Below are 72,089 nucleotides of genomic sequence, written 5' to 3'. Positions count from 1 at the left end.
CTGCAGTTACGTGTGCTCAGAAATTACGCTCAGAGATGAAATGGTTTGATACCTATGCAGGCTGTACGGATACACAGCCAGCAACGTGCCATAGAGTCTACTTTGATTCAGGCTTTTGAGTTAAATTCGATTCATAGTAATGTAGTAATAAAAGCTGAATCCTTTAACAGGCTGTGAAGTAACCCAGATACTAATCACATCGACTGTACAAGTACTCATGCGTAGAGTCCAAGGTTATAAAAGCTTTACAGTTAAACAGGCTACAGAGTTTGTGAACTCCACAATTACAAGCGCAGTAGATTACACAGGCTTCAAAGTAACAAATGGTGCAGGAGTACATTGGCTCCATGATAACTCTCGCTCTAGAATACAGTGGCTTTAGAGTCACGCAGGACGTACAGTTGCACAGACTGCACATGCACACGGACTGTACGGTCAAGCAGGCTTCCGGCTAAAAACCTAAACGACGATACGGTCATGCAGGTTTTTACTGTCGACGTAGGGGGGGATCTAAAATAAAAATATCCAAAAAACTTGACCTCAGAGCCTTGAAATAGCAAACTACTAGGCCGTCTTCCAAACTAGAATTGCAGAATTATCTCCCTTTATCGATGATAAACCAATCGGACAGGTATTTACAATAGGCTATTTACCAAATATTTGTTTTGGGGGGGGGGGGGGGGGGAGCATTCGATCAAGCTGAATTCGGACTATGCATTACGTACACTATATACTCCTATAAGTCGCTGACGCATTCACATAAGAAATCCTTCACGGAGAAATCAGCATTCGTTATTTATATTGCACATCACAAGGCAGGTGCACTTGAGAAAAAAAAAGAACAAAAACAAACAGCCTCTTATTCTGAGTGACAACGTCTGTCTAAAGCCATTTCACCAGAAGGGTTTGTTCGCAGCTTTTTTTTTTTTTTTTTCGTCAAAAGAGCACCAGACAGCCACAGGGTATTGAGCCGTTCATTTTTTAAAGGCGGATATCGGTAGCGAGCGTGGCTATTTATATTTCAGAGCGAGGGAATTGCAATTTAGACGTGGCAGAGGCAGCTGCTCCTAACCCTTTCCACGACCAATTGCGATGTCAAACGACACACAGAGAAGTTTCTTCAATCTGTAGACCAGTTTCGGATCGTAACACCGTGGGGACAGGTGCTTTTTGTTTTTTAAGGTAGACTTTACTTTAAACTTTGATTTAATCTAGCCATGTACATCTTTTTTCAGAAAAGGGTTATTTCGGATTGCCTTTTCTCGGGTGGTTTCACCAAATGTTTTGATAAAAACAAAAAAGACGGCGGTGGGTACGAACCACCAAATAAATCCTTCGGGCGTATGTTCATCGAATAAACTAAATCTAGAGGGATGCACGCATGAAGAGATCACGCCACTGTTTTGTATTGTGCATGTGCGTCCGCACCCATATACCTCTTGTAGTAGCTTACCCATGAGCAGGTCCAGCCGTATTTTCTTTGGAAAGCACTCGATACGCCAGGTTACACAATTATTAAACAAATTCATTACAATATCCAACATTAAAAAAGAACAAAATAATATATGACCTCTCCAATAAACACATAGAAAACCTTTATACATTTTAAAAGACGTGTATCGGTTCGTACATGATCCTATATATTCTCATATGTTTATTAGACGCATTCATACAATTGTTTTTACCAGGTATTTGCCTGGACTGTATTTCCTTTGCCGTTTATTTCGCACGTCCCCAGGAGCCCACGCGAAGATGTTGCGTTCATTTACGAATCAGCTACCCACTGCAAATGTCAGGAGCGTCATTCTCCGGACATTTTACAACATCGTTTATATATCCATTCACCAACGAAGAAAATACCTAGAACGTGCTCTTCAAATCCTATAGCTAAACACAATCTGTCGATTGATTTGGTGGAATAAAAAGATTAATACATAATTACGAAGAATTCAAATGTACACCAGCTCGTTAGCTAACTTACATTTTGTTAAAAAAAAGTGTTTACAAGCGCTAATTCTCATGCCTTCATCTTAAAACCCCGAAGCAGAGGAGAAACATAATATTGAGGATGTAAACTAACACGTATTCCGAAGCGGCTTGATGTGGTATTCTTCCTTTCTTTCTGTACTGCTGTTTTCAGACTAGAGGCTCTTCACCAGTTGCATCAGATTCGCTGCCTTGTAAATGCTCTTAAGAAGTTAAAAGGAAGCTATAACCGAATTGCAAGCTCATTTTTACCGATGAATAACCGTGAAAAGTTCGGAAACTCAATTGACCCAGATTTTAGCTAAAATAACAGTTTTATCAGACGTTGCATTACATCAACCCCGATTCTACCAATTTTTACTCTTGAAGGGCTTCCTATGAGACTTGCAAATGTCAAAACTGAGAACTTTTTTTTTTTCGCGCAGGTTTTTACGCGTTGTTCGCTTTTAACATTTGGTGACCACTACATCGTGTCTGGTTTGCTATAAGAAAGTCACGTTCACTATACCCATTTGTTTACCCTAAAAATCGAATTCCAATAAAACAAATCCCGTTTTCTTAAAAAAAATGGGCATTACACCATTCATCCGGCTCAAGCATTTTGAAATAACTTAATACGTCGCAAGTTCATGCTAGATTCGAATACTCATTTTAAGATTTGTTTTAAGACAGTCCGAACCTTACAAAACAACGGTGCGGGCAGCATGCGTAAACCAGTCACGAACTTAATAAAACCCTCGCCTTAATCCAAACGTAGCACAAAACCTATTAAAGAAATAAAAAAGTAAGAAATTGTTAATATTCGAAACACCTGCCTTGAAATCGGCACGGGAACGGCACGTTGTGATTGCTCTCCGATGTTTTATTTCTCTTAGCTCTCTCATTGAGATCTTTTTTTTTTCTATTTTGAGTTTAATAGCGTAAGCTGAACCTAAAGCAGAAGCGAACCCCAAGTCGAGCCAGGGGGCGTGTAGTGCCCAAGTAATATTCTGGTCTTCCGAACAATTTGTGCAAATCGCTCTCATTTAAATATTCTTCTCTTCTACATAGCAGCTGGCTATTTTTTTTCCCCACAAACGCCTCTCGCCAAAAAAAAAAAAAATAAAAAAAGTAATAAAAATGTAATAAAAAGCAAAACGCGTCTTGGTAGCTTCGAGGAAATAGCACCTGATTGACCGGCCGAAGCTAGCCGAGCTCAATTTGTCATCTTTGAAGTCTTCACGTCGCACGTTGTGATCTCGTCGGTCAAATCGACAACGTGATTTTCGAACATATTTGGGCTAAACTTAACAAAAAAAAAAAAATGTATATAATCCAAAAATGTTTTTGTTGAATTAAACAAAAACCTTGTACTGATGTCGAATTTTTTTTTCCTTTGATGTTTGAAAACGAGGAACGCACTACACCTCCCAGGCTGCAATAAAAATATATAAAAATGTTTGAGTAAAATAAACGTTTTGCATAAAATACAAAATGGCAGCGAAGAGTAGCCCTTCCCAAATAATCTAACCTTCCTGACATTTTCCGCCTCCCCGACGATAAATGATGTGACAACACGGCGAAAATATCAAAGAGCGCTGTTTAAAGGCGAGCGCGATACAACGAAATGAAGTATATAGCGCGGCAGTAGTCGGAGCAGCTGGCCGGACCTCGATCCACCTTCGGAGGAAACCGGCTTAGCTGACCGCTCCACGATTATCGTCAGTGTTTTCCAAAATCGTCTTATAATGTCCCTCCACCGCGGTCGCCTCGTAAACCTCAGATAGCCGCTGGTGTGATCTCCTCAAATCAATCAAGGCTCAGCTGTTCTTTTGTCTTTCAATCCTTTTAGCTTTTATTCATTTTATTCCGATCGCCCCTGCGCCGGTATGTTCGACTGTTTTCTGTTATTTTAATATTTTTTTCCAAAAATCACCTCACGAGATTACCTGTTCTTATCCTCCCTGTACCTTCTGTTAAAAGTTATTAAAATAAAAATCATACCCCATAAATTACGTTGTTCTGAAGGACTCTGAGCATCTTGTCATACGTACAAGCTTGGCGCTTTAATCTTAAAATTTATCTCCGACTCGCTCGAATGTCTCTACTTGAAACCTGAATAGTGACGTCATCTGATGGCGTTAAATGTCAAACACACGACGTGAAGAACGAACAGCTAGAACCAAACATTAGGCATCGTTATTCTTTTACTTTCAGCTGGCATGAAGCATGGGTGTGCGTTTCCACAAACGCTGAAGGTTGCAATGCTGTTGCCTGATGCACATTAAAAATTCTGGCAGTCGTACGGTACTACCCAAACTTCCCAAATAATAGGAAACGCCATTCTTTAGAACATTCACTTCTCGCTGTCTAGAGTTACACCGTATACAACAAATTAAATATGACTCCCGACAGCAGAGAGTATTACAAAACAAATCATGACACAATAAAAGACATCGCTGCTATCTATGGAAGAGGTGGGATCATTATTTTCTATAAAAAGTAAATTTTATCGCACGCACATTTGCACGGTGAGATGCTAGTTATTTTGAAATGTAAAGAATATAGTCCGCGCTCTAGATGTGGGAATTTTCTAGTGCAGTGCGACAGCTAAGCAAGGGTTTCCAACGTGACTCACACCCAGTAGTGATTCTGTAATTACCGAGTCGCACTAGAGTGACAAACAGAAATAACTGACAGCGACAAGCCTCAAGCCAGAGTATTTCGCGATTTGACAGGCTTTGTCGTATAAAGGAGGCTATGCTCCAACAAGAGCATCATGCACGCGAGGGTATCTTTGGTAGGCTTACAATCACTCACGCTTATTTCACGAACACCGAACGACAAAACGCCTGCCAAAGGTGCCATCGTGAGCATGCTGCATCTGTTGGAGGCTTGTCCGTGTCAGTTGTTTATGTTTGTCCCACTGTGGTGGGACTCTGGCATAATAGTGACTACGCGACCACACGTCGGTACCACGCCCTCTCGCCCTGAAGCCAAAAGAAGCGGGGGTTTGAATTAATGACATCAAGTTTTACACAGTGCAAACGGTCGCTTCGTGCGCTGCCGAGTTACGAACGAATGAATTTTAATTGTGTCTTAGCGTGACGTTGACCGGTAGGCTATAGCTTTGTCACATCTTGCTTCTCAGTTGAGAGGAAACACTCAAAAGCGCGAATCATCATTTTAAGCTTTTGATCTTGCCTCGCTCTCGCGGGGAATTGAAGCTCACGTCACCTTCTTAAAAGGCGATGAAACGATTTTTCAACTCATATGCGAATTGAGAAATCGCGTCGTCGTGACATGCTTGGGCATTGGCGTGGTGACTCTAAGCTTGCACTGTGCTTTTTAAGAACACCATAAAACTTGTCATTCGCAAGTGATGATTAGTTCCGTCAGGGCACTGGTTAGCAGTGAACGCGAATCCAAATATTCGTCGACGGATTAATTTTTCACGAGCGTATACGCCTGAGGACCACAGTTCTCGTGTCCAATTTGTGAGCCGCGGTTGGCTGACGTGTTTTGGGGACGGCTGACATCTTTTAGATACCGCAGATGTATGATAGTAAAAAGGCGGAGAGCTTTTGAAGGAAAGGAGCTACGAAATAGTCCGCTATGTTTTCAAATGTTCGTACCGAAAAGCTGTCTTTTGACTTTCCACTTTTTTTCCCACTAAACGACATGCGATTAGTAAAGTCTTAATCAAAATTAATTTATCTCAACCCAAACTTTCTTTCATGTCCCCTTTAAGAAACGCTCCCGAGGAATGTCTTGCCGCACAACCGAGTTCATCGGGATATGCCGCCGAACCCCACAAGTCAATACGACTACTCGCTACCCCGCAAACGCGATACCACCATTACGAACCGAGACCCATTTCCGAATCAAAACGCATCATAAACCCTCATCACCGCGTCCCACCAGCTGCCGTGCCACCCAAAGCCAAACTCTGCGAGCACGCCTGGTCCCTCTTCAAAACGCCGGACCCCTCGAACAACGCAAAAGCCACCGCCACGATCGTGCCCTATCGAAAAGTAACTAAAATCAACTTACACGAAACTCCCCCCCCCCCCTTCCCCCCGCTACCCAGTTCGTCAATCCCCCTGTTACCAAAAGAAGAAACTAAAACTTCGACACCAGATGCTTACCCGCTCAGGGAGAGACTCACGCGGAGCTACGCACAGACGTACGCCCCCCCTCCCTTCCCAAAACCGGCACCCCACACAGCACCCCACCCTACCTTTTCACCCCAAGGGGGAGTGACGCTGGGAGGTAAGGGGGGCACGATCGCACCCTGACTTACAAAAGGCAATCGGGCAAAGTGCATCGAGCAAGAGAGCGACGCCAAAGCACGCAATTAGTAAGAGGGCGCCCTCCTCAAATGACCCTCTAACGTGTCCTTTATGTCAGCTGCTCCCGAAAGGGGAAATACCTCCCCCTCTCCATCCTCCCTTTTCCTTCTCTCCCCCCGCATCCCTTCTTCCTCGGCGGCTAACAGTCTAACAATCCACTTGAACCCAGCTTGGTAGCGAGGGGCTAGGGATGCTACGCTCGGCCAAATGTTTTCCCTAAGGGGATCCTCATCCCCATCCCAGCCAGCGCGTCACCATCAAGTCAGAACGAATGGATGTTCCTCCCGAGAACGTGCATCCTCCCCGTGGGCTTCTTTTTCCCTACTTTTTGCTCCCTCCCTCTTCCTTGTTCCTCGGGTGTCTAAACGAACTTCTGGCGTCCTTCATTGTGCCCAGTCCCTCTGTTCTCCGCATTATGGTTGCTGCTGTAGAGAGAACCCGCATCGCGTTGGGTGTATCGCAGCGAGCGTGCGGCATTCTACGTCCGCTGCCGTGAAGCGAAAGTTTAGGGATAGTCAGGGGTATTATTCGGAAGAGATGAAACCTGTGTTACGAAATTCGCCACCGCGGCACAGCGAGAACCAAAGGGCTACACTCATCAGTAAAACAAGCATATAGTTGTTTCCGGAATACAGAAGACATTCGAAGGGCCACACTGTTGGAAGTCTGCTTCCGGATCTACTGAAACACGAAATATTCTCCTTTGTTTAACCGGACCACTCAATGAGACGCGAGCCCGGCATCATACATATGATTTTGTTTTATTTTATTTTATTGCGCCTTAAACTCGCAATATAGGAATTAAAAATGCTACCATATCCACGTGATCTTAATGATCCCAATGGTGGACGCACATTTTTATTTATTTTGTTTCTCCACAGAAGGCGTACTATCATTGCAGCTTGATACCGTTCGCTCTTCTCTTTGGTTGAAATGACTGCGGGAAGGCCAATTAGTGGCGTTCCAAGTCCATGACCAGAACCAATCCCGTTGTGTTATTGTAAATTGAAACCAATCTTGTCACCCATACTTAAAAAAAAAACGAACGAAGTTTCCCCCCCAGTAAGAGACTCACTCGCATAATGTCTTGTACAGTCCGGCTTTAGTGTCAGCGATTTGAAAGATGTCAATCTATTTGTTTTTCAATAGCGTACGGAAACGCTTTGCACACGAAAGCGAATAGCGTCGTCGCAATACGCCAGTCGAAAACGCGATTAAAGCTTGGCGCATACGCACGAGCAACGACGCTATAGTTTTGCGTACAGAAAGCTTTTGCGTGTGCTACTCTCGAACTCACCTATTTATTTATTTATTTATGACAATACTTTCAAGGCCCGAAGCTGTTACAAAAGGGAGTGGTAATGATAGATAACAAGGCCATATATGCAATAAAAGAACATAGAAGAAACAAAGGTATATTAATAAAACAACAATTATGTTTAAATGGCAGATTTAAAATTGAGTGGATCTGTTATGGTCGCTGTCGAGGTGAGCAGGTGTTTCCATTCGTTGCTTGTTTTAGCAATAAATTAAAAAAAATGTACATGTTACTGCGACAGTGAGGGGAAGCTATGACTATGGTCCGCACGGGATGAGAATTATGACGGCTCTAAAAGCAGCTAACTTTTGAGTAAATTATTTTGATGACAGATTTCACAAAAAAGGCTAGTCTAGACTTTTTCCTGCGTAGAGAAAGATGAGGAACTTTTAAAGTAGCTTTCATTAATGAAAGATTTCTTCCACAATGGTATAGTTTGAAGTAATGAAACGTGCACTGCGTTTTTGAACTGATTTTAGGTTATTAATAAAAAAAGTCTAGCCTTGGATACCATACCGCCGAAGCGTACTCAAGTTTGGAACGTACAAGAATAAAGTGCAAGTGTGGAGTAAAAGGTTTAAAGGTGAAAGCACCATAGACAAGTTCCAACGTAAATACCCAAGCATTTTATTAGCGTTGTTTAAAATATAGTTGATATGCTTTTGCTAGGAGATGTTAGCGGTTATATGGACGCCTACCTCTAAGAAGTCACTCGTTCCAGCACGAACACCACAATGTTATAGTTGGAGTAGTTTTCACTATTAGTTTGGTGAGAGATTTGTACTACTTTGCATTTATTAGTATTAAGACGCATTTTCCACGTGTCGCACCAAGTAGAAGTTGTGTTATGGTCTAGAGGACTGAAGTAGGAAGGTCTCGGCATTAGAGGATATTACACGAAAAACTACACAGTCTTCAGCAAATAATTGAATGGAAGAGTTGATAGAGTTAGTTAAATCATTTATGTAAATATGAAAAAGCAGGGGGCCGAAAACACAGCCATGCGGCACACCGGAGTGACCGTACAAGGGGAAGACTCAAAATTATTAGTGGTTACAACCTGGGTTCTGTTGTACGTAAAAGTGCACGATCCAACCAATAATGTTCCTATCAATTTTGATCTTGCTTAACTTTTAAAAAATGTAGTTGGTGAGAAACGAGATCAAAAGCTTTATAGAAATCTAGGAATACGGAGTCAGCATAAGATTCATTCTCTAAAACAGTAAACATTAATTTTTTTAAATGATATAAATTGGGTGTCACATGAGAATGACTTGCGAAATCCGTGCTAGCATGACGTAAAAAATGAATCCGTTTCAAGGTGTTCAACCATATTGGAATAAATTATATGTTCGACAATTTCGCAGGGAACGCTAGTTAATAAGTGGGGCCTGTAATTAAATGGTGAGTGCACTTCACCGGATAATAAAGCAGCCGCCTTGCCCACCTTCGAATCACTCTGTAACAAACAAGACTCTAGTGACTGGAAAAAAAATTAGACAAAATAATGAATGAGTATACTTCAGTATTTTTCAAAACTTTCCAGTTAATACCATTAGTTCCTGATGACGAAGAAAGCTTTGAATTTCTGAATAGATGCCTCACGCTAACCCAGTCGATAGACACGCGATCCATAGGCGGCAAATTCGCAACGTCAATCTCAGGAAGACAAACAGAGGGAACTTGCAAGAATGACTTGGAGAACACTTGATTTAATCCGGAACATTCAGCCAAAGTAAAGGCGATACCGTTGCAATCATTTACAGAAATGGAGTTGTGCTTTGAACAACCAATTATAATTCAGAATTGTTTTGGCATTTTGTATCAGTAGGAAGGAAGTGTGTTGTGAAAAAAGATAACTGCTTTGTCTTTTTGACTGCATCATTAAACAAGAAGTTATTATGGTGATGAGGAGTTCAACGTTCTTGCTCATCACTTATTTGACTCCCCGGAATAGCTTTTTTTTCTTCTCTCTTATTCAACAGGCGCTTTAGTGATACGGTGCTCCAAGCGGACCGATGCTTGCACGGAATGAGGCGTAATGGTATGCATTTATTAACTAAATAATTCGCCTTGTCTTTAAACAAAGACCAGCTATTTTCTACGGTTCGATTAAAAAAAAGTCTGGCATGCGCCCATCTACAAATATTTCGAGCTCTCTATCGATGCTATCAAAGTTGGCTTTGTTGTAGTCCCCAACATATTTAGGGTTTTTGATTGAATGTTAAGCTGCTCCTCTGAGTGCGAAATGTAGAAGACAGCGATCACTTAAGCCGGATAGTTTGGTTAACGAGTGGACTAGATCGGGAGAAAACTTACCAGGATAATATAAAGTACACTGGCGCATGATGATGAAGTTCGAGTGGGTTGAGTTATAACCTGGGAGAAATAAAGTCGGTGCAAACGTTTCCAAACAATGAGGCTTCACTCTGTAAATTGAAGATAACCGGGTCGTTAGCAGTCGGAAATATTTTGAGATAATTAAAAATCTACCAATAAAAAAATCGGCCAATGTCAATTTCTTTTAGTGGGAGAATATGAGACGCAGAAAAAAAAAAAAACAGCTTTCTCCAATAGACAATATCCGCTACGCGTATCAGGTGCTCATGTGTATCGCAGTAAGGTGGTAATTTAGGCAAGTTGGTTTATGGTTTTAAAAGGTATAAAAGCGCCAAAAACAACAACGACGAAGATTAAGTAAATACCACCGTGCTGGCGCCTCGTGTTTGTCTTACTTAGTCTTCGCCCTCGCTTTTTTCGGCGCTTTTATACCTCCTAAGATCACGTGTATCGCGCGGCGTATTACGTACTCGCGTCATGTGCACTGTGCCAAGCGTCTGACTTTAAGTTTTGGGGTGAAACGCTCTATCGGCCTCACCTTTCACCGAGCTCTCTCTATACACGTGCTTCCCTTCAAGGCGGGGAAGTCACTCGGCTGTGTGCGCATGTGCGGCGTGTCGTGTTCTGCGCAAAAAACAACAATAACAAAAAAAAAAACAAAAAAAACTAATGCACATTTTTAGCACGCATCCCGAAGCTCAGAAGATAAAGATGGCATCGCGCGAAAGTAGAATGCTCTATACAGGCCGTTCTATTTTAGAATTTACAAATCGCTTAAAAAAACAGGAAAAAACGGACGCTACCCTAATGCTGTCTGTATAGGTGAGGTACACGGCAGAGGCACGTAATATAGGGGGCCAACTTTCACGACAAGTCAAGTAATTAACTAGAAACTTGTTAATCGACTTCTTAATTATGTGTCAGGGAGTGTGTCACGAAGACAGAACCTCGTCAAACTGGCTTTTTGACATTTTTTTTTGTTTTTGTGCAAACCAAAAAAAAGAAGAAAAAAAAGAAAAAAAAAAAAACCTCGCATAAAACTTTCGTATAGATAGTAAACGTATGCATATGGTTTTAGTAGAAGCTTGATGAGCGTCATGAAAATCCCCGAAATCAGTCAAGTTTAGGATGGTTTCGAGCGTGTGCGAACCGCGGCGGTGCGTTAAAGTCATCGCTCGTGCATCATGCGCAAGGCTGGCGGTGCGAAAACACGCATGATAACCCTATCATCCGGGTTTCTTCGTTACAAGCAGAAACAAATGATGTGCTGTTACCTAAGCCTTCGAATGACTCAATCAACTGTAAATAGCTGGGCATGCCCTTACGTCGATCAACATGGACTTTTTAACATTGTATAACATTGTACCTTGAGAATAACGAGAACGTGTACACCGGAGGTGTTTCTATTTCGAGGATGATACGTCGTCTTCTAGTTCAATTTTCGCGCAGGTGAACCGGGAGACGCCCGTCTCTATGTACTGTACTCACCTCTGTGTGTGACTAGAGTTTTAAAAAAGCAAATACAGGGGTCACAATATGTCGAAGAGCGACCAAATTAGCGGAAGCTATGGAGCAATACCCGTTGTAAAATGTGGTCATCCTGGGCACAAACTTAGGTGGAATAAAATAGACGCTTATCGCTATTCAGTATCACTAAGACTTAAAAATAAATAAATAAACGCCGATATGCGTGTTTGTTGTGTAACGTCGGATATAAAGAAAAGTGTATTTCGATCTTGGAAAGGGCAAGCGTGCAACTAACGTGCGTATCCAAATGGCGATAAATAGAACTAACATTGCGCAACGGCTTTTAATCTAAAAAAAAGGTTGAAAAGAATCATCAAGAGCATATATTGAGTATTAACCAGTGTTGTACGCGTTACCGAAACAAGTAACAAAACACGTTGCTCGTTACTTGTAAAATAAAGGAACGCGGTACCAACCTGCGTAACCTCGAAAAATAAAAAAAATAAACGCGTTACCGTTAAAAGTAACGCACGATACTCTTTGGTTACATTTATATATGGATTGGCGATAACAGCGTTTCTTTTTTCTTTTTGGCGACAGCGTTTTTTGGTTAGGTGACAAGGGGCGTGAGCGTCGGGGCTTTTCCAAAGTGGGGCTTGTTGCGTGAGGAAAAGAACGGCAAAATTATGAAGGTGTGTGGGATTTATGCAATAACTATACTTCGTTTAACCTTAGGTCCGAGCGCGGCCGATGTTATGAGCGGAAGGGCCAATCGAACGGCGCAAAAAGCGCAACGTCATGGCGTGCTATTTTCGTTTTGTAGGACAAACCGGCGGACCAGCATGCACAGAGAGACGGCGAACAACGGCTGGTCTTCTTGGGTGCAAATAACACGCCATGACGTTTGCTTTTTTCGCTGTTTGATTGGCCCTTCGGGTCATAACATCGGCCGCACTCGGACCTAAGGTGACACGAAGTATAATCACTTAGCGCCTATACTTCCTTACAGTTAAAGTTCAGACGCAACTGACGCTGCGAGTTAGTGGCATCAATCAAGCAGCAACAAAAGCTCAAGTCACAGGGCCTTTTTTGTTTATGATTGGTTCAGCGCTGATAGAACACAGAAACATGTGGTGTTGGTTAGCGATGTACGTAGAAAAGAAAATGGAGGCGATCGTGTGTGTGGGCTCGTAGGCCCACCTGTCGCTATGAACACAATGATGATGCCCTTTTGACGATGTCTGCTTGTTCCCATCAGTTTCATAGCATCGGCTGTGTCTGGACTTAAGGTAAAAACGTAAGAACAAGTATAGAAGTAAAAAACAAATTCAAGTGTTTTTTTTTTATCTTGAGGTCTTTGGTAGAAGATGTAACGAGTAATGCAACTAACGACCTAACTCGTTACTTGAAATAAGTAACGTAAGTACGTTACACGTTGCTGTTTTCGAAATGAAACGAGTACGCGTTACAATGCTACCAAAAAAAGTTACTCGTTACCGGTAACTCCATTATTAGTAACGCGCGTTATCGCCAGCACTGGTATTGACAATAATGTTTAGAACGGGCAAGCGGTAAAAAAGGGAAGATGTCTGAGATATGATCGTATTAAAAATGTAATGCCGGGATCACACTGCTCATACATTATACGAAAGAGTCTGCAAACGAAGAGTCACTGCGATACCCGTGCATCGAATGCCGCGTGCTAAGCTTTCTCCTTGAACTCCTTGCCATGCGGCATTCGAAGCACGAATCTCGCAGTGACTCGCATTGGAATCTGTATGCAGACCGTCTTTTGTATAATGTATAAACAGTGTGACCCCGGCTTAAGAAAGCACCTTGTGTGCACTGCGCGACAATTTGCGCAAACCCCACAATTGTGCTAGTTCGCATTTCATTCAGACAGGGTATTGACGAACATCCTATCTTACGGGTTAGTATCAGAATGAGTACTTCCCGTTCATTAGGTAGTTGAGATGAAATAATTTCAATCCTAAGAGATAAATGTAATTACACTATGTTCGCTATAACTGTCTCGCACTGTTTATATTCACCTACTGGTCGTTATGACATTAGGTTAGATATACGCTACAATTACGATAGTTCTATAATCAAAATGCATCGTGAATTACTTTTCGTTTGGGGCGTCTAAAAATCTTCGCGAACTCTTCGACTGACTCGAAGGTAATTTTACGACATATACATTATTCCAGAAAAGAAAGGAAAGAGCTTAAAAATAGTTTTACAGGTTCAAAACGTCCGAACAGCGTTTCTAAATGTCTACCTTGGCGTCTCGTTCCTGTGGATAACACTGCATTCGGGTGTATGCTTTATTTTTTAGGCCCAACATCTGGTACTTTCTCTACTAAAAGTAGACGTTTTTCCTTCTTTGTTTCGATAAAGACACGATTTGTTTTATTGTCACTCGAACAAAAAGACACAAAAAACGCTTTTTAAGATTAACCCTTTTTTACCCAGACAGAAAAGCACAAACGTCAAAGATTTCGAAGGAGTTCCGTTACCTCCCAAAATAAAAACGACAAGGTTACTTTTTGAAGCATCGTTTCGTCTACATTCCAGCCGAGAGAGCTCGTCGAGCAAACGAGGCGAGTAACACCGCGGACCCTACGCTCGCTCCTATTTCCACTCGCTGCGCGCAGGAGAGCCGAGACCAAACCGAGCGTGACAACCACCTCCTGTTCCACTTAGCAAACAATACGGGAAACAAGGGCCCTCGGCTCCCCACGCCAACCCCGGGCGGCACGTGGTCTCCCGGCACGTGGCCATCCGTCCAAACAAAGAGGGCAGCACCCCCCTCTCCTCTTACGTCCTCCTCTCCCAGTGGTCCCCTTACCGCTCTGTAGCCCCCGCAAGTAGACCGGATCGCTGGGTAGTGTCTAATCGGGCTCTTCGTTCCGGCTCATCATGGACCCTATGTTCCCGGTCTGCGGTATGCTAAGCTTACAGTTGGGCTTCGCTGGCCACTATTGTCGCCGACAACTTGAGGAGGGCACTGGGGCGCGGCGAGTAGCGACCACCTTATCACTCAATCAGGTTGCGGCATTAGTTCATCGCCGAAGGAAGCAGCCTAGTCATAATGAGGCACGCCCTGCATTTTTTAAGTTGTTTGCGACTATGCGGGCAGAAATGGAGGAGCGGAGGAGGTAATGCATTTAAGGAAAAGGTGCAAGCGAGCTGGACAAGAATAACGATAACATTAATTATCGATATTATCGTTCAGCTCGCTGGCACCTTCGCATTAATTGCATTATCATCGTAACCTTAAAACGCAGGCCGTTCACGCTTGTAGGGTCTTAGACTGGTGGCAGCTGTTAAAACCCGTTTGCTCTACCGACGTCTAACTCCTGGTTAGCTCGGTTGGTAGAGCGCTCCACTAGAAATGGAGAGGTCCCCGGTTCGATACCAGGACCAGGGTTTTTTTGTCAGTCGCGCACCAGTCATTTAAAGCTATGTTTGAAAATGTGTGTTTGTCCTTTGCACCCCTTGTTCCCCTTCTCCGGGGTTTATTTTTGTCGTTCAAGTAGCTGACACGTTCTTCGGCGAATTCTCGCAACCTCATTGGCTGCGGCGGGATAATGATATGCCCGGGACTTAGCACGCCCCGCGTTTAGGTTGCATCTGAGTATGCGAAAAGCAAGTCGTCTGTTTGTTGCACATTGGTGGCGGTGACGTCAGAATGACACCGAGCTCCGATTGGCTTTGATTGAAAGGATAGTGGGTAGACCTCAATGCTAGATGCCTTGAGGTCTACCCACTATTTGTTTTCGCAATCAGCCAATCAGAGCGTGGCTTTCTGACATCATCGCACCCCCTGTGCAAGAAGCAGACGAACTTGCGGTCCGCATACGGCGAAGAGTGTTTTTAAAATATATGTCTTAGGCGCATCGGAACGCAAGGGCACGCCGATCGAGGAACAGTATCGAGAACGCGCAGTGACTGTCCAATGGCGTGGCAGCCGAGCGCGCGTCGTCGTTGGTAGTCGAGGTCGCGGGTAGGAAACAAAAAGCGCGCGTAGACGCATTTGCCGGGTCAACGAACGCGCGAGACGCTCAAGGAACGGACGAACTTGCAGCCGTAGAACTAAAATCTACACGTCGCCTATTGAGGGCCGGCACAGAACACGTATTATACGCGCAGTGCTACGTGACAATGCGGATGGAAATCGCGTTCATTTAGCAAACACAGGAGTCCGCACCGGGATGTTGAGGCAGCATTCGTGTCCAATAAGTGACCCGCGCTGGCCCTCAACAGTTACGCGGTCACTTTGTACTTCTTCTGAGTGTAGCTCTTCACAGTGTAGTCATTTGCGCGAGTGTTCTGAGAAGGAACACGAGAGCGCTATGTGATTTTTCCGATCCCCGGCGTATCCTTGCGCACTGGCTCATTTTGTTTCAAAGTAATCTACAAGTTAGCCCAACTAAAACTTCAACAGCGCTTAAGAAAATTGTCAAGTAAGAATAGACTTTTTTTTTTGCGTCAAGAGGTGATTTTGTATTTTTTCCGCATGCTTGCTGCTGACCAGTGTAAGGGGCCCGAGGACCAGTCAAGCTGCCTACTGCAGCTTTTTTCCCTTGGGCCTCCCATCATTTGATGAAAATGAAGTTATTATTATTATTATTATTTAAGCAACGGAAGCCGACCAAAGCCCCTGCATTCGCAATTCCAAAGGACACAACGCGACCCAGCGGTATAGAGGTGAAGAACAGAAGCGAGGAGCAACCGCCCGTACAAATGTGTTGCACAAACCTGCGGGCCCTGGCGGCCGAAATGTGAAACAGAGGAAAGTGGTGAAATTGCACGCGGTTGCAGTTGCATATACATGAGCATTATTAAGAGCACGCCGGTGCTTGCTATTTTCTTTTGTACGCGACTCTAAATAACGGTATTGAACCATTTTATAACCTTGTCATTTTCAGTATCGAGCTCCATTTGTTACGAAAACGATCAACCTCATTGTTCATATTACTCTAAGCAAGTGTCTTCTTTTCTTTTTTACACTAAACGAACATTTATATGAGGTTGTCTGAACTCCGCAAAACGAAGTAAGATGACCCTTAAGGCAGTCCAGGCCTCCTTCTGTTCATAGTGATCATCAGTAGCTTCCGAATAATGCGCAAGCGTACGAGCAAGTCTTAATGATTCGCGTAACCAGCCCAAGTGCGCTGGAGCTCCCAAGACGAACGAGCACCAACATTCCTATGGACACGGAGGGCTACTCGCTTCATCCCAAAGACCGCAGTTCTTTCTCCTCCCTTTCCCCCTTTCCGTTTTCTCCCACCCTCACCGAGCACGTCTCCCTAAACCGAAACAAAAAGCCACCGCCTGCTGCAACGCACCCCCCCCCCCCCAGCTCACATACACTGACACACGCGCACGCGGCACACGACCACAGCGCACGCGCGCAGCGCGAACCACCTCCTTCCTTCATCCCCACCCTTCCCCACCGAACGTGACGTCACGTCTCCCCAAAATGGCGCATGCGCACGCCCGAACGCCCTTCCACCACGAACCAGGCGTCTCTCCCCCTTTCCCTCTTCCGAACCCCGAGAGGGGAGGAGAGACCCCCGGACCACCGGGAGACCGTGACGGCTCAGCGAGAGAGAAACGACGCCAGCGCTGCGGCAGCACTCGCCGAAAACCCCGGGGCGAGCTAAACGCGAGGGTGAGACCCTCGCAAAACTCGAGCTCCTCCCGGCTCCTGGAAAAAAGAAAACAACAACTAAAAAACAACAAGGCGGACTCCGGGTGGCTAAACTTGCAAACGGAACATAGACCGCGTCGCTGCCAGGTGTGCCGACACCGTAAGCTCCAGTGCGACGTGGTCTCTTACCTCCGGACAAGGCCAAGCGGATGCATCTCGGACCATAGCTACCGCAGTAAGAGTCTTCAACCACGAACCGGGACTATCCACAATCCGAAGGACCGTCGGAAACGGTGTTTGGTCTCGTGCTGTGGATACACCGCCTCGCCGTCTGGTCGTCCGTCTGCAGACCACCCGGAGGACAGTCCTGGACCGCGATGAGGGACGGCGTACCTTCCAGGAAGAGGCGGGAGTTATGAGATCTGCAGGGGACCGGGCGTGTCCTCGTCCTCCGGCCTGCTTCGTCATTGCCGTCGTCTGCTGCTGAGTTGGCTTGTGGGTGGTGGGAGTCGCACCGGCCTTCACCACGAAGCACGAAGGCGGTTCCTCGCTTAACTGGGACTGCATGGCAGCCATCATGAACGGCGGCAAGCAGCCGTCGTCGATGCCGCTGCCACCGCACCTTGGCGGCGCGGCGGCGGCTGCCGCCGGAACGTGTTTTTCGGGACGCTACTCGCCGACCTACAGAGCCGCGCCCCCGGACCCCATGAGGGGAAGGCACTGCGCCATGGGGAACCCCGCGGTGAGTAGCTCGACATCCTCACCAGAGATTTTGGTTTTCTCTGTATCTCTAGATGACCACCAGTGACATTGTGATGTATTGAAAACTATAGTCGCTTGGGATAACCCTTCAGAAAGTGTCGAGTTTTGTGCGAGCGTCTCTGAGACGGAGGTCAACCATGTATACACAGACCTCGCTTCCCCTACTCCGTGACTAAAAAAAAATTAATTTGGAGCGTAATCAGAATTCGATTTCGAATGAGCTTGGTATCGATTTATATCCGTTGCTATATTTACATTTTCTTGCAATAAGAGTGTTGCTAAAATAAAACACGATATTGCAGAAAGACGCGCATCTTTAAATTTTGTAAATATTTGAGATTGTTTTTCATAAAGAATCTATTAAGCTAACAAAAAAAGGTGTTACTCCACTGACCACTTAGACCAGAGTGTTACAAGAAAGAATTAAGAATGTTAAGAAAAACATCGCGACTTTGATGGGTTTGTGCGCAAACCACTATAGCTCTCAAGTTTGACATAGATTAGTGAGAACACATAGGTGAGGACAGATGGATGAAAATGCAAGGAGAAGTATTGCGGAAAAAGTAAAGGATTTTTTCTAGAGACATTGTTTAGCAGGAATTAGCGGTTGCTGAGCTATCTACCATTTTCATAAAACGACTCAAGTGACCGCCGTCAAAGCTATTCACGTAATAGAACGCGCACAAGAGCGTCTGCACCGTCTCGAGTTAAGCGTCCGACTCCAAACTATTTAAGTAAATCAGAACAAAGCACCAGTATCCTCTTTAAGTTTTCTATTTAGCAGAGTTTACCTGAGAAATGGAGGTAGATACCAATGATATACTATTAAAACACCTTTCGTAACAATGACATCGTTCAGAGAAACCTCTAAAAGCGTTACAAACTTAGTGATGTCAGAAATACCTAATGTTGCCTCCGATGTATACAAATTAAATTACTGCATGTGGCCCGCTCGGTATTGTAAAGTATCCCTCTAACGAGTTGGTAAAATAGTTAATTGAGAGAACACATCAAAGTGACCCAGAGGCATGCGTTTAATCTATGCCGCAGTATGTGACACAAGAAAGTGAGGGAGATGAGGATATAGGAGCGCGCAGGGACTTCAGAACGCCAAGCTTTGATTGGAAGGAATAGTGGCTATACACCTAAAACTATAGCTACCTTTGTCTCCGCTGCATTTGCCGAACTCGTTTTAACGCGAAAGCCATACTCCGGACGCCACAGTTCCGCGTACTCACGCGTTCGACGTGTGCAGTGTAGACAAAGGCAGCTATAGTTTTAGGTTTAAACACTAATCCTTCCAACCAGATCTCGGCGTTCTGACGTTCCCTGTCATTTTCTCATCTCCCTCAGGTTTCCAGTGCATACATTTTGAACGCAGTCGAAATTGATCCTTTTAACCATGTACAAACTATAAGGTCAGAACCTCTCTTAATTTCTAAAAATAGTGCGCAGTAATGGTGCGGGAAAATGGCGCCGCGGGTCTCGAACACTATACAAGCTTCGTGGCGATTCCCCACGCTGCGAAACCAATGTTATGCCTTGAGGAAGCTTAGCGCACCTTATATCGCATTTTGAGGAGCGCGTGGCGATATTTTCTAACATATAATGTGTTAAAGCGTTAGGAGTCCACAGGCAAGTGTGACGGAACGCCACGAAAACCGTTACGAAATCTGTAACACGTACTACAGAGGACAAATTGTGAAACGAGTAATAAGTTGAGAAGAAAAAAATTTTGAATTCGCCCCAACAGGAATTGAACCCAGGACCCCGTGAATGTGAGCTCGATCACTCATCAGTGGGTGGACGCAAACTGTATAGTTGGCTTACTCTCTATTACGCCAGACGCCGGCCTTCGGCATTACGGTGTTCGACGTTCGGCGTTCGCGTTAAAACAGTTTAGGGGAGCAAACCAAAAAAAAAAAATTCAAGACATGCTTACCACCATATAATGAAAGGAGAGTAAAAAATAAAACAACACGCTATAAAAACCAAAAACAAAAATTCTGCAATCACCATTACAACCCTCTAAAAATTTCAGGCAAGCGTATACTGTGTACACCGACATTATCCTTAGGATTAAGGTAAATCGCGTGTTTTATTATTTACTAATACTGCGTGTTCAGAATGTCTCATAGACTGACTGAAGACTAAAAAGAAGGAAAAAGAAACGGGCGAATGGTTTTGCGAACTTCTGGGTGAACGTTTTGCTACACCACAACGGCGCAGGACATGGGAGGGTTGTGTAGATTGCGACTAGACCACCCGATATACTAATACAATTTATAAACCAAAGAAAGCGCGAAGTTGACAGATTAAGAAACACAGGGTGTGGTTTGTTATCATAAAGCGCTGCGCAATTCTTTCTTCGACGCTCTTGTCGGCTTATGCCCGATCTTATAAACAGGGAAGCGATAATATGGTGTTCGAGTCTCAACACGCCCCGCGTCTTTGTACGTTGTCAATAGCAAAACATTCTCGCACAAGAACAACAAACAAATAGAGCACTTTTTGCGAGTCTACAACCATCTAAGCGGAGTCATCAATGTCCAGTTCACTAGTCTATTCAAGACAACGCTGTCTTTAACGAAAACGTCTGAGGTCGCAGGGTTCTAGTCTCACTAGGGCCAACCTGTATCCTGAAATATTTACCCTAAATACTGAACCTGGATTGAAGATTTCAAAACGCATCGAATGTGGTAATACCTAGTAAATTTGAGTAGCGAACGCAGTTACTGAGCACGCTATCACATATTACTACTTAATGGCTATATAAGAGTTAAGGAAGCATGTACAAAAAGGAAGCGCGATAGCGAGCTGGTGTCAACTGAAAATAATCACGAAGAATTCTCAGACAGGTAAAGTAAAGAAGAGCACAAACACAGTTTCAAAAACCGCTGTAATTGAGACTTATGCTGCCCTTTATTTTAGCCCAATTTTGGTTTCTTTTTAATTATGTTAGGTAACATATTTAACCATTAATGAAGCAATACGGTGGATCGTTTATTTAATTTAATTAATTTTTTTTCTTATGGCCCGAGAGCAATAAGAAAGCAGTGCGAAACCGTACAGTATGAAAAAAAGTAAAAGAAAAAAAGTGAGAAGGCACAGACACGAAATTATTACGACGAACCATTCACTAGATTAGTTATTGCAATCCTGATATCAGCGGTGTCAGTAATGGCGAGTATCAGAATTAACTGCTGGGCTAGTAGGTAATGCATTATAGAGGAAAAGAGCGCAAAAGACACGGACAAGTTGAAGAACAGGGCAGGACACAGCGCTTTGTCCTGTCCTGTCCTGTTCTTCTACTTGTCCGTGGCTTTTGCGCTCTTGCCCTCTGTAATGGCGAGTATGGCTACAGGAAGGCTGTTCTAATCAATAAAGGTATGGGGTAAAAGGGAGGCATTAAAAATAGACGTGCTGCAACAGGCGATTTTAACTTCTAGTTGATGATTGGTTTGCATGATAAGAAAAGTTGTTCCGAACATAAAGTTTGGTGAAGTGTTGAGTTAGGTATTATAAGACATGCACAAATGATAAACATATCTTTTACGAAGGGAAATATTTAGGAAAGATAGGAATGCTTCCAATTGTGCGGTAATATTTAGACTATATAAAATGAGCGAGTAAATAATTCTTCCTAGTACTGCCGCTCTTCGTGAACGCCTCTGATTTGCGTAATTTCCCATGATGTCTTTAATTCTCGTTCAACCGTAGCGCAGCACATAAGGCGCATGATAAATCTTCCCGTGTTGCATAGTATTAAACGTTCGATCTGCGTTCCTAAAGTGGTCAATCTCACTGGATGTAGAGCAATAATAAAGTGCTCGGGACTGATCCATCCGTCAGTTGCTACAGTTTTCACAGGCAGACATAGGACCAAAAACAACCCGCAGAGAAAGCGTAAAAAATTCACAGTTCACGGGAAGTTGTCAATTGGTAAAAGCATCTTCGTCCCGGGAAAAACATCTTGTACGCGTTTTAATGACTACTCGCTACAAACCACCCGAGAAACCTCGTTCCAAAACATCCTCGGCTACCCGCGATCGTCGGCAAGGCGAACCCGAACGTGCGTTTGTTTCGCTCGACGGGCATTTAGTGTGCGCTGAAGTACCTACAAATCAAGCTTATGATGACCTTTTTGAACCACTTTCGGCATATTCTTCTACCAACAACTGAATCTTACTGAATATTATTACGCCACTCTCAGAGTTGCCTTCAGAGGGTTCCCATGGTGACAGCTCAAAAACCGCCGCGGACATGGCGAGTCCAGTGCAGCTACGTCCACAGTGGTCGCAATTCGCAATATTTCAAACGCTCACTGTGACGTCTTTATCTAGATTAATATTTTCTTTCATCGACGGAAATAAGCGCAATACCAGAGTGTCAACGGTGACGAATGTCGGTTTACGAATTCGACGACTCCAAGCTTCGAAAGACGCTTTTCGAAAGTCCATCAAGCGACCTTGGTGGTAACCATTTCCAACACCGCCTGGTGATGGTTACTCAATTGCAGGAGGTAAGCAAACTGGCGAAGGAAAGAAATCGTACTTTTGGTTCTTAATTTGTCGGCTATGTGGCGCAAGCTACCGCCCGTTATAAACGGTACAGCCGTTAGCATCCCTCCATCCGTCCATCCATTGGGCACGAGGCGAGTGATTGGATCTGATCGGGTTCACGCCGAACACTGACGCAATCCTCGTGTCCAATTCACGCTCAGAGTACGTGCCCATACAATGGCCGACTGGCAATGGCGCGCACCTTTTTAAAAGTGTCTAGCGTTATTTTTACACATACTATTGAACTTGTGGTTTGCAAGTTATGTCAAGTCGGCGTTCTTATTTTAATTATGACGTCTCCCGGCTTTTGGAGTATTTTTGCGAGTGATGATAAGTAGTCAAAGATTACAACAGCTATAACGTCACAACAAGGAAAAGTATGATCGTTACGTCAGGAACGTAAACCATGAGGGGCACCACTGAAACAATTTGGTGCCATGCGTCTGATCGCCGAAAGCTTAAATAAAAAAACAACAATATTTTACAAAAATAAAACTGATTTGGGATTTTATGGTGTTTTATTATATTTGAATCATCGCATTTTATGTATAAAAATAATAAGTGCCGGTTATGATCGCTAAATTAGTCAAATACGCATTTGAAGATCTACCGTCAACCCAGGACGGCATTAATTTGAGCCAATCTTTTTCTGCGCATGGTTCTTCAAATTTCGACGCTTCCCGCCATCACATCTACGTTCACAAGTAGGCCTGGCCTTCTCTTTCTTCATCGCAGTCTTCTGATGCTTCAATTTCTCACGAACATTATTAACGAAGTATTATTTTTCTCGCCTCGAAAAGATCATCGCTAGACATTTAAGGTAACATTTGGACGGGTTTTTTTCTTTATGCAGTTTCGGGGTATCTTCATTCTTTGCGCACAAGAATGTGCTTCAGAATATCTAGAATGCAAACATCTAGGTTTGGTGCGAAAGAATATACTTTTTATATTTATGAAAACTTTAAGAAATGTTCGTTAGCCCCTCAAAACAGGCGCTTCAATTATTTTTAAATGAAACAAGACCGGCACAGGCTACTTTTGTTGTTCATTGCACTTAATTGTTTGAAAGTATCGAATTAGTTTATTTCATGAGTCTATTTTAAGTGTGTCGCCATGCACCACGTGTGCCCAAGAATGTGATATTTTTTCTTCTGTAAGTGAATTGCATCCAGGACATATAAAAAAATTATATCAAACATAGCACCTGGTTTATAAAGAGGAGATCAAGCACTGAAAATGTATTTAGGTGATCAGATATAAAAATAAAAGAAAATGCTCACCCCTGGAGCATATCCCCTTAAGAAACGCACGTCATGAGAATATTTGAGCATCTAATCCTCGACCCGCAGGCAAATTATGAAGACATCCCGAAATTCTTGTCAACCATGGCGCCGAAACTTGGCGGCACTGGCTGACAGGAAAGCCAACGAACGTTACTAAAGTGCAGAGAACGCTAACGTAAGAAGTCGGGCCCCGCATTTCGGGAGTTGTCCGTGACCACAGCAGCCTTACGGGCGTTCCGAGTACACTGTTTGGGACGTGACAATTCGACATTGTGAGGAAAGTGGGTAAACTCACGAGTCTTCAGAACGCCGAAACTCACGCCCACGAGGACGTTTTTAGAATATCCTTCGGATGTCACTGCGTTGCTGGAGATCCAGGATGCTTTTTTTGGAAGCCCTATAGATGTGTTCTGCCACAACGCAGTTTCTTTTCAATCGTGTCCTTCTATTGCCGATTGGTCGCTCTCAGTTTGAAAATTGGCTACCGACGACCAGTGCACATTTCTCATTGAAAAAAGAGTGAGTGCGCAGGCAAGCTGGTGGGTGTTGATCATGATGTATAATACCCGAGACTGTTCTTTTTCCCCGTCTGTTTTCTTCGACCAAGTTTCCCAGCTTTTACTAAAGTCTCCGGTATTCTACATACTAATCAACATGTCTCAAGTTCGAGAGCCTGCTGTGTATCTAGACACCAACAGCCCGAGAAATTCAGGGCGGGCCTTATTTTGTTTACGCTTCTTTTTTCGCGATTCGCTTTTCAGAGTTCCCATTCGCTAAAGCCGCACTGTCATGATCTGGAAAGCAATCATATAATGCTCGGGACTTGACGTGAGTGTCTTAACTCTGTCAGTGACTGCAAGCGAACTGGACTCTCAGAAATACGGGGTGTAGTACTCTTACACCCCTTGTCCCAAATATAACACCCCGAAAACCACTAGTCGACGTTCAGTTTACTGACGTTCAACCGACGATACCAACTTTCACGAGAGGTTTGACAGTCGAGTGATACAACTTATTAGTTGGCTAATGTACGCAATAAAGACAACCGGACAACGCTGAAGGATTTGTCGGCCCTGCTGCAAAACCTCACTTTTTTACTTCTCATATTGATAGCTTTGTGGCTACACAGGGCTATCATTGCAAATGTGGTGTGTCCACTTTACCCCAAAAAATTCGAGAGAGTCATGCAAGCGCTTCAACCTACAAAAAGAGTCTCGGCGAATAAACGTCCCGTAAAATTGGCCGTGTTTGGACGAAGAGATTCTTCCCGACAGCGTATATTTCGTCCCCGATTTAGGGACGCCAGGCTCCAAAGGCGCTATCTCCTACGTATTCCCGTCATGTTTTCTGCGATGACTGCATCGGTGGGCCGAATCAACGGCCTGTGACGCTCCCAGAGCGATGTAAATAAACCCTCTTAGCGGTGACGCATTTAACGAGCCAGTCCCACCTTTAATCAGCCCGCAATCTCGTTAAAGCGCTCGTGTCGATGCAGCTCACGTTCGGGAACCAGGCGCTATCCGGGCTGGAAGATGCCACTTATCGTCCTCGCTATGAATAACGTTATGCCGCGCTCGGGAACGCTTGTCCGGAGAGTTCATCAACGAGTTGGCAAGAAAGCGACAGGAGTGCTCGCATCGTGCAGACTGTCCAGTCAAAAGGTTGCGGGCCCTTCCGCATTCGATAAAAGGCCGTCGCTGATGTAATTATGTCCGGCATGTCGCTTTTATTTGCTAATCAATGCTCGCAGAACGTGAGATTCTACGGAAATGCTGGTCGGACTATCGACAACCTGCCCTGCGCGACCCTGTGGATCCGTGGCCGAGTTTATACTGTAGTGAACCGCCGCTCCGAGCTGGTAGAGCAAAAACTCGCTTTGCGAAACCACCCATGCAGGGATTCTGGGCTCAATCATCAGCCTTGACCCTTTCGGCCTGAATGAGCATCGTACCGGCGTGCGGTCATGTATCACTACTCGACGTGATACACGTTAAAAATCTCAAGCTAGCGGTCGTAGTTGCACTAGAAATAGCTTTTCATACATGAAACGCGTGACAAATTTAAAAACAAAAGGTTGGCAGATTGGCGCCAGCGACGGGGGCATGCATGCCATAATTCACGGGATAATAAACGGCTCCAGTGGCCACGTTTTATGCACCACTCGATATGTACTGCACCGCAATATTTTAGCTTCGGTGTGTAGCGGCAAAGACTCTTCTCCATCTTTTCACTGCCCGATTTGGCGCTACAGACCAACAAAAGACCCTCAACAATTGCATAAAAACGTTCGTAAAGAATGTGAGCATCGGCCTTATCAACCGCAGCAAAAAAACCTCGAGACATTACGGATTGTGGAGAAAAACGTTATTGAGGTGCAACTGCATGTTTCTTGTCCGCATTGTGCTGCGGCATAATACACCGCGAATCTAGCGCCGTGGGCCTTGGTGCATAAAATATACGTACCGCAAAACGCAGAAGGATGAACTCTTGTTCTTTGCTTTAACGCCTCCAAATAAAAACATTTCCAGGCAAAGACCGCATCGAGGGCATGCTAAGTCAGTCTGGTCAACGAGCGAATTATTTATAGGACAACCTAACAACCATAGACTCCTCGAAGATTTAGCGACCTTCAAATTTTCTACGAAGTCAAAGACATATTTTACGTTATATATTTTTACAGCGGGACGTTGACCTTGAAGCCCCCAAAAGAGGTTCAACTAAAAATTTACATACGTGTTTTTGTTTTCGTTTGGGGGGGGGGGGGGGGGGGGGGGGCACATGAAGTTAAGCTATTGTTGTACCCATTGGGCGACAGGCGGAGATTTGCTTTTTTTTTGGTGTTAATATAGAACAAAAAGACGCTCAAGTGTGCTCCTTCCCCCTGTGACGTCAGTAAAATTATGTAATCACTGAGTTGCGCAGTTGTGCAAATTCTCTCTGGGAATTCGGAGGTCGAGACAAAGTTTCCACGCTAAAACAGACCCTTTAAAGATTTGCTTCAAAAGCCGCAGTCGGGCTGCACGTACTCTAAAAAAAAAAAAGACACCTCATTTGCTGAAAACATGATAACCAAATTATCGGCGTACACGCCTCAAGAACAGACCTCATACAGTGTATGCAGACTATCTTATCTGTCGTCTATTAGTAGTGTGCTCTCGGCTTTACCGAAACGTCGGTTACCCATTTGAAGGCTCTTCGGAACGTTGTCTTTTCGAGCGCGGAAGGCTATCCAACCCAATGACGGATCGACGCCGTGTCAGGAAGCTACGCATTGGGGGGAAGCCGAAACCCCGCCTTCAGGTCACGCTAGAGCGGTGATCGTTCGACGCGAGTGTTGCGGACTGGAACCTAACGTCGCTTTCCGCGACCACCTATTTTGAAAGCCGCCCGGGTAGCGTCGTGTACGAAGTCGGCATGGTGAGACGACGAAATGTCTGAACCTCGCAACCACGCGTGCTTCCAATTTTCCTTTTATCTGTCTAATTAGAATGAAAGATAATGACGATTTTCTTTTCATCCCCTTCCTGCCAATTCAAGGCAACTCTAAAGGAACTGCCCTGCCTCCCCATCCTGCAACTGTACGATCGGTTAAAAACATTCAAAACGTAAGGAGTAAACTACGTGGGTTATGAAAGGTGTCTCTTTTCTTATTATTTTTTATGCCGTGCAGTTTTTATCAGGCACCTATTTTCAAAGGTTACGAGCGTGCTGTTGATGTAGAACGTAGAACTGACGTCTTTGCACAGAGCACAAACAATGAAGCAGTACCTATTGAAAATCGGACTATGTTACGTGGCCTTCAATTTATTCTGATCGTACATACACAGAGAGTTACTGATCCAGTGTTACTTCGTAGTTTATGCCTTATATCTTGGTTTTCCAGACGTCCTTCGTTCGTTTGGCAAGTATATCTCCCATGCTGAAAAGCGCCGACGTCGTGTTTGCGCTAGCAGTGTCCAATAGTGTGCATAAATACATGTACGAAGCCATTTTAGCACCTTTTTTAACGCTGTGATATTGAAAAAAAAAAAAAAACGCCGTAGCTGATTAATTATTTCGTCTTCCTGACTCAGAAACGTTTTAAGCTATCAGGTACGTATGAATTATTCTGGATATACTCTTTCATAATAATGCGCACAAAAAAAATGCGCTCACTTTTCCATTGAAATGCATTACCGGAAGTCAATTTTCCACCGGTTACTGTCTGCTTCAATTTGTCACAGTACACTAGCGCCATTGGAACTCTAGCTTACACTATAATAACTCTATGGTTTGACCATCGTTAGTGACCACTGACGATGGTGGAACAGCAGGGCGTGGCGAGGATCGAGCATCTCATTATCGCTCAGCAGCCAATCAGATTGCGACATCAGCCGATCAGAACGTCCCAGAACCAATCAGAAAGCAAGAAACTAACCGCGCACCCTCTGACTGGCGTAACAGCTGGCAGAAGGCGACAACGGTGGTTGTGTGGCATAAATGTTAGAAAAAGAAAAAAAAACACTGGCTAGGTGGCGCAAGCCGTCGCCAGATTCAAAGGGTTCAGCCTCATCCATCTATCCATTCATCGATTCATCATAGAGAGGGATGAATGGACTTACGGCAGCTCGGCAGCCGCCCGATCGCGCCAAAAGCATACAACCTTTTCTAATCGTAAACGACCCGCAAATGTTCGGTGTTATAATGGTCAGTGCGTGATTTCGTTTTCGTTCCGAATAAAACGCATCACATTGCCACAAACTGAATTAAACCGACGGTTCGTCGAGGAATTTCAGCTATAAGTCGTCTGCATTTGGCGTGACCCGGCGGCCGCTGAGGTACCGTAAGCCGCAGAGCCTCTGCCGCCACCTGTCGGTTGTTGTGCCAGTGAAGTAGTGTACGGATATAGCAGACGGGTGGCGTAAGTAAAAAAAAAAAGATCGGCAATCAAAGTTTTCATTTTTTTTTATTTTGAAATTTTATGCGGTGCTTTCACTACCTCGAGGATGTTCTGTGGTAAATCTTAGTGCGATACGTTACCAAGCCATTCGGTTACTTTAAAAGCTTCACCAAAATTCGTGACCCCGCGGTATATTCGCACGCGCGAAAATTAAAAACCAGCTGGCGCTACGTGGCGGAGGAGGGGTCGGAGTATTTATTGGGCACATTGTTTCACATTCACCACAATCTCAATGAATAAAAACTTGAGTTTAAGTTTATATTCTTTAAAATAAAGTACACTAGAAAAAACACCCTATACATCACATTTCGCCATAAAGTTGGAAATTTCTGCGTCGGGCAGCACTGTTCGTAAGTAGTACTTCGTCGAATTTCGCTAGAAAGTGGACAATTCGCTACACAAGTCAAACCTCGAGGTCAGACAGAAGTTTGCGATATCGCTTAATTGCGATCGATATATGGGAACCAAGAAGATTAAAGTACCGAAATCTGAACCTAGAAGAAACGCATTGTGGAGAGTTCTCGACGCCGTGCAGTCCACAACCGACGTCCGAGCGGGTCCGACGACGCGACGGCTCTTCGCCGGCACCGGGGAATCCGCGAGCTCGGGCGCCGACGCCGCCGGTGTCGGCGGGAGCGGAACGCGCCTGTTTAAATCTTAATGAGGCCGGCCCGGTAATAATTCAGTAGGTTTGGAAAGGCAGATTTCGGCCCGCCGATCCCCGGCGAACAACAGGTTTGGGCTCGGTCGAGCGCAAACTGGTCGGATAAGCGGTTAACGGGGCCTGAGTGGCCGCTTTGGCCCCGCCGCCCGCTACGCGCTATTTTCTCTGGCTCGGCGGATTCGCCGGGCTTTGGAAAGGAGGTCGGCTGGCCGTTTAAAGGCTGGATACTGCTAGGGGTCTTGACGCTTATGGCGCGCGTTTTAGTGACACTGATGTATCGGTTTCCCTTAAGCCACAATCTCACAGCTAATACATCATGAAAAAGATACACCCTGCAGACATAGTCACTCAGTCTCACAAATAAGGGGTGTAGTCCTTACACTCCTTGTCCTATATTTAACGCCCCAAATTCTACATTTCGACGTTCGGTCCGCTGACGTCAAAATGACGATACTAACTTTTACGATCGACTTGATAGTTGTGGGATATAACTTAATAAATAGCTCAGGTACATATCAAAGCTAACTAAGGAACAAGAAAAACAAAACAAAAAAACACTGAGGTTTTGCAGCAGGGACGATAAAACCTCGAGTGTTTTCCTGCAGTCTTGAAGGAGTACATTATATATTTCAATAAGTTGTATCACTCGATTATCAAGCCGCTCGTGAAAGTTGGCATCGCCGATTCAACGACAGCGGACGAAACGTCAAATTTTAGTGTTTTTTTTTTTTATATGGTTTAAGGCGTGTAAGTACCTCACTCCCTATTTCTGAGAGTTCCGACAGCTTAAAAAATGCGGGGCGTATCCCGAGCATTTCATTACCGCTCCGCAACCAATGATATTGCGGCATTAGACAATAAGAAAGTAAAAAAAAAAAAAAAGTCGCAAAGCGAGAAACGTCAACAGATTACGTTTCTTAAAAGCGGTCGGTGACCTTGGTGCCCCAGAAATCATCAAGCTGCTTTTGACGAATTATGCCACCGTTGTTCTATCATCCCACTATCATAAAAAAAAAATGTTTATCACGTAGTTGCCACGTGCGACAAATAGTTCCGTCGCTAATTCCTACACCGGAGGACATGATCTCAGATTATACAAATTTCTCAACCAGTATGTCGACCGGCCCTATGTCATGAATGATTGTCTTGTGGAGTGAGCTGGAGAAAACTTGACTTCTTTTATTTTTGCTCTAAAACGGTTGAGGCGCACTTAACGACATCCTCTTAGGCTTGCGTGGATTTTAAAAAAGAAGTCTCAAAAACAAGCTTTTCTAGAAAAGTTATTATGAAAAAAAAAAAGAAAAAGAAAAAACGGCTCGATATATGGTGTTTAAAAGCAGCCTGTATTGTGATCTGGTCAAGGAACTATATAAACGACGTACGAATTGCCCCCCCCCCCCCCCCCCCCCCTCCAAAACAAAAAATGGAGTGTACAGCATTTTGTTTTACTACAAAAATAAGCTGGGCATCCCCAAACGCTCATTTTCCGCCCAAATGTAACGCTGGAGTTTAGAAAGAGAGTCCAATGTTTCGCAGTATCCGTTATCTTATTCCAAAATTATAAGGGATGTTCTGAAATTTTCAATGGGACAATGGGGTTTATTTTTGGACGTTTTTGGTAACTGGATGTTCATCTTCACGACGATACCGGTTTCCATCGTTTGCTATCCGAAATCGTGAATCTTTTGCTCATATATATACTCTCACTAAACTCTGTCTGAGATGACTATTTTCAATGCCACTGATGCGGAGTAATTTTGTTTTTCTAAATTTGTTGTTAACGTTCGAGGTACTTTAGAAGTCATAAAGTACATTGAGTAACTATCGTCAACCGGTATTGACGGCAGAACAAAATCTTATTATCTGAAGTTGATGTTATTGACGCGTCCCCCTTTTGCGCGTACCTGCAACCTGTCCCTTGCAAAATACAATCCCCGAGCCTTTAGAATTTAGTTGCCCCTGTTTTTAGAGCTGGTGATTCTACTTTGGTTTATGATGATCAGCCTGTGCAATTGGGATGTGATATTAAAAAGTGTTCTAAAGCCTAATAAATAAATAAGTACGTTTACTTATACCTAAGCCCAATTATATCTACATTTCAAAACGTTATTTTTTAAAGGTCAGTAAAATCAACTTTATGCTTCTTTTTTATTACTTGGTGTAAAGATTTTGCAGTACAAGCTGATGTGACTTATCATGAGGCGATTTTTTATTTCAAATCGTTAAGGAAAAAGGGGTATAAAAATATAAAGCAAAAACGGTTTTGAGTTTTGTCCTACTGAAGAATTTTCCCAGGATATATATATATACATATATTTTAAAACATTTTTGAGACATGACCGCTTTTTCCTGCAGAATTTCAAATGAAATCACCCTTTGACATATTAAAAGCGTTCAATCGTGTTAATCATGATTCATGACTTAGTGCTAACTTAACTTATCTTGGATTTAAATTTTCATTTTATTTCATTTTATTGATTAACCTCAAGGGTGTTTCCTCTCATGCTGTCCCCTCTCATGCCTAACATGAGTGGGGACAGCAAAAAGGGAGGGATAGTCATGATATTAACATATATAAACAAACAAAAACAAGACGCCAACAGTTTATATCATATTTCACCAAAGACAGACTACTAAAACCCAAACTCAAAATGGATATACAAAGATTTAATATGTGAATTAATACAACGATAGACATATTTCTAGTGTAGAAATTGAATGGCCAAGCTGTGTTTGGCGTTAGGATAAAATAAGAAAAGAAGTTTACTAAACAAATCTACCCACCTCTTCCTAGACAACACATACTCGGGTTGAGTCACTACGTGCGCGGGAAGACTGTTTCAATATTTTATACATAATGATAGTGGATAGAACATGGAAAAGTTAGTATGTGATTTAATCGGTTGAACTTTGCACGAGTGATCAAGCCTAGGACATACGAACCCGGCAAATATACAGAAAGATGTTCGGTAAAGTGATTCGCTGTTGTAAATGTGATGAAAAAGCATAAATAAGAAGTCTTCCGTCGATTTTCTAAAGATGTTAATTCCAGGTTCGTCTTCAGCTCCGAGACACTTTCGTTAGGGAAGCGTACTCGCGGCAGATGAAACGTGCGGCCTTGTTTTGTGAAGCTTCTAATTTTAAGGTTAAATAATTTTGGTTTGGTGAGAATTGCATATCACGCCGGCATATTCTAGTTTCGATTAGCTTTAGACTGCTTCTGTAGTAACAAAGAACATAAAAAACGAGGGGCGTGGCCAGTCTCCAGCGTCTTTTTGCCGCTCCGTAGCCAATGAGATTGCGGCATTTAGAAAATAAGAGCAATAAAAAACAAACCACGAAGCAAAAAAAAAAAAAAAGTGAACATAATATGTCACACCTTTCGCTTGCTGAGTTGTTTTTTACTATAGCTACCTAAAAGGATACGTCCTACGCTGTGGCGCTGGGCATGATGTTTCATCGTGCGGAAGTTCCACTGAGCAGGCCGTTTGTTTTCGGGGGTTTAAACATATGGTAAGCCCCGCCAATCAGCTACTGGCTCCACTAGGTGCCTTGTGGAAGGGTAGACGCTTCGAATTGATTAAGATTATACTTTAACGAGTGCGCAACATACCACAACCAATCGCAAAAGTTCCCAACTTTCCGAAATTCTCAAAATGTCAAGCCTGCGAATATTTGTTTATTCGAGTAGCTATAGCGTCGTGGGGCATTTCAGTAGGGGAGACACATTTGGGACTGAGTCCCATACACCGCAAGCATATTCCGAAATTGAGCGGACATGCGAGAAATCAAGCTTTTGTAGCAGGAAAGGCGGCACAGACTTAAAGTTACGAGAGAGGCAGCCGAGTATTCTTGAAGTTTTAGAAAGAACAAAATCGCCAGGATTGTTTCAACCCAGCTTTGAAGTTAGGAATACACCGAGGTATTTGTAATCGTCCATGATATTAAGTGGCTCACCATTAATGTTGTAATGCGCCATTGGATGGAACGTCGTTCCGTTAACGGGACATGAGCAGTCTTTTTAGCATTAATATTCATAATCCACAAATCGCACCTGTCAGTGACGACATTATTTGCCTAAAGAATGCTGACGTCAGCATTATCATACACGTTCGCTTTTTTATGAACAACACTATTATTTGCAAAGATTGCAAAGAACAACGCTATTGTTTGTAGTACATGGCACGACACCGACAATTTCGTTCAAGTACAACAAAAACAACAACGGGCGAAGGTGAGGACTTTGTGGAACTCCCGATGTCACGTCAGAACCTTCAGATGCACCACCATTGAGCACGACTTACTGCTTACGGTTTTGACAAATACTCGCCTATTCAATGTACTACCTTATTATCAATTTTATAATCATGCATTTGTTGCTATTAAAAACCGAAAGGGACAATATAAAATGCCCTACTAAAATATAAAAAACACAGTAAACAATATCACACTCATCGTGAGCGTCAGTCAATATGGGTACAAATTTAGTTAGCTGCGTCACAAATGAATACTTTTGACGAAAGCCATGTTGGGATAAATGCCGTTTACCAAGAGCATTTATGTCGTTCAAAATTCTCATGTATAAAATGTGCTTTATTGTCTTGCATGCTGTACTAGTTAATAAAACTGAACGGATATTTATTACCATGTTTCTGGGACTACCCTCGTGTATCGGGAAAACCCCACCAATCTTCCAATTTATTGATAACGCGGTTCTACTTAAGGATTTTTTCAAACAGAACGTAAAAATATAGACAGTCTGTACCAAAGCACGATTTAAAAATACAGGCGAAAATGTCATCGGGACCAGTTGCCTTGCTTGCATCCATTTCAAAGTTTCCTGATTCCTTATGCTTCTAAGGCAATCGACGACATTGTATAGGACACAGTTGGAGCTTCAAATATAAAGTACCGTTGTGCAGATTAGTTAAACATGACATAAAAATGTATTCAATAGTTCGGCTTTATTCATATCAGTTAGAACAATACTGTCACCTTGAATAAATGGTTTTACAGAGATATTACTTTTCACGTTTTTGCGCACATTTTTCGAGTCGTTTTGGGATGTTTTTCACTATATCTTAATAAATTTGAAAATGTAGGTTTTGTACCGATTAAATTGACAGATGCAGCAAGTTTGCTTAACGTGGCCATATCAGCTTTAAGTCGGGTGATCTGTACCTTAAGTACGCCCTACATCTATTTTAAATTAAGCTGTGCAGATGCCGAGATATCCAAGGCTTGTCGCGAGCACGCTTGGGGTTAAGCATAGAGGAAGGAACGAAACATTTGGTTAATTGAGTTTTTTCTTAAAAATACACCGGATTTTCTCGATACTCAAAAATCTTGGCAACGACTCGAAGGTTAGAAAACAAGGGTCTATGAGACTTCTACCACTTTAATCTGCTTTGTAATATAGAAGCCCCTTACGTGTTTTTGACTCGCCGACACTGGCACTAGCAACTTTCGACGTAGGTGTTAGAAATCGTATCTGGCATCTTCGATAAAAGCGAAGCTTTTATCGAATTCGTTTTATCGGTTTGATTTGTTTTATGAGCGTATTGTTTAAAAGCGTACAAGTTCATAAAGCTAAACACCTCAGCGTAAAGTTCTCCTACGCCAGTTTTGTGATTACTCGCATTCCATTCTACTGCCGGCAAGAACGTCGCATTCAATTGTGATTTTAGCACAACTAACAGTAGAAACAATTTCAGACGAAGACCTTAATACACTCGTCTGAGTACCTGGCGGTTTGTAAAAAGCACCATCGGCCGGCCACTCAGAATTTTTTTTAAACAAAGTTCACACCAAACACTTTTAACGCTTTCCATTTCAATCTTCATTTCGTTTGAAACGATGCTTTTAAGAGAAAGAATAAAAACGCATTCTCAGTGGGAACTTCTATAATTTCTATCACATGAGTATTTTTCAGGGAAGACATGATCAAGAATATCGCCGTCCAGCAATGACCTTGTTCGAATTACACTTGTGGAACTTGTCGGCTTTTTTTAACTTCTACAGTTCACAAATGTTATGCTTAATGAGCCCTCTCAGCGTGTTTTAGGCAGGCAATTCTAGCTCACCAGATCTGCTTTATCATTGCACAATAATTTAACAAATTCTGTAAGTAAACAATCGTTTTTCAACACAATTTCGCATTCCGTTCGACGATAAGCTTTCTCGCATTCCTAGTTTTTTTTTTATTTTTTTATTTTTTTTTTTGATGGCACAAACTGATTCCGAGAAAAAAAATATTCTGAGATGTCCAGACTTGTGTATTTTAGTTTACGAGAATTAAAAAGAACTGCCTTTCTTTTTGTCTTTCAAACACAAAAATTGCCGATGACTGATCGGTTCCGATCAGCAGAAAATTAGCCCAGCCGATATGCTTTTTCGACAAAAACATCACCCACTCATAGCTAAGAAGGTTTTTGCAAGGACCGCAAGTCTCTTTCAAATTTAATTCAAGGAATACATAAAAAATAAGGTAATGATTACGACGACCACGATGTTTAAAATTTGTCAATCGGGAAGCCAAAACTTGAACGTGCATCAGCCATGTATCACAGTTTCTTTTTTTTTAAATATTACTGGGGAACAGTGTGTATACAGTTAAACGCATCCATTTTTGATTCCACTGGTCCCATACGCTTGCACAAGTACTTTAGTAATGATTCGGTGGACGACTGCTCTGCTTCGATTACGTTTATGTTGGTAATCAAGCGCTGCTGACCGGCGAGTAGTTCTTTCGTCCCGATCTGAGGACCAGAGTTAAACTCAATGTCGCCGCGAAAAAAAAGTCAGTGCAAAGATTAAAACGAGAATGTTTTCAGGAACGGAGAGCGCTACATGACGCGGATCCTCATCGCTCCAGAATTACTCATTGATGCACGCAGAACTTGGGGTGGAACCGGTAATCCATAGACGCAAACGTGGGTAGAACAAGAAGTAACTTGCGTCAGCAGAGGAAGTCGTGTGAACCGCGGCTCCGATATGATGCCGGCTGCACGTCTTCAAAGGCCACCTGAAGTGAAATAAAGAGGGCAGAACATCAGCGGTAGTGCTGACATCTGCCGGAGAGGACAAAAAAACAAGCTGCGAGAGACGAGTTTCTCGTGATTATAGTAAGCATAGAGTTAATACTCTAAAAACTAAATCTATCGTGTTACCTATTAAAAAAAAATAATCGTTTTTTTTTACAATCTAGGAGTTGCTTTGATTACCCCGACTTCATCGGTACTTTTCAGCATTGATCTTGATGTCTGTGTTGGCAGTTCACCTCAATTCAGTAATCATGTGGTCATTGCTTTCAGTGAAGTGTTAAGAGTGTTGCCACGATTTCACAATTTTGTCACCCATTTTCAACGTCTTTTTCTTTAACAGATTTTGTTTAAGTCATCCGTTAGATCACGGTTTTAATCAAACTCGGTAACTTCGAATTTTTTTTTAAATTTATCATTAGGTTTTGAAATAAAAAGAAGTACAAAAACATTCTATAGGAATTGCGTATGATCGTTATGCGGGATTGCTGTATTTGTTGTAAGCGTATTTGCTGTAAGCGTTTCTTCACCTATTTTCATTACGCGGCAAGCCTTTTGTAAGAGGTGAATGCAATTTTTTTTATTACTCCAGAAAGTTTATCATGGTCACGTGAATTCAATTGATGAATTACGATTTGTTCTTGGGTTTAATACGTGCTTGCCTCGTTAATTACGTTATAAGCACACACACAGGAAAAAACAGATAATGATGATGATGAATTTGTATGTTTGGTGAAAGGTTCGACGAGGTATGTAAATTTTTTTATACGTCATGTATGTCCTGTGTGTAGAGGATTCACATTTCAATTAATAACACACAAGAACGTAAAATTTATAGTTTTACATGGCTTCCGGATTTTACGCCAGGTGTGCTCGAATGGAAATATTTCACTTAAATACTGCAAGGCGGGAGTTGTAGAACACTCATATTTTTTGTATTAGTATTTGTTGCTTTACTTTTATTTCAGTTTGTATTTTCATGCATTGTGTAAGTTACGTTACGTGCACTAAAGTGTAGACTTACAATGTTGCTTTTGACCGCCGAAAACGAAGGATTATTTTTATATTGCCGCACAAATAAAGTTTAATGATGATGATTAGGGTGATGAGAGTGATTTCAAAAAGAGCCTCCCGGAAGCATCAAAAATGCAGTTATGAAACGTCGTTCCTATCCGATATTGTGTTAGCGAGGGTAAAATCAAGGCCAACAATGACGGTAATGTTCAGAATGTTTCTTCAGACCACGAAATGTGATTTTCTTGTTAATTAAATGAAGCGCTTTTCTTCAAGAAACTTATTACTCGAGGCTGATTCTGTAAAAGAAATTGCGATAGTTAGGGATCCTATTAATGTGGAGGAAGCCGGTTGCCAGCAGCAAACACACAACTATTGGTAGCTCTACATCAGCAACATAGGTTCAAACGGATCGCGCAGGAAATGAAACGTACTCTTATTCTTCCAATGTACCCACAAAATGAGAGTATTCCTAGATACACCCCAATGGTACTACAGTGAAGTCACGTTGATATGTACACCTCCGCTACCCGAAGAAGCGTCCATAATGTGCACTGCCCATAATAATGAGACAGATATACAAGTATCTACTCAGTTCATACGCGGAAATGTAGTCAATATAGCAGTGTATATATTAACGAGGCATGACTGTTTTAGATTGTGCTCTCCTGAGTAACCTAGCTTTAAAACGCAACGTATCAATATACGTTGGAATCAGCGTGCTAAATGTCAGTTCCGGGTGAGCTGACCCATGAATGAGTGTAGTTCAAATGTAAAAACGCGAAGTAACTTTTTGTTTTTTTATCCAAAATTAAGGGGTGACTAAGCCTCTAAATGTAATTTTAACATTAAATATCATTTTGCGTGGAAACATCTCAGCAATGTGTTTTCTGAGTATAAGCGAGCGGCGTATGTTTCGAAGATAACATAATATATTTACTGGAGTTAATTGAACGTTCTAAGTCCATAAGAACATCCAAACGTGCAAAAACCTTTATCGGCGCTATTCCAGCCGCTCCCAAGGTTTGCAAAGCAGGTAGTCCTTTTAAGCAATGCGCAGCACACTTCGCATCTTGAGAGAAAAATATATCCCGATCTATGCCACTGACCAAGTTTCCTTAAAAAAAAAAAAAAAAAAGAGGGCTAGAAACTTTTTTTTTCTTTTATACTAGTGAAAGTGATAATGATGTGGATTCATTCGCGATCTCGGATTCTGACGAACTCAAGTCTTAACGTAAACCAGTATTTTGAGAATAAGAAAAAAATATAGAGAGCGCAAAGCCACAAACTGACACCGGGTTATTGTATCTCTTTTCTTGCCTCCATAGTGCCGCGAGGAAGCGGTCACGTGGTCGCGGCCGGAAGCTCGCAAAGGCGAACTCTCCGATTGGCTGCAGATGACCTCGCAACCGGATATGACGTGGCAGGCCTCTCTTAAGAAAAGCCCCGGTGAAGTAGTTAGGGCCTACCGGCTCTCGCTCACCCAGAGTCAAGTAAGTGAAGACTCACCAACGAACGCGCTCATTCCCCCGCACTCAGTCACTCCCTCTTAGCGCACTGAATCGAGTTCACCGAGCGTTACAGGTTTGATCGTTAGCCCAGGAGTACAGTTGCGGGCAAATAAGAATGGAATGCACGCTGCAGTTTTATGTAGCTCATTTTAATCAACTGTAATCGGTAAGGTCCATGCGCCATGGAACGAGTACACTTTAAATAGTGTTAGTCAACATTCCAAATGCAACTTCCTGTCGTGCATAATCTCACTTGTTCTGAAACATTACGTAGGACAGAAAGGAAGATGCGTAAACGACAAGGGTCGTGAGCGCTCTCTTTGTTTACAAAGTGCTTATTACCAACTAGCCCAAATGTCAAATTTACTTTACTACAAAGTGCTTCATCGGGACGCTCCGCTATGTACTGCAATGGATGGGGCTGTTCTTCCCAATTTAATATCATTCAAATATTGGCCTTGCGTCAAAATAATATTGCTAGAGAATTTGATGAAACACTTTTTATTCGACTTTAGTGACCTGAAATGTCTGTTAATGTGGAATCAATTACATTTTCTGAAGGTGAATATGTATTTTATGAATGAGAGTGGCGCGTTCATTTGATAATATTTTACAGAATACGTGCAAAACGAGCGTGTTGGTAACAGTATCCACCGTGACGAAAGTAACACAGAGAAGGGTACGGACAACATTGACTTCCGCTGTCCGTCCCCTTCTTTGTGTTACCTTCCTCATTGTGGATATGGCACGGGATGTCTTGATAAACTTTTTTTTTCACTTTTTATCTAATATATGTTAATGTATTTGGCTATGAAAGAATACCACAGTCGACAGTCAGCGATGCGTTTGTGTGTGTCTTCCAGTTGTATTCGTGTTCTTTGCTGCACTGTTTTGTTTATTCTGTTGACAACATCCTTTGAGAGCAGTACGTGACGTTTGAGGCGTAAGAAAATTTTACAACCAACTGATGCTCGAGCTAAGAACGAACATTGAATCTTGGGCAGTGTGCTAAATGCTGTCCGAGCCAAATTGAACAGTATAATGATCTAGGCAAAGATAACCATGTGGAGTTCCATAGTATTATTTTTTTAATATACAATGCAATAGGATAAAGAACCAACGCAGAAAAGATTCGGATTGTCATCGCCGGAAGTCAGCGGATCCCTGACCTTTCGTGCTTCGCGTTCTTCTTTTATTTATTTTTTCCTAACCCTTTTTTCGACCTTTGACCCTTTTCCGGAAGTTCATGGGGAAAAAAGAAGTAAAAAAGAAACCAGATGATTTCAACTGCTGCGAAGGGGAGAGGGCGATAGGAGTGCAAACATCTGGAATCCTTTTGAGAGTCTCAGAGAAGTTTGTATTAAAACAAACCGGACGAAAACGAAATGTTTTCTCACACAAACATGGTAAACGAAAAAACAGGAGTTCAAAATTCAGGCTTCTTTATAAGCCGATTGAAAGCAAGCAGAAAACAAAGCGAAAAACCAAGGATTCAGCAGATCTGTGTAACTTCTCTCCCGATTTTTGAAGAAAAAAAAAAAAACAGTGGCGATCTCCTACAAATCGGATCAGAAACAAAAACCGGTGGCATACCAAAAACAAAACAAAAACAACCTAACACAAGCGGGCGAATCTAAACAATCTCCCTCCACCGCACCCCACGGGAGCAAACAAATACAACGTAGACAGAATCGCGCGGAAGGGGTCTCATCCTACAAGCATCGTGCAGACTTGTGTAATTTTGACACAAAACATCTAATCTACTGCCGTTGCGTTAATCCTAAATCAGAATTAATCAAGTAACTACGTAGCCGGGTTAGTGGCGCATTTTTAATTAGGAATTCATATTGCTTGACGCCGAAAAAAAAAAAAGACTTCTAAATTAACTTCAAATACACGACTCAAAAAGATGCATCAGCAGGGGTCAGTTTTCTTGCCGCGTGATGTTATTTTGTACTTGTCTAGGTTGATTATTTTATTGTGTTACGTGCACATAGACATCAAATGGTTTCTAATATACGTAATACGTGGGGCTTCACTACTTTACTCGGCTTTTTGTTTCTATTTGAGGCATTTTATTTTCTTATCACCTATGACCGGTGAAACCAATGGCTGAAAAGGAACTATTCGAGCCAAAATCACAGAAGAAAAAAAAATTCAAAATCTAAACCCTAAGAGCAAAAATGTGTTGTATTTACACAACATCAAATAACAACTGAATTACTCGTCTCACTAATTGGCGGCAGAAACTGATAGCAGTTAGGAAACTGCCTATTAAAGTAACCAATCGTTCGTAGTCTGCCACCATACTAGGGCTATTGCAGACCTTTTATACTTAGTCTTAGTATAATTTTACGCCGTTATCGGAGGAAACTAATATTTTTATTTCGTTCCTGTGGTTAGTTCTCACGCAACGAGCACGAATACAAATTGAACTAGCAGGAGATATCTGACCTTTATAAGAAAAAGGTGGTGTCTGAATGGACGGATATATGGCAGTGGCTATTCCTTTTGTAGTGAGCGGTATCTTGCGCCACCCATTCGACGCTCTGTCCCCCGTCTGCCTTAAAAGGGCTGATCATTTCGTGGCGCATCAGCAGAAATAGTCATCAACGAACCGTCTATTTATTAAAAACAAATCCCGAGTAATTGAGTATCTCAGTCTGATGTTTATAGAAGGAGAGGTAAACAGCCCGCTTGCATAATAAGTATCAGCGGTGTCATATTTGATGATTATCAAAGCTCCTTCCTCATGCCACTACTGATTGCACAATATTGAAGCCCGTTTTGCGGAAGACGCTATAAAGTACTTTGTACGTACATAAGCCGCAATGTCCAGATGAGCGGCAGCGGTGTGTACGCTGATATGACCCGTCAGTTACGACATTGTTGAGACGTATCACCAACGCGCGTGTCACGCACCTGCCACCTTTGGCGGTGGTGTTCTAGTGTAATGCTTCTGCATGGAAGCGTGAGTGTGATCATAAATGTTAGATGGTAGCTCCGCTGAAAGAATTTTTTACCCAATGTTCCAGATTAATTTGTACAAAAGTGAAAGTATCTTGTAATATACCCAAAGCTCCAAATCAGCAAGAATGGGAGAGTAGCAATCCCGAAAAAGAGCAACAAAAATGTTCTACTGAAATGTATCATTTTTAATTTCTTACCGTACTCTCGTGAGAAAATCAACACGATCTAGGTAAGAAGACCTGAAGATAACGAAGTCGAACAGAGGTGCCCACCTAACAAAGGCATTCACGTACGATGATGCCTAAGATGGTGTGAGCAGACGAGACATAACGTGAACATCTGAGCAGACCTAATCTCTCCTTCGACAGATTTTGGGCTAAAAATCGCAATTCATCTGAAGCGAGAACATCGTGATGGATTCCTCCGCACACTTCACGGCCAAGTAAACGTGGGAACATCTTTATTGAATGCACAGTGTGGCTATTGGGGCCGCTGATAGTCTCGGAACGGCAGGGTCTGGTTAATTATAGTTGCGCTTCACGTTTCGCCACTGGGTCATGATTTCTCTTAACGTGCTGCATTGCTCTCGCATTGGGCACGCAGCAACACTGACTCCTCTGGGCAGTCAATGAAATCCTGGTGTCTGGTCTCGTTTTGCCGTTTTGAGGGTTTGACAATTTTTTTTCGGCTTAAGGCACGCTCCGTATAAATATTGTTATATCCGAGAGTTTGCCTGTTCAGACATGCACTGACAAAAAATACGCATATCACTCTAACAAGTCCGGTGCGACAGCTTTCCCCGCAAAGCACTCTGAAGAGCCAATCGCTGCAATCTAGGGGGGGAGAGAGCTTGGCCAATTGCGAGGCTGGAAATATCTTTGGACTTTAAAGAACTGTCTGCGTTGTCTCACTGAGCATGCTCCCTCTGTAGATTGCTGCGATTGACTCGCCCAAATGATTTGTGGGAGGGTAAACGTTCCAGTTGTTGGTTTTTAGAGTATACTGATCCAAAGTATTTCAACAAACAATGCGAATAAAAATATACGCAACAAATATTTTTTTCTCAGTAAAAATCAACTTTTACCAGGACATAAAAAAAAAATCCGGCAGCCGTGAGTTTTTAAAACTCAGATAATACCAGGCAAGGACCAGAGGGCGAGAAATGTCCGGGGGTTCCTAGACGCGGTCTCGACGAGGCAAAACGCGGCACGCGGCGGACACCCAAGCTCGAGCGGCGGCGCTGGCGTCGGCACTACCCCGCATCAAATATTCACGGACCTCACCGATCGATGCTCGGGAGAAATTGCCCCCGCCGCTGGCTGCCTCCTCGCCCTCTTACGGCCCCGTCCATTCACTCCATTCACTTTCCCTCTTTCTCAGAAAACCCCTCCTCTCCCCACAGGCTTTCTCGCTGGTTCCCCGACGCCGGATCGCTTCTAGCAGGGGTGCCCGTTCCTGAACTCGAATCTCCGAGAGGAAAAAAAAAAATGGATGTAGACTCGTTTTCTCCGATTATAGTCTGGAAGAAAATGAAAGCTTCTCTGTTGTTCCGGACACCGAACTGTCTAGGATTTCTTGCGAAAGGCCGAAGCTGAAAACCGAAACTGGTACAGCAAGATGGCGGCAGTTATTGACACAGTAGATTGGGTTGCGAAGCATGCGTCCCACTCTCAACTACTACGTCCATCTGGTTTTTTTTTTAGCCCGACTGCTAAGACGATCCTGTAATGGTCTAGTAAAACTAAATGCCTGTTTTGACGAATACGCACACTTTACTTTACAGCAAGCACGCGTTTTTTGTCATTTTCTTTTAGCGGTAGTGACGTATTTGAGTTGTAATTGGCCGCTATTAAAATGCTGCTCAGCGTGCACGATTTAGAAATATTTGCGGGTTTGATTTGGAACTGCTTTTAACGAAGTTCTCCGAGTTTGAGTCTTACAACGGGACTTTTAGAAATGTCTCGAAGCGTCCGAAAGAGGCTGGATTACGTCGATTCCTTCCGGCAAAAAAAGCGTGCACGTAGAAAAGCGAAGGCGTGGTTGTTAGTGGAGAACTGCCTTAAGTAAGTAAACAACAAAACGCGTTTGGACGACATTGATACAATCCGCTTAACCCTATTGCAATTCATTACTGACATCCTGGAGTGGAAGGCACTTATTGAACATTCGTACGGCGAGACGAGGTGATAAGCAGAAATAACGATACCGTACTCACTTGCCTCACTCCATTAACTACCGCGTCACTTATGAATAAGTTATAATACGCGGAAACTTGCACATGTAAGCTTCGCACGTAAAGAGAACAAATACACAAAGTATTTGACTAGGTGCAGTAGATATATTCCAACTCTTTCTTGATCATGGGATCATGGGATCATGGTCTGGCCCATCTAAGCATTTTATTGTCTTTCTTGATCATATTTTTAAAATTTTTGTTATACGTCTGCTTGTTGTAGTATTTTTCCTACATTTAGCTTTTTTTTTTTCATACACAAAGTACAGTCAAAAAATACCCGCCCTTTTCTATTCCTCCTAAAAAAACAAGCAAAAGTGAAAAAAAAAATGTGTCTACTGCTGATAACGTAAGTTCCCCTTTCAAAACTCATTCTGCATTTCCGTCCGTCGTCTGCCTTTTTTCCATTTTAAAAGTGATATAACTTTGTCGATTATGTCAAAATCAACCGCATTGACATTTGATTTAGTAAAAGAAAGAAATAGCGCAAAGGGCCAACACACACTCACGGATCAAGTGAAAACTCACAACTGTCGTTTTATTATTCATACAGAAGACTAGAAAGAAGTAGCGTTTCTCTCTCGTCTTTCTTTTCGGCATATAAAAAACTTGACAAAATTAAATTGCCTTAATGGGAAAAGGAAGTTACGTTAAAAGAACTGAGATATAAAATTTAAAAAGAAAAACATAAATAAGGTAGAGGAGGTTGTCACGTTAAAAAAACTGAGAGATTGCAGAAAGAAAGAGGAAGTTGCTGACAGTAAAGCAGTGAAACAACCTCAAGTGGGAAAGTTCAGGTAATGAAGTTCTTTGTCACTTTATGCCACTGATGGTGCACTGACACAAAAATTCTATTCTTTGATGGTCATTGGCTCGTATAGCTCCCTTGATTTCTACTTACGGAATCTTCGAAGGATTTTTGTCTCTGTCAGAATCTAGGTATGTAGTGGCAGTCTCTTACGTGCACTGATAGATGTCCCGCTGGTGTTGATTTGAGTGAAGAAGAGTGTTCACGTAACCTGGTGTTAACGCAGCGGCCTCACTGACCCACGTAGACTAAGCCACAGTTGATATGTAGTTCATTTATAACCTGGCTTTGGCAAGGTATACATTTTTACTTGCGTCTCAGGTCACATTCATTGTCACGTTCCTGTGAAGTATTTATCTTAGGACAAAGTTCCTTGAGCTTGTCTGGTGCTGAAAGTACGACAAGGATGTCATACCTGGAAGCCAACTTTTTATGTTGTGTGATACCCGGTGAATGTAGGGCATCAAAGCCGGGCATTGTTCTTTGTGCTTGTTTTTGTTTTTTTGTCTGTGGAAGTTTACCATTTTTTTTACAACATCCTACAAGGTGATACTTGAATATCCAGAGGTCTTCAGTCGTTGTACTTGAGCGTCAAAGCTCTGTCCCGCGTTATGGTCACATGACTTTTTGAGGATTGCCCTAGAACAGTTGTTGATAATTGCCATTTTTAACGAGTTTTGAATGAAAAAACTGATATTGGAGTAAACTTTTTTTTTTGGTCGTGGCATGTACATCTAGCACGCGTAATTTAGTTGGAATATTAGACGTAGACCGTTAAATTAAAGGCTGTTGTCTGTAGGTAGCACGTGTGTAAAGTTGAGTCCTTGAGCATTCTTAGTAAAGATTGAACGTATGTGTTGCTCGTCCTTTACATCAGGTCTATTTTTAGTAGCACAAGGGAGTCGTCCACATTTCTGCATATTCTTGACACCTGGTTGTTGGATACCCCCTGGCCGATGGCCCGATCGCATTAGATAAGATGTCCCATAACGCTGGTGTTACATATGATTCAATACAAATTCCTTTCTTTTGCAGGAAAGTATTCCCGTTGAGAGAGACGACTGTAAGTTCTATGTAGAATGTCAATACCTCGTAGAATGACTCAAGATGTAGGGCCAAGTTGTTTCGAAAACGCACTGTACCACTTTCCTCGATACATTTACCTTGCAGCTACGAACAGATGGTCGTGAGGTATCGAATAAAACAAATCTTCCAGGTCGAGAGAAAAAAACAAACATTTTTTACATGTATGTTATATTTTTTTAGATAATGTATAACTTGCATTGGAGTTGGGGAATCAAGAAGGGATCTTCAAGTCAGAGGTTTGATATTTGATCAAATAGGAACCTTGACATAGCTCCTTCGAAGGTTCCGTGAGAAGAAATCAAGGGAACAATACCAGGCAATGACCATTAAAGAAAAGGAGAACTCAAAAGAAGAACTCGCATGTGTCAGTGCTCCATCAATGGCATTAAGTGACAAAGAACTTTATTACCTTAACTTTCATACTTGAGTTTGTTTCAGTGATTTACTGTCAACGATCTCCTCTTTCTGCTAATTCTCAGTTTTTCAACGTAACCTCCTCCTCTTTCTTTCTTGTGTTTTTAATGTTATTTCTCAGTTCTTTCAACGGAACTTCCTCTTCCCATAAGGCAATTTCATTTTAAGAAATTTTCCAAAAAAAAAAAAGACGGGAGAGAAACGCTACCTCTTTCTCGTCTTCTGTATGAATATTAAAACAACAGTTGTGAGTTAGTGCTTGTTCCGTCAGTGTGTACTTGAACTTCGCGATATTCATTTCTAATATGCATATCCAATTAGCCCACCTTAACATTTTGATTTAGTAATATTGATTTCTATTGTATAACTGATCATCATTGCATAACTGAGCTGAGTTTGTTGTAGAACCTAAATTGTGGCATGCGTTTGATGCGATTGTTTTTAAAGCCGACGCACATTCCGCGCTTTCCACTCTTGCCCTTTTCCCCCATTTTCTAAATGCTCTCCACTTTTTACTTTGCCCCAACTTGACCCCCTTCGCAGCTTAGGAGAGTGAAGCGCTAAGAGGATTATTTTCCCTGCAGAAAACCGAGGTTGCACGTCGGCCTTTAAGTTTGCGTATTACTGTTTATTTTGGTAGGTCGCTTGCGTTCTAAATATTGTAAATATATTGTGTAACACAATACGCTTATTGTTGCAGAGAATGGCACAAAAAACAAAACAAAAATTAGCATTTATACTTTCTTTTGTCCGGCTCAATATGTTAAACTTACCAGCTTAAATAATATTCTTTTTTCTTTGTATTAATGTATATTGAATGCATCCACTGAAAATTTGTTGATACGAATAATCCAAAATCAAACGAATAATGAAATTAAAAATATCGATTTAAGTCACGACAAACTTCTAGAAAACGTCCGATATATCCTATGAAGGTGCAGAATAAGAACCAGAGTACTTAAGAACGCTTAAAAATAGCCTAGATACATCTGTAAAATAAAAACGCCAGATTGAATCAAATTAAACGAACATCGATAACTATGCTGTAACGTGGGGTAAACTTATAGCGGTTAATTTTGGTGTCCAGTTTGGCACGCAACGTATTATTCTCCAGAATATCGAGGAAACTAAAGAAAGGGGTGGACAACGAGGCGCACATGACCGCGTGCCTGGCGGAGTCATACTTCTTTTCAGCGAAGTCCAGACGGAGCTGACGCAACGAGGTAAGGTGACCAATCAGGCAGCATCAAAATTGCAACCCACCGAGCCTTTTCGGATTATGATAAGTTTAGCGATGATAAAACACGTACAGAAACATGACAAACACCATGATTGTGCGTTTTTGATCCTGTCTGATGGGTCCCATCAGCTCGTGGCGTTGGCTCTGTCTGGACTTAAGGTGAAACCAAGGATAGCAGAACTTGGTGAAACGAAGTATTAACGGCGAGATGTTTTGGTGGCGAACGTCTATGGTTTCCTCTCGTGACGTCATTACCTATTGAACAACAAGTTGGATGGGGTTTGTAATTACCATGCTGGAAGCTTGAAATCATTGCGCTCTGATACCAACAATGCCAGCACAAAATCGAAGTTCTTAAATTACTCTTATTTCTGCCGATGGGAAACCCTTTGCTGACGTTATTATAAGCATTCGGCCAATCGTGGAAGGCCGACCACAGCGACGCTTTTGATCGTGCACGTCGCCAACAGGAAGAGGGCTTCTATCTAGGTTAGTAGTAAAGGAAGATGTCTTCAATATAGTTGATAGTCCAGCGGATGTCTATTTTCGTGTTTATTAATGCCGGTTCTCACATGCAGTGAAGCGCTGATGTAGCACTGCTCATGTGTCATCAGCTACTTATCGTCTGCCATGAGCAACCGTTTTGACGGTGTGACACAAAGCTGGTGAGCACTCACGTCCGCACGCGCTTTGCGCGAGGTCAGCGCTATGCTTGTAGCGCTCCGCTGCGTGTGTGAACAGGTCTTTAGAGTTCAGCTTCCACCACCTAAGAATATGAACCAACTAGCTCAGCTCCAACCGGTAGAAGTACAGCAGCGCACGCGGCCGCCACGCGGAGGGACGGAGGGTTCGAACTACGACCGATCCGGTTATGTCTTTTAAAATTCTGTGCTCTCCTGGAAAGTTCCAGTTCATTCTAGGCTGCCACCGTGTGGTATGGGCTAGAACATTCCTAAACTGACCGCGCGCACAAAAGCAGCGGTGTCTGTGTAATCTGGGACAGATTATACCTTCCGTTGCACATGCAAGATGTATGGTACTTCTTTGGCTTTTAGTTTAAAGGCACAAGGTCGCCTCATTAAACGTTTGTTTTAAGCTCTGCTTTCATCTGCGCGCCTGCCATGTGAAACCATGTGCGATGACGTCACATGGCTTGCACGCGCCGTCATCGCATTATACTGGTGGTCGCCATTTGTTCTAGCCGAGAAAAGTAAATCTGTTGTTAAGAAATGTGTACCGCTGAAGGTACGCACTCAGCAGCAAGGCCACCGAAATGGGAGCTAATGTGACGGTAGTGCGAGTCATGTATTGGTTTGGCATACTTGACTGGCTTTCTAAGTTATCTATAAAAAAAAGTTAATTTCTGACCTGCACGCACAACTGACCGTCACATGAAGTTCTTTCTTCATCTCAAGTAAAAATACAACGCAAGAATATTGCAAAAGCTACATAAAAAATGAGATTGATAATGCATCTTTCGAAGAGAGACGGCTCCGGTTCAAATTGATTTCCCTAGCATGTGTAATTTGTGTCGTCAATACGTTTATGTTTTATTTAATGTTTGTTTGTTTTTTGGGTGAACATCCATGAACTGGATCTAATTAGATTAAATAGTCTTGGCTAAACTTATTTTATTACCCAGTACCAATTTCGAGTTAGATGAAGTCAGAAAAAAAAAACAAAAACATGATCACACGAGTGCAGCTACTTTGCACTCCAGCACTTTTCTTCGAGTATTCAAATTGCGCATCCTTGCTCCTAACACCGTGCGTTTTAAGCGGTTTTCGAGACCCCCAAAAGGGCACGTAAGAGTGCTTACGCTGAACAGTGCAATTAAGCTCGCTTAAAAATTGTACAGGTACCACCGTTGGAACACCATACACGGGACACTGGGGTAACACTGGTATAATGTAACACGAAGCAAATTGTAATCGAAGGGGAGACGGCAGAGTTTCGGAACTTTGACTTCAACATTTTGCTCACCGCAACGATGTAGCAAAGGCTACATTAACCTTTAGTTATAGTTCGATAACTATAGTTATTGAATCCTAATTTAAATTTACCGTTGGCTCCTCCACAATTCGATTCAACATTTCACAAGAGGCACGAACGAGTAGCCTCTGCACTTGCTGTGGGAAGGGCAAGGAACGCGCTCATCCAGCATTCGTTTTAAGTATATTCCCTCCAGAAACGGGGGGCGTGGCGAATTCCTAGCATCTTATTATAAACCCCCAGCCAATGAGACTCACACCAGCCGATAAGAATACAAAAAAAAATCATAAAGTAAAAAAAAAAAAAAAAAAAAAAAAAAGCGCGTGCCTACAACGTAGACAGTGTACTTTCCGGTGTTTAGTATTATGTCAAATGCCGGCGGACTTTTTTTTGTTTTTATTTATTTCCAGAACACCGATGCATTTCGGTGAATTGTCTCGTGCAGACGCTAAAGACGGCTTTTATCGACGAAAAAAAAAAAAAAAATCGCCAATAGAAACGAACAATCAGGACGAGAAAATGTGCAACTTTTATTTACATCTGAAACACAATGTTTTCCGCACTTCGTAATTGCATCATATGCGTGCATACATTCCAGGGTTCGCATCAGTCATTCCCGCCTGCTCCTTCCTTTGGGTGTAGCACGATTGCCCCGCGTGCGGAATCCCTGTCGTAAAAGTGCAGCGTCTTCAACACCATGTTTCAAAAACCCCGCCTTCAATGACCCCGTCCTCACTGTCCCCATCCCACGATCCTCTTCGCGCTCCAAGCCCAGCATTGTTCCATATCTTAACCTAGTATATCGAAGTTCTACAAAGGGTATTTTCAGTGAAAGGAACACAATAAGGTTAACTGCATAAACTTGCATCTCCAGCGATGCACTCGGTTGTGATGGAGGAAGCTCAGACTATTTGCCTAGACGGATAGAAATATTTTTAGAATGAAACTGCTGTTTGGTGTTGTAATAAATATTGCGCCTTGATTTGCGAGTCAGCATTTTTGACAGAACCCACCTCGTCCGAACTAGCTTTGAATCCGCGCGTGCTTCAGAGCCGACGAAAGCTTTTGTTCACTATGCTTAGTGATGAAAGCTGAAACTTTAAATGTTTTGCCAGTGACTGGTATTTCTTCTTTTCACTTGTAACGTCGCAAGACAACATAAATCTTTATCGAGTTATTCTTTAACTAAGTACTGGAGACGGCATGATTACGTTACACAAGCTCGCTTGCTAACTTACTGTCTTTGATTTAAAAGCAGAATGCCCCGCCGTCATGTGGAGTGTTAAGCCACCTGACACGGGAGACGCGCATCATGGGCTTCTGAAACCGGGGTTTTGAAAGCGGGACAAAAAGGGCGGGGTGTTTACCGTGGGGCATTCAACACGGGGCTTTTGACATCAGGTATTTTCGTGCAGTACCCCTCCCTTTTGACGCCGCGCAATTCCGAGGACGTGCGCTCTACGTTTGCGCTAGACACGGGAAGTACCAAAATATTCAAAGAGGCTCGTTAGAGTACTGACCAGTCTGGTGAATGTAGTTTCCAAAGCAGCACAGGGTCAACAACGGGCAAGATAAAGACAACCACAATATTGTGTACAAAACGCACACAAAAAACACCAAAACAACCTATAAAAAAAGTGAAATACGCAGCCGACGCTACGAGCTGATAGAACCAATCAGACAGACCGTCGAAAGCGCATCGTCATGCTGTTCTTCATGTTTCTGTATGTCTTCTTTTATCGCTGAACCGATCACAAACAAGAAAAGACCCAGTGACTTGCGCTTTTTACGCTGTTTGATTGGTCCGATTTCCTCGTAGCGTCGGCAGCGTCTCGGCTGCAGAGAAACAGCGATGTCACCCCCCTCTCCAACGGCACGCTTCAACCCAAACAATACAAAAAAAAAAAAAACACTTAAAACTACCCAACTATACTTCGTTTCAACTTCGGTCCGAGCGCGGCCGATTTTATGAGCCGAAGGGCCAATCAAACATCGCAGAAAGCGCAGCGTCATGGCGTGCTCTCTGCGCTTGATAAGAGTAGCCGGCGGAGGAGCACGCTCAGAGACGGCGAACGTCGGCTGGTCCTATTAACTGCAGAGAGCAGGCCATGACGTTGTGCCTCTTTCGCTGTTTGTTTGGCCCTTCGGGTCAACGTCGGCCGCGCTCGGACCGAACCTCAAACGAAGTATAGGGTCCACAAAGGAGGGTGCGCAATCTATACTCGGCGACAACTTTTCTTGGCAATGCAGTGGAAGGTACAGTCTCCGGCAATATGAAAGACCCACTGGGAGCGCGTGGCCGAGGCGGTGGCTGGCAGGGGCGCTGCGAGCGCTCCGGACAATTCCATTCTGCTTCGAGGGCAGGACGCTCACTCGGGGCTCAGCACAATCTGATAAGCGTGTTTCGCTTTAGCTGAGCCCGAGTGGGTGTCCTTTCCTCGAAGCAGAATGGAATTGCCCGGAGCGCTCGAAGCGCCCCCGCCAGCCACCGCCTCGGCCAAGCGCTCCGAGTGGGTCTTTCATATTGCCGGAGACTGTACGTCCCGCGTCCCCTCTCCCATTTTGAGTGTACGAAGGCTCTCCTCCTCTCCCCGGAAATGGGGGAGGAGGAGAGCCTGCGTACACTCCGAATGGGAGAGGGGACGCGGGACGTAGGCTTCCACTGCATTGCCAAGAAAAGTTGTCGCCGAGTATAGAAGAGGGCACAATGCGGCCAAATTTTGGGGGAGGTAAACTGAAGATCAAAGTAACCATCACTGACTAAAAAAACACATCGCGATTACTAAGAGACCTTGTATGACCTATGCCGACATTCAACACAAAGCGACGACAGTAAGAAAAAAAGGAAAAGGAAAAAGAAAGAGCGAGTCTTACAAACGTCTGCATAAAACATTTTCGGTAGAAAAAAAAAAAAAGAAAAACAGTCTGGCGCTTGTACGAAAAAGTTTAAAATGGCATTTTTCGGTGTGAAACGATTTTTTTTTCTTTTCGACACCGGCGGATGTTTATTGGCGTTTTTTCGGTTAAAACCGGAAAGTATACGCCCTTATAGTGAGCTCAGCATTTCTTACGTTGCTGGCAATTCACGCATTACTTCACGCATTGGAGCGCGATAATGTTTACTCACCTCTGTCGCGCACTACGTGAGTAAACAGAATGGAGATAGGGGACCAGGCGTGCGTGGAACAAGCGTTTCCGTGCGGCCACATTAAAAAGCACGGACGCACCAAGAAGCTGAACACACACCCTGTTAACATTTTGGAGAACTACGGGTAATAACTAAAACCTTATGTTCGAAACATTAAAAAAAAAGAATACGAAGATAAGCTTTACAGAAAATAAACCACCGAATTCATGGACTGATCTGTTCAGTTAGAACGGGTCGCTTACGATTTTAGTGAGTTTTACTGCCTTGGGTGAGATCTCAAATGACTCACCACGATTCGATATTCTAATGGAGCACTGCGAGACAGTGTAATACGACGAAAGAATTTACGGTGTGAGCAATTTACTCTTTTTGGTGTAACGTGCCATTACGCGTAGTACAAAATATGCTACTAATGGACATTATAAAGAAATTCTGAATAAATTATCTTTTTAAAGTGAATGTGCACTTCCAACGCAGCTTGTTGTAAACTGAAAGACCCCGTGTCCCGATAAGTTTAACTCTATGCCTTTAAAGATTTTTTAACTAATATTGTCGGGTATTTTTTCACCCCAAGACGGAGATTGTTTGAACACCCCTAAAATATAACGTTACCTTATCAATACCACTTAAAAAAGGGAGATACATAAAATTTAAAGTTGCAAAGCAAAAAAGTCATTTCTTTAGGACTTTCCAAATGTCACTAAAAGGTAACAGCAATACGCCAACGTAACCTCTATCATTGTCGTTCTGTGGCTCGCTATTTGCTTTTTTCATTTGTTTTCATACAGTCGCGGAAAGCAAAAAAAGGGTAACATTGAACGTTTAATCTTGCCACACTTTCTCCGCGAATAAAAATAAAACAAAGAAAACCTAACAAACATTACAGCTATAACACTAAGTTATTTTTATGTTCAGGTATTTTTGTTGTAATTTTAATGGATCCTCGAGTGCGTTACGATGAGCTTTTAAGCTCCTTAGAAGGCTCGCTAAATTCTTCCCTAAAATATTTCAACCCTTTCAGCACATTAGGGGCTTTGCAAAAACGTCCGCTAGTTTTGTGCCCGTTCTGTTCCCATCGCTCTTAGCAGGTCGCTTTATTTTTGTAAGGGGTGCTGAAACATGCGCTTCTCCCTTTTTTCTATATGTTTTCTTTATGTTTCCTCTTTTGTTTTGTACGCTCAAGAATAAACGTCGAGATACGTGAACAGTTTGAGAAGACGCTTACCAAAAATACTACGAGTTGCCATATTTTGCATTTAGGAGAAAAAGCAAGTAAAACTTTTTGAGGGTACGCTTGAGTCGAGGTTGTTGCCTTCATGTGTTGTGTGTTGCCAATGTGCAAAAGTGATTTACATGATATGAAAATGTATGTTCCTAGCGAAATTCGTACTTTACGGGTTGTTAGAGCGATTTCCGTTGTTCAAATCAGATGTCAGAGTGGAAAAAGGGGAATCGAACATCTGCGTTCACGTATATGTTAACTGTCGCTCGAACACGCGGTGACGCAAATCATGACGCTACAGGTACAACGTGAAACGACAAAAATCAGAGTAAATTAAATTAACCACATTTTATAGAGTTTTAGTCGGGGAATGTCGATACATATTCACCGTTAATAAAAACTAAACTACGGTGCTGGCTTATACAAAAAACAAAACAAAAAACACAGAGATTTATGGAAAGTAAAGGCCTGTTCACACTCTTGCAATCTCTTAGAACTTGGTGTCTTAAAACCACTTACAATGAGAAGACACACTGGCGCCATCTATTGGGTAGCAGTGTAAACTTGGCGGTCCGGCATATTTTCTATTTCACTCGCGCGTTATCCTTCTTTTCTTGGCTTGAGAAACTTTTGTCAACGTTATAAACCAGCCTTTCTTATAGGCATTACGCACATTTGACCTCGAAAATCCCGCAAAACCTTCGCTCTTGTGAAAGGCAGTTCGAGGGTCACCGCATAGATGGCGCCAGAGTGCCAGAGTGTTCTCTCGTCCTAAGAAATTTTAATAGGTTTCAACAGGTCTCGTCTCTCTCGGTCGTTCTCAGTTGCAAGAGTGTGAACGGGCCTTAACTATCAGTGAAGATACAACAGAGGTTAATCTAAAGAAAATGACAATTTTTGGGGGCATAATATTTCGCAAAAAGTTGCAAAATCTAAATTTCAGGAAACAAATGCGGGCAAATATTTCGCGGTATGAAGTTATTACACTATGAAATCGGTACCATGAGGTGATATGTAAGTGTGATTAATGTTCCGTGACATTTTTCAAATTGAGAAACTCGCGAATATGATGTCCTCGCAAAAACTAAGTCTTTGTGCCGAATCAACTTTTTAATATATTTAAAAACAGTGAACATAGACAGACCACTCATGGGAATTAGTCATGCCACAAAACGCACCTCAACCTGATTTGGTGGTGTACAATAAAAAATAAAATAAAAAAACTCCGCTTCTGGGTAGGTGCATCAAAGAAAGATGGCTGCCCACGCTAGGAAAGGCTCTTGGATTTTAGAGACGTTTTTTAGATGCTACAAAAATATGCGAAAACTCACATCCATTGTTTTGAATTAAGGTACGAAAGTCACACAGAAAATCCGGTTTAGTAAATATTGTATGAGCCTAGGAACAAAACAACTTGGAGGACGCTCAAGATTTGCCTTTAAGAGTGGAACGCGATAGCGTTATCGGAAAATCGTTCGCGAAGCCCTCTCATATAGACCCGCGCTCGTGCCGAAGCCGTGCAAGCGTGTGTCCCTGGCGTAGTCGGCAGCGTCACGTGTCGCGTAACGTCACGCGTGACGTCATACGAGTGACCTCACGTGTAGCGTTACACGTGACAAATGAACAGCCACGTTTCTGAGACACGAGCTCCTTAACACTGTCGCGTTAAAGACATAGAGTACGCCCGTGTTTCCTTCACTGTGGGATCGCGACAAATTCGGCGGAAGGTCATAAAACTGCCCGAAAACATTAACAAAAAAGAATTTAACTTTTTTGTGGTGGGGTCGATGGAAACAAGTCCAGGTCGCAGCTCAAAGCCCTTGTTTTGAGAAGCTGCGCTCTAAGAAACAGGCTCACATTAGCCATCAGGAACGGATAGTCCTGATGTTACACGTTTCTTTTTTTTCTTTTTTACGCGCGTCACAGAAAATCCAGCGTCGGCGTCGGTGGGACTGGAAAATCCTGATTGGACGATAGGGTCATAACGTTGCAGCCACATGTAAAGTCACACGTGTGATGTCACGTCACTTGATCCCGCGCGGAAATTTAAAACAACCCACAACGCTCACGTGCGACGTCACGTGACGTAACGCGTATGACGTCACTCGGGACATCATGTGACGCCACGTGGCACGTGTCGCTACCAACTAGACCACGTACATATGCTTGCACGGCTCGGGGACGAACGCGGGTTTATATGAGAAGGCTTTGAGGACGGAGCTCGACAGCGCCGTCGCGTTCCACTTTTAAAGCAACTTGAACAAAATGTGAAATACACTCGACGTGTTCAAAAATAGGCTGAATATGATCCACAATATCCGTGAATGACAATCGGCCGTTTGTATTTTGAGCCTGATGTCTGAATTGTTCGTTAAAAACGGGCCACCCTGGCAAGCACTCGGACAGCGGCCAGCGGAGAGCACGTGACATCTGGCGCGATGGTGACGTAAATTGTCTCGGGACGAGCGAAGCTGCGCCGAGGCTGACGTCGAAAGGATGTCCTACCCATTTCAGCCACCAAGGCGGCCGAAGCATGCCAGCAATCGGGTCACCGTAACTAACCCCAATGCTGCTTTATACGAATTATGAGTGACGGGTTAATCTCACACTCACCGGGTTAACTCGCCTCTCACCGGGTTAACCAGGTGAGAGGTGAGTTCCTCCTTCCCCTCTTCCCTCGTGGTGGCCATAGAGCTGTCGGGACGACGTCAGGTTGAAGGCATGTATAGTTCTAGGCGAGACAGTTACCGTCACTACCTGTCAAGGTTTCTAAACGGGCATTACAAACCAGGCTTGAGCGTCATCCAACAGCTGCTCTTTGCTAATCGTTCAGTTCGTTTTAAAATTCCTTTTAGGGTGTTTTTCAGCAAGAGATTGTTGTGTCTGATGTGATACTTCTCCCTTGAACACGATAAGATAAAAAAATAATCGCTGAAATTTTGTTGTAGTATCCCTAAAGGCGAAGCTTAAGTGACCTCCAAGTCTTTTTGTGGTGGTTGAGTGTGATGGCCCAGCTTATTCACGTTGATTATATCAAGAGTAATCAGATAAATTTTCCTTATCAACTTTGATGATCACTATTTCTGCATTGAAATTGAAAAGCTTGTATCAGCGAAAAGTCGGAGGGGGGGAGGGGGGGATAGTCAGGACATATTTTAGAGCTTCGGCGGCACGAAGGGTAGCAAAGTTTGGAAAGCACTGCGGTACGATACATTATAATTTGTTAAAAATTAGATGGTGTTTGAACTAATGAACAATTCTTGATTAATTGACTGCGGGCGCACTTTTCATAAAAAAAAAAAAAACTGCGTCCAAATTGAAAATAAACTTGTGTGCTAATGTTTCTCGCCTCTTGCACAGCCGACAATTGTTAGACCACGGTACACGTAACGCCTTCTCAGACATCTACACCTTGACCGAAAATGTACTGCTGTTCGATTTTAAAAGTATCGATTATTTAGATAGGAAACACATAATTTACGCGCGAAAACTCCTTATTGTGCATTGCCATGAGAAAAAGCGATTCTGCAGAGAGGTCGTGGCAAAATGCTCCAAAAGCTTCTCGATTGTCTATCTATTTTTAATTTTTTATTCACAGATGTGAGGTGCTTGTACGAGAATCATGCCCCCCCCCCCCCAAAAAAAAAAAAAAAAGAAAAAAAAAGTAGACATACAACAAAAACACTAGACAAGCGCTGCGATTCCCGAAGAAAGAAACAACCTCGCGGGCGATTTGGTGCAGAATGCGGTCGGGGTAAACACATAATAAAGCTGAAGTAAAAGAAAAAAAAAAGAAAGTACAGCGACCTTTATGTTTACAGTTCTAAAATGGATGAGAACCGAACGTTTCAATTGGTTTAGAATACGTTAAACAGTAGTAGCGGGGAAACTGAACTGGTAGATAGGTAACGTGACGTCAGATCACGTGACATCAATTTCCTGCCCATATTTATTGGGAAAACTAAATTCGCGTACAAGTCACATGACATCGATTTTACCGCTAACTTTAGGGGAAACTTAACTACTGCATAGGTCTCGTCACGTCACGTCATGTGACATTCATTCCTCCGCCAAATTTTGCAGGAAACTTAACGGGTTTTGTGTTATGCGGGAAAGTGAATTTACAGTCCTTTTCTTTTTTATAGTGTAATGATAGGTGGATTTCACGATAAATTTGTTGGACTGGCGGAGAACTAAGAATCAAAATCACCGCGGTAAACAAAACAAAAACACAATTCGTAGCCCGAGGAGTTCGCTAAGGTCCCTAAAACTAAGAAAACACCCTATTTTAAAACTACGCCAAAAACATCAGGCGAAATGCGCCAATAGATGACACGAACGGCGATAGGACGAACGACAAAAAAGCCGGCTGAACTTCGCCAGTATTCTTCAACTGGTCTATAAGCATCCCTCGGGGCGTTTAGCGATCGATGAAGCCCGGAAACGCAAATAATACCTTTCCCCTTTGTCGGAGGATCGGCGCAAACCTATTTCCGAGCGCGCGTTTTGTTCCGAACAATAGCTGCTCTCGTTGAAAAACAACTCGAAGCGTGAATTCTACCCCGTCCTTTAGTTGGGCGCCTATTTTCGCTCGCCTCACATTCTCCGAGCGTACGGGGAAAGAAAAAACGGAGTTTGATCGTGTTTTACAAAATCTACGTGAAGCGTGCCACTGTAGTGGGTGACACTTTAAACACGGTAGATCTTGTCTAGCACAGATTCCGTCGTCACTGTGAGGCAGCCAGTAAGGTTCCATTTCCATTTAGCCGCACTCTATATATAAATAAGAAATCCCTTAATATGGTTGGACAGATATATGGCTTTACATGACCTAGAAGGAACATCCATGGCGAAGACGGTGGCTCAGTATGCTGTTGTTTTTTGTTTTTGTTTTTGTTTCTCATATTGAAGGAAAGACACAGACACGACCGTCTCGCGACCGAGTCGGCCCAAACAAGCTACCCCCGGTTTTTCTTCTTCCCCACTGTTTTAGGATCAAAAGTATGTCTTAAAAGACTACCGTTGTAGAGAAAAGTGCTCACTCGGGGCGTGAATTAGAGCGGAGAAATGTTGTCGTCGCCAATTTGTGTTTGAGTAAAACGAGGAAACGTCTGTTTTGTCTCTCCTAAGTAACTTTTCTTGATTTCAAGCGTTTATAGTAAAAGCCTACTGCTTTAGCAAAATACCAGTTCAAGCCTGAAACGGCCCAATATAATTGACGACGTACGCGTTTTTTACCGAGTCGACGCGCTAGTCCAAACAAATTGAAAGAAAACAAGTTTGCTGGGGTCAATGACCGCAATCAATGAGATTACCGTCTTAGCCAATAAAAACGCAGAAAATCTGATAGTGAAGCAAGTAGCCCGAGCATGATAAGCCCCGCACTTCGTTCATTAGACTGTCGACAACTTCAGAAATCCTCGAGAGGACAATAATTGCGCTGTAAGCTACCAATTGTCGCTTTAGAGCTTCAGCACAAACATCCCTGAGGCTCAAATAAAACATTGTGGCAGTGAGAAACTTTAAAACCCTCGACATTCTCTTCCGCAAATCCCTTGTCACGCGGATCCGGCGACACAATCGCTTCTGGTGTCCCCTTAAATGCCTTAGCCGAAAAATGTATGTCTTTTCTGTCTGTGTAGCGGCTTCTCCGGAAAACACTTGGTGTAACCGCCGTCTTCGGGAAATGTGCCGCTGGGGGACAATTCCTCTCGTTGACGCCGTTCGACCCCTTTCCACCGTCGTCCTCTCCCCCACGCCCCAGTCGAGTTAACGAGGAAGGATCGGTGCGCGATATTTGGCACGACGCCTATTCCGAACAGACCTCTCGCCAAATTAGCTGAGCGTCAAGAAGAATACCGGGAACGACTGGGAACGTAGGTACGCGCCCTGCACGCGCTCGCCTTAGAAATATAACATACTTGAAGTAAATACCCAAAATAGGGCGCCAGTGAACGCGCTTGCAAAGCGTCATTTTTTATAGATTTCTTCTTTAGAAATGTTACAACTACAGGTGGCAGTACGCGCAGCGAGAGGAACTACACTCGGACACGGTTTTTTTGTGCCTTGGTAATTTAGAAAAAGGTGTAGAATATCCCAGTTACTCTGGCAAACTTAACTGAAGTTACTCTATACCGCGGTTACTAGGCTATAGTCCTAGACAGAATTGTCTAGCTATGTAGTCAAAGCTATAGGTGCACGCGCGCTTGCGCACCTTGAGCGCCCATCAACGCTGTGCACGCGCACTTTTCACCACCTTTGGAATAGGTGTCCGAGAGTATAGACACTTTACATGCGCGCCAGCTTACAGCCGCCATTGCTGACCTTCTCTTGTCTTACCGAGATACTAAGTCGCCAAAGAGGGCGTTGAAGAGCTTCCACATAAGCCTATGGCTGTGGAGCAGGACGCAGTAGAATCTAAAATGGCAATAACTAGTCTTGCTGCGGTAGCGATGAAGTGATGTAAACAGAATAAGAGGAAACATAAACTGAAGGTCGGTAATGGCGGCGCCCAAGCACAGCTGCTGCAAAGCGTATTCACTGGCGGCCATAGCTGTGTGCGCGGCTGCTGAGCGCGTGCCGAATGCGAGCGTCAGCCGTCCTTGTGCTATCGCACAATCAAGATCGCCATTCTTTGCCGGCTATTAATGTGAGCTCGTCCTGAGCATGCGCTCTAAACATCGCCAAGAAATATGGCGTCCATTGAAGGTTAGGTTAGTGTGGTAGCTGCGGTTAATCGTTACTGCAATTAAAGGTGACCGTGTAACGGGGATTAGACTTGCATAGAGCGCCGCTGGTTCCGACTCATAGACTACTTTTATAAGTTCGTCACCGCGCGCGTTGAATTCTGGGAACCTGGTGACCAGGAGCGGAGCGCGCATGGATTTTGCTTCTCACCGATTCCCGCAGTGCATAATGTGGCATTACGTCGCGATCAGGCGTTTCGAGTTTTGGAATACTGTAAAACCCTTAATGTTCGCGAGCCCTAAATTTTCGCGAATTTCACGAATTGAAGAAATCGCGAAATTTAGGGGCGCGCGAAAATATCGGTCCTTAAGATTTTTAATGCAGGCGTCTGGAATTCGCGAAATTTAGTGGTCGCGACTATGTCATCTGTGACCGATTCGCGAAAAATAGGGGCCGCGAAAATAAAGGGTTTTACAGTAACTTATAAGTTTAATGTCCACGTCTGACCCGGAAACGTCCGCTAATATTAATAATAAATTCAAAATGACACGACATCGCAAAAAACGCGGGGCGTAAATTATTAATGCGTAAAATGCTTTTACACGAACTTAAAAAAAAAAAAAAAGAAAAGTGCCCGCCTGCGCATTTCTTCGCTAGATTTAGAGGGAAACTCGAGGTCATGTGCCATTAGAATATCAGGTGACACCAGGACTTGACACCGTGGTGTTACGTCACGTGACCACATCTTGTAACGTATATTATTACTTGACGCCAATTTCCTATGACGTCTCGTGATGCCTTAGTGTGTCGTTTTACATTTTCCTGTGTGTTTTGTTTTTCTTTTTTCTTTAATAATGAAAACGATTTTCATAATTATACTTTTCTTGGTTTCGAAGTACTAGGAATAAATAATTCATGACGCTTAAACACGAACCAAGTATTACGATTGAAATTACACGAGTTATTTTTCACAAACCCCGGATAATTTTATTCTAAATTTCCTTCCGTACTTACTCAATATCTTTTTTCTTTTTTTTTTCTTGCAAACGAACGGTCACTTGTACTTGACGCTTCGTATATTATAAAGAAAGCTTCTTTTCGCAAACCTTCCAAGGCAGAAATACCCATCCACATTAAACAGATCGTCGGAACGTCGCCATCACGTCGCAGTGACGCAAGTGACTTCACGAGGTGGAGAAGGTTAATCCATATTCCCATCACCAGCCCGTTTGTCATAATTCACCAATCTATTCAAACAAATAAAAAATTCATCGCTTTGGGAAGCAGCGGCTGACACGAACACCGAATACAAATGCCAAAAGCACCTCAAAACAAAACGCAAACGTTATTGTCCTTTCTGTTACCTCTTTAGGATCATTTTTAGTCATTTTTGTTTGTTGTGTTTTATTGCAGGGCCAGAAAACGAACGGAGAATTCATGGTAAAAACAGAGGCAGACTCGTGGACGTCACGGAAACTCCAACTCATGGACGAGGTGAGGCTGCTCTGTAAAGCTGGCTTTCCTTCTGGAGCGCCCCCATAAAGGAAAAGCCCCTTTACGGAAGCTTCCCTAAAAATGCGTTGTTGCTCTTGCGCGCGCACGCCCGAGCACGCCACGTGCATGCCTGGGCCATTCTATAGACGTCAAATACATCAATAAAAAAAAGGGGGAGGGGGTGGCGGGGGGAACTTGTTTTGTTTACACAGCGAATCGTCGGGATGCCTTTTAGCTTTGTCTACACTGGTCCACACTGTAGATGAGAAATTTGGCCTGTGCAGTACGGCTTCTAACCCGGTTGTCTCTGGCATGGATGAGGCAGTAGTGGTTAAAATATCAACTTCCGGTACAAAGTTCTACGGACCTCAAAATATGCGTAAAAACCAAGAAATGCTGCGAGTAATGACATAATCGACACAAGCCGCGCATACTGCAGGACACTTCAAAACGCAAAAACTTCCACTTTTCAATGCTGCATTAGTTTTTTTCTGCTGACGTAGACTTTGAGGGTGTCCCCAGCGTTTTCACTTACATAACATCCCCATCCCACCATTAAAATGAAACACGCTTCTCGAATTTCTTTTTATTACAATACTGACACTCTTACCTCTTTCGCGGTCGAGTTTTCTTCCAATAAAACGTGCTCCACTAGTCGTTTTTTTTTAAATCATTCTCTGCTTTATGGAGCGAAGCCGGCGTTGTCTGTAACCATCTGTAGCAGCGAAACGGAAGTGCAATTCCCACTGGGCAGAAAATTGTTTCGTCACGGAAGCCGGCGGGGCGCTCAAGGTCAAAGGCGACGCGCCTCTGAGATAAAACACAAAGAAAAGCAGAGCAACGCAGATGCATCGTCATGGAAGCCGTGGAGCCGGCGGGGTTCACGCGCATGCGCACTGAGGGAGCGTGATGTCACCGCCGTGTGCGATAGGAATACGTGGCGCTCTGCTTGTAGGAATGCGCTGCGTGTAGGAATGCCTTTCGCATTCTTACACGTAAGCAGTCTTAAGTGTCTTCCTGTAATTTTTTTTTCACTGTTTTTCACTCGACGTCCGAGCGCAGCCGACGCTACAGTGCAATAAATAAATAAAGCAGCACCAAAAGTGCTTCCTCGTGGCGCTAACCATTTTTGTGACTCTTTTCACTATCAACGGCTGAATCAATCACGCACAAAAAATAATCCAGGATCACGGTACATTCCCCACGCGTGTTTAGGTTATCCGGTGACAGTAAAATGGACAAATAGGACGAACGCCGTGATGGTGCACTCTTAACACTGCTTGATCGGCTTATCCAGTCGTGGCGTCGGCTAATGCGCAGCTTTAATCCCCGCCGTACATGCACGGCGGTGACCATGAAAGGGTATATGAACAAACGTCCAATAATCTGGCGTCTCGTGAACGCGTGTAAGGCTTGACGAACAGCCTTCTAGACGACTTATGAGGGGCCCTCAAGAACTCATTGACAGCCTAAAGCAGGCGTCACACTGCGTATACACCGAACAAAAAACAGTCTGCATACAGATTTGAACGTGAGACAACTCGAGATTCGTGCTTAGAATGCTGCATGGCAATGAGTTCATGGAGAAAACTTCGCAGTGGCATTCGAACCACGGATATCGCGGTGATTCGTGTCTTCAGACTGTCTTTTGTATGATGTATGAGCAGTGCGACCCCGGCTTAAGAATCGCAGAGCATGATACTAGAAACAGCACACGCACACACACACGCACACACACAAAATAAGAGTTCATCGTCCGCTAACGTCTTCGGCGTTCCGCCTGCTTTTCCCCTCGCCACGCGAAAACGCAGCGAATGCGCGCTTGCGACCCATTTCCGCAGAAGGCGTCCGCTATTAAATTGCAAGCGCTCCCCGTGCTTTGAGATGGGTCCTCTCGCATACAATCCAGGCTCTCTATTGGGAAGCCGCAGCCACAGCGACACTCGCGTTCGCTCGTGCTTTTCGCCAGCGTTTCAACGAGCAACCGCCAGGAGCGCGACAACTAACAGCGTGGCACCCAGGCATTTGTGACGTCATTTTTCGTCACTTCGAGCCCGCGCTTTCGGTTCAGGGGCAGAACACGACGCTAAACGCACCGGTCGGAGACGCATTCGAGGAACCGTGTACCCAAAGCGTCATCACTATGGGTGATTCACGCAGTGGCGCCTATTTCGCGTCTGCGTCGTCGACAGCGCGTCTTGCTGTTTCTCACAGCGAGCGCGACGCTACGCGAAGTGCAAATTCGTCTGCTCCTTGCACAGAGGTTGCGATGATGTCAGAACGCCGAGCTCTTATTGGCTGATTGAGAAAATAGTGGGTAGACCTTGAGGCATCTAGCATTGAGGTGTACCCATTCTCCTTTCGATCAAAGCCAATCAGAGCTCGTCGTCGTTATGACGTCACCGCAACTCCTGCGCAAGAAGCAGACGACGCCAAAACGGACGCATCTGCAGCTTTGCGGCGTGTTTCGTCTAAGCTCGGGGCGGGTCGGGGATCAATTAACGATGACGTCAGGCGCAGGCATTGACTTCTAGGTGGTATTGCTATGCAAGTTCGTCTGCTTCTTGAAAGATAGTGCGTAGACCTCAAGGCAGCTTGTTTTGAGGTTTATCCACTATCCTTCAAACAGAGCCAATAAGAGCTCGGTGTCGTTCTGACGTCACCACAACCCATTTAAAAGAAGCAGACGAACTTGCATTCCGCATAGCTCTTTTATCACAACGTCGGTTTCCACCAAGAGGCATTGATGAGAACGTTTTTTTTTTTTTTTAGTTCTTCCTATTAGCTTTGGCTAGCGTTGTATTATGTTTCCAAGTGTCACCGTTAACGTTACGTCCTTATGTTTTTCTTTTTTTCTGCAGGCCATGCCCGAGGCAGAAGCCCACAATCGGCGTTGGCGCTGTCTAGCAGCGGCACCCAGGTTTCACTACGCGGACATGTCTCCGGGGCCCGAGGATCCGGACAACCGGTATCGCATGCAGAACCTGGTAAGAGCGCTGCCCCTACCCTTCCAATAAGAAGCAGCACTGTGCGATCTCATCTAAGCAGTACGCAACGCGCTACGAATATGCGTGTAGTGCCCGGCGTCTTTTATTGCATTTGATTTTAAATCGACAGACGTTTATGTATGTTATTTAATTTAGCCTGTTAGGTATTTACTCCATACAGTGTCAATTTTATTATTTTGGTGTACATTCAAAAAGCTGACTTCGTCACTAATAAACGAAAAGGTGAACATATCAAAATTTACTAAATATATCTTCAAAACAGGTGAAACCGCGATAATACAGGGAAGCTATCTCTTACTGACCACTTGCGCTACATGATTAATATATATATATATTAGGCCGTAAAAAAACGGTGCAGAACTTTTTTTCGCAATCATCACGGAAGTTATATTTATTACTTAATGTTTTTAGATTCAATGTTTGATTCAAAACATTGTGGGCTACTTCTTTTCATTTATGTTAAACATAAAAAAGACGTTGCAATAAAACGTTAATCTAGAAATGAGTTTTGCCGCCGCAATACTCGTCAATGTGTGTATGTATGTGGTGCCCTCCAACCTGGTTAGGCTCCAGACTAGCTCAAAATTTACGTAAATCGAAAGTTATATACCTGCAGTCCCAACTCAAAACGACGTGTTCACGCTTAGGCCGGTTAGCCTCGAACGAATCTTTAGCCTCCTTGACACAATATTGCGTATACACGAGAGTTGTCGAATAAATAGACGGGTCTTCAATGATAAATGCAGACTGACACCTCTTTTTATAAGATACCAAGCGTAAGCTCTTCACTCTGTATTCTTGAAATCCAATGACAAAAAGGTAAATTTCATGAAGTATTTTTTTTCCATAAATACCTAATACGAAGAAAACTACCAAAAGTAAGGACAAACGCAAAATTTCCCTGGTTTCGGGTATCTATCAGGAACCTTACCGGATTGCGCAGCCGTATACTTTGCTTGCAATGACGTCACATGAGCGGCCATTGTTGTGGCCTTGCTGCTTGAGCGGGTGCATCCTCCGTAGCATACAATTCCCCACACCGAATGTCTTTATCTCGGCAAGAACCATCACAACAGAGCATGGTGTGGTGACGTGAAATACAAGCCGTGTATTAATTTATTGTCACTGACAACCTAAGAAAGGAATGGCTCGACTTATCATGATCCCACGCGTCGTAATTCGCTCTTCGGCGTTCTGACCGGCTAATGCCGCAAACACGTTTGCTTCGATGCAATAATAAGAGGCATGGGGCTTGTCACACCTTCCGTTTTTAAACTGTTTGGGAGTATACAGGGAGCTAGTGTGCCAAAACATGGCTTTGAAAAATCGGAATGCAAGGAACGTCAATCAAAGGGAAACATAGAAAACGCCCATGGACGGCGCGATGACGAGGCTGTCAGGCGCGAGCAGTCATTGGTTGAGGGGAAACAAAAGAGCGCCTCTTGCGGGTAAACAGACGTCCGAGGTGCGCAAGTAGCTGACGAACTTTTGTGTCGTATGGATCAAATAATTTCCGCACACTTTTTGTTCTCCCACCAGGGCAACTTCTTCCCTGGCCTGGACGAAGCCGGCCTGATGGGCCGCGCCGAGGCCTTGGTGGACATCAGCAAGCACTCTCCGCCCACGGGCGCCGCCCTGCCCATCAAGCACGACATGATGTACCACGCCATGGGCCCGCCGGGCCCCGGGCCGGGCGGGCCGCCCAACCCGCGGGGTGCCGGACCCCCTCACCACCAGATGGCCCACCACCCTTCCACCATGGACGGTATAGATCTTCTCGACCCGCTCTGTCCTTCTTCGCTGCCGGGACCCCTGACTATGAACGGACCGCCGCCGGACCAAGGGCCCCATCAGATCCCCTTGTACGGCATGGGCGGCTTCGGCGGCTCCGCCGTCCACGACTCGGACTCGGACCCGCGGGAGCTGGAGGCCTTCGCCGAGAGGTTCAAGCAGCGACGGATCAAGCTGGGCGTGACGCAGGCCGACGTGGGCCGCGCGCTGGCCAACCTCAAGCTCCCGGGCGTCGGATCCCTGTCCCAGAGCACCATCTGCCGCTTCGAGAGCCTCACGTTGTCCCACAACAACATGGTGGCCCTCAAGCCTATCCTGGGTGCCTGGCTGGAGGCCGCCGAGGCACAGGCCAAGAACAAGCGCGGCGACTCGGACCTGCCCGGAGTGCTTCCGGCCGGCGAGAAGAAGCGCAAGCGGACGTCCATCGCGGCGCCCGAGAAGCGCTCCCTCGAGGCCTACTTCGCGGTGCAGCCGAGGCCATCGGGCGAGAAGATCGCCGCCATCGCTGAGAAGCTGGACCTCAAGAAGAACGTCGTCCGCGTCTGGTTCTGCAATCAGCGCCAGAAGCAGAAGAGGATGAAGTACTCGGCCGTGCAGCACTAGCCTCCACGTCGTCGTCTCTTCGTTTGCGGAGTGTCGACGTTGTCCCGTCGTGTCCGGTCTCGAAGACTGAGCACGCCTTCGACGTGTCCTACCTCTCACACGACAAGACCTCGACCGGAGGACGTCGGTCAAGGTCATCCGGTCTTCGCAGTTGTGACGTCGTTGCAATGTGCGTTCGCTGCGGTTCGGGTCTGGGGTGCGGGCCGGTGGACCGTGTGCTGTGAGTGGCTAGAGAACACGTCCGCAACTTGAAGGATTGAACGGGCTTCGACCCGACAAATGATCGTGGTTTTGGAAAGAGAACCGTCGGTGTGAAACTCCTGGAAATGTTGCGGCCGCGTCCTTCTTCTGTTCTTCCTGACGTAACAACGCTAGGCCCACGTCGACTCGTAACGTGTCTATAGTCTAGTCAAACTTGTTTCAGCGGTTTGATTGAGTGAGAAAACATAAGTGCAACTATGTTCGAAATTCCAATATAAAAAAAAACTTTTTTTTTTTACAGGTGAGGGATTGAGTTTAGGGATTGAGTTCTCAAAGCGAGGAATCGCGTGAATCTCAGGTTTAGGTATGTAACGCTGTGTGCGTTTGGCGTCTAGCTGGAAAAGCAATTCTTGTGTTGGGCCAGTGGTCAACACTTAACAAATACCATTTAAAGGAGGTGAATCAATTATCGGTTTCGAAAAGCTGGATTACGCAAAGCGCGAAAAAAAAAGTATAATATCAGCGACCGTGTTCAAAGGCACTCAAACAGAATAATACGATTAGAACCACTATATTATTAATGGGCGAAAATTGAATGTTTAAAAACCGCAATGATTTGTATAAAAAATAGTAAATATTAGACACGAACCAAAAAGAATGAAAACAAACCCAAAATTAAGAACGCAAGATGTGTTGCCATGTATACAAACATTCCACTGGAACTTTATATACATGTTGCTTTGAACATTCCTCCGAACGCACAAAGTCTGCTGCTTAATTTGAAAAAGCTAATTTTAATCATTACGATAGTTAACTCACAAAATCCAGTAAGGTGTTAACAGACTGTATTTGCTTTTCAATAGTCATAATGGGAATGAAACCATCAACGCCGATCACGCAAACAAGACGCTGTTATGTTCGACAGAAATAACTCAATTAACGGTACTGAGCTGTCGGTATCTTAAACGACATTGAGGGTTTTCTTCAGCAGACACATGAAGTCTTTAGGATGTTTTAACAACAAGTATCCCTCATTTTGTTTTTTTTACTTGCCGCGTCCCCGCCCATAATTATACTAAGCGCTACGTTTTGCAAACAACATCATATAGTTAAAACGGACTAAATTAATAAAAAAAAAGTGCTAGACAAAGACACAAAAATATTATACGTCACTAACGCGCGAAAAGGTGGTCACAAATGTACGTCACCATAACCGAAATGCGCGAAGACGTAAAGTGTGCGTGGTACCTTCGTTAAAATAAATGTTGTCAATACGTTTTCACATCAACAACAGCAGCAGCGGCCATGAATGTCAGAAACATATCAAACTCATATTGATAGAGACAACGGAGTTAAGTAGTTTACTGTCCAATTGCCCAGCTGTCATTTGATATATTCCAGAAAGTATATAAGGCTAAGAAGAAGGAGAGATGCAAATTCCGTAATTAAACGTTGTTTTCAAGTGGTGCATTTAATCTGGTTTAAACTTAACCGATCATCAACTTCGTGTGATTGAAAGTTATTTGGTGCAAAACAAATCCTAAAGAACCATCCGCTTTATGCATAGTTTTGTGCATAGTGATGATTGAATTAACACAAATTGGGGAACTTGACATTGCTGCTTACTAAAATAACTGGCATGGAGTATTACAGCTCGCAAAACAAACACGGGGGACTGGAACACCAGAAGCAGTTATTTTCTTCGTGACTTTAATTTAAATTCGGAAAGTCGGTTTATATCACCATCAACTGACAAAAGTTAACAAAAGTAAAGTTTTGATATTACTACTAACTAGAGTTATTCACATAAATTTACTTAACGCCTCATGGTCTCTTAACTCATGTTGGCTCGTGCGGCGATATGCGTATTTCGGCTCACATGGACTCACGAGCGAAACCGGAATTTTTTTGTCCGGGCAGTTATGAATACCCCGAAAATATAAGCGTGATTTAAGGTATCCCCCAAAACTTCTATTCCTATTGTGATTGTCAGTGTTGACTCACAAACAGTACTTCTCCCGAATACATCAAATTGTATAGCTTCATAAAAAAAAAAAAATCTCCGTCCTTAAAAATTGCATTTTAACTTGTCGTATTTTCTTTTCTTCTGACACCGTCATTCCATGAATTTTCTAGAAGGCTAATTTTACCGCATTTATTTTTTATAATTTAGTAATTCATACTTTATCTTTTCTTGTGGCTTCTTTTCTTGACTTTTTAACACATCCACCTAGTATCAACAGAAGAAAAAAAAATGTTGCGCCAACATCTTTCCCATCTAGTCATTTTCCGCGAAATGTGACGTGTTTCTTTCTTTTTTTTTTAGCTTACCCGAAAACTAGGTTTGTTTTCTAACCCTACGCTAACACGTGCTAATTTTTCTTAATAATTTTATATAAATCACTTCTAATCACCAACAATTCTATCAAGACTTTTCAATTAAAGTACATGACCCGAAGAAAAATGCATTTTTTTTCCGATTTGAAAGAACTTGGTTATCAAGTCAGAGACAAAACGTCTCTGCATAAACACCAGTGTTAACATTGTCACTCCCCATCACAATTTCGTTTTACCCATCGTCTAAGGCCAAGAGCTGCGCAACACGGTTATCAACGGTAACTTGACACGGACAATTTTGACTTTCACGAGGGGGAAAGAGAAACAAAAACGAGCAAAGTCATCCGAAGGTGCAATTTCGTCTCAGTCTGTACAGTGTATACTTTACGTGAAACCATCGTGAGGAGTGCTTGAAAGGGATTGTATACCGAGTCGATGATTTTTTCTTTTTTTTTGTCGCCAGCTTCCGCGACACCTGTACCATATTCAAATGAAAGACACTAAGCCGCTGACAAAAGAAACAGAATAAAAAAACCATATGATTGCGCAATTTTTCGCCGCGAACTCTCGCGAAAACGCGAGACTACACAACGCCATTCGTTGGTTCACCCGTGAACGAGCCGTGATTGACAGAAGACAGATGTTTGATAAAAGCAAGAAACGTGGTTGAAATTCCTTGTAAATATAGACGTCGCAAAGATGAAGAAAAGAAAACGCGCTGGTGTGAAGCTCATTAAATGTTTTATGCTCTGTGATTTCGATCTTTGTCTGTTTTGGGCATCCTTTCGCTACTGCATTAGAGCATAGTCTCCTATGTAGTGACAAAGCTTGGCAGATCGCCACGAGAAGCGGCCGCCGAAATGAAAAAGGTGGAGCGGCAGACAACGGATGAGAGGAGAGCCACGTGACTGGCGCCCCACTGCGGCGAGACGCCGAAACACACTTCTCCCGAGCGAACAAGTGCGTTTCGGGTCCTCGCCGCTGCAAAAGCTGCGCGCTGAGGTCCAGGTTCCCCGAGAAATGGCTCTCTGACGCTCTCTGCTACCAGATCCTCGCGATCTAAATCTGCGGCCGGGCACTCTATGGCTCCGTCGTCGAACTGCCAGGCTTTGTGACTATAGAGGAGGCTATGTTTAGAGTCACTGAAAGCGTAAGAGACGCAGGGTGTGGCTTGGCGCGCTTCTTACGTCGCGATTGGTTCTTTGGCGCTCTTATCGAACGATGTCGTAATTTGATTGGCTATGAAGCGATGCCGCTCGCCACTCCATTCTTTTCTTACGTGTTGTCTGTGACCGCAGAAAACCACTGATCGACTAAATAAACGAGCGACTTCCTAAGCAACCGCACCCTTCTGATTAAGTAATTCGTTGATTTTCTGCTAATTCGTTTGGATATTTTGTCAGTAATACCGAAAAGAACGGATCGCTTTTTGAGGTTATATTTCCGCAAGAAAACGCTACTCGTATAATATGGGAAGATGAAACAATAAAAAAAAACTCAAATTATCTATCCGCAGATTATAAAAAAGGGTATTTTGAAAATCTCAAGCAGATAATGTTCATTCGAGTTTTTAGTAATATTCCTTAATAGCGTTTAATTTTTGTTTCCTGCTTGTTTTTTCTTCCTTGTCGACCGCAGAGTGCATGATATCTAGAAACCTGTAAAAATGAATGAAAAGCGATTCCAACGTATCTTTTTATTTCCAAGGTCTTACGGGAAACTCCGAACTCATAAGCATATAGTCCACCTACCGAATTGGTCAATTCCCAAATATTCCTAGCTCCAGACATACGCAAACGAAACAAAACAGTTCCAGCACAAAAACAACCATCCCCAATCGGCCACCCAAGACACACTAAACATCTAAACAGCTCAGCCCTACTCTCCTACACCGTCCATAAAAACATGAAGGGGGGAGGGGGGTGAGCTTCATTCAATCCCCACCATTCAAATCTCCAAACGCGTGTAGGTAGGTATAC

General features: G+C 43.5%; 1 protein-coding gene across 1 annotated transcript; it reads left to right on the top strand.

The window, feature by feature from the left end:
- The first annotated feature begins 17,666 nt into the window (after positions 1-17,666).
- Positions 17,667-67,572, top strand: LOC8030299 (POU domain, class 4, transcription factor 3). The gene is made up of 5 exons (XM_040501297.1): positions 17,667-17,847; positions 31,265-31,272; positions 62,090-62,170; positions 65,032-65,157; positions 66,718-67,572. Exons 1-5 carry the CDS (start codon positions 17,667-17,669, stop codon positions 67,570-67,572), a joined length of 1,251 nt encoding a protein of 416 aa, XP_040357231.1.
- Positions 67,573-72,089: the final 4,517 nt, after the last annotated feature.

Source organism: Ixodes scapularis, unplaced genomic scaffold (assembly GCF_016920785.2).
Source record: "Ixodes scapularis isolate PalLabHiFi unplaced genomic scaffold, ASM1692078v2 PGA_scaffold13__105_contigs__length_92229423, whole genome shotgun sequence".
Taxonomy (NCBI): domain Eukaryota; kingdom Metazoa; phylum Arthropoda; class Arachnida; order Ixodida; family Ixodidae; genus Ixodes; species Ixodes scapularis.
The sequence above is the reverse complement of the archived record's forward strand: the minus strand, read 5'-3'. Positions and strand labels throughout refer to the sequence as shown.

Bases quoted from the DNA above. Each gene is read 5' to 3' on its own strand.
- LOC8030299 (XM_040501297.1), top strand. From the start codon at position 17,667: ATGGCAGCCATCATGAACGGCGGCAAGCAGCCGTCGTCGATGCCGCTG. The intron at 62,171-65,031 runs GTGAGGCTGCTC...TTTTTTCTGCAG, and splicing joins AACTCCAACTCATGGACGAG to GCCATGCCCGAGGCAGAAGC. The intron at 65,158-66,717 runs GTAAGAGCGCTG...TTCTCCCACCAG, and splicing joins GGTATCGCATGCAGAACCTG to GGCAACTTCTTCCCTGGCCT.